Genomic DNA, 57757 nt, shown 5'->3' with positions numbered 1-57757 from the left:
GACTGTTGCATTATTATTTGAACCAATCTGATACAAAAATGTAGCCATGATAGAACCTTCATCAGATTCAACAGATTTGTGGTCTATAGCAGAACTGTCTAAGCAGAGATAAGGCCCTCCATCTGACTTTTATGGCCCCAGCATACCCAAGATTTCTTTATGTATGACATTTAAAAAAAAACAGCATTCTTTAAATCTGTAGTGTATGGCTACAGCAATTTTCTTACAGGGCAACAATACATTCTTATTTGTGCAGATCTGTGAGCTTTGTGATTAGTGTTATACTCACAGGAATATAAGGCAGTGATCCCCAACTAGTGGCTCGTGAGCAAGATGTTGCTCACCAAACTGTTGGATGTTGCTCCCAGTGGCTTCAAAGGAGGTGACTATTAGTGAATTCCAGGCTGGGAGGCAAGTTTTGTTGCATAAAAAACATGTGTACTGCCAAACAGAGCCTCTTGTAGGCTGCCTATCCACATAGGAGCTACCAATAGTCAATCACAACCCATAATTGGCACCCCAGGAACTTTTAACATACTTGTGTTGCTCTCCAATGTTTTGTAACATTTGAATGTGGCTCATGGGTAAAAAAAGGTTGGGGATCCCCATCTTAAGATAATATTGACACATCTCTGTTAAGGTTTTCCATGAGTTTTAAGCACATTTTTTCCTATATGCAAAGTTCTTAATACTATTTCAGTCTTGAAGTGTTGCCAGGCATATTCCCATCCATGAACTCCTTGACAACCAAGCTGCACTCCAGTTAAATGCTATCGAATGGTAATGCTTTACTAGGTAGCTTCGTTATTTTCAAGCCTTTTAAACTGAAAATGTACACTAGGAAAGAATGTGCACAGAACACACGAATAATGCTGGCAGGGATGTAACAGGGCTGAAGTTATTTGGATGTTGCTATTTGCTATTGTACATTCTGCATTTTGTGCTTTTTTAATCAGGTTCCGGGTATTAATCTGTATGAAGGAAATCCCCAGCTTTTCACATACCATTAACACTTACTAATGCCAGAGCTGAAATCCATAGAGAAGCAGGGAGAGCCTGGCAACACCTGCCCTTTATACCCTGTGTGCTGTATGGAAAAAAAAGGAGTGTTACCCCTTTAAGACTGGGGCATGTATAAATATAAAAAGGAGTTCAGAATATTGTGCGAGGCAGAGAGGCTTTACACTTTTCTGCTGATTAGCTGTCATCCTAAGTGGTAAGTGAAAAAGAAGGTCACTGTCCATAGGTATCTTTGGCAGAGGTTGAGAGAACAATACTCTGCAAACACTTTGTTCTGTTCACTAATTCTCCAATAGACTTTAAATAAGTGGGTCCATCAGTACCTCTCAAATGTCAGTCATTTAAAACCCTCTCCCTCTCTTTACCACACAGAAGGTCTATTTCTCCTTTAGAGCCTAGCTTGGGGCACTTCGGGGACCACGTTCAGCCCTGGAGAGCTGCTCATGCGTCCGGCGGCTCCGCACCTTCCTCTTATCTTCTAAGTGCTTCCACTTTTGAGCTTTGGTTTTAATATTAAGGGGTGGCACAGCTGGGAGGCTTCGTCCTTGGGAAACTGGAACATGAGGGGCCCCCTGGGGTCCAGGTGGGTGTGAGGTTCGGCCCTTTCGGGTCCATATCTCCTCACACATTTGCTCTACAGAGCCTGGCTGCTGTACAAGCTTCATGAAATCTTGGTACCATCGATTGTGGGGAACACGCTGGTGCCCTAAATATTCCTCGGTCCTAGAGGAAGGGATAACCTCTAAGTGAAGACGGAGAAGGGTCTGTGTAAATCCATGTTCTGAGGAGTAACATATGAAGGTGCCTGCATCACGGCGCAATACATTGAGTACCACAATACCACGGTCTGTCTGCAGCACACGCTCATCAAACTGAACCTATTTATAGAGGAAAAGGATTATCGTCATCATTTATTTACTGTATACAGCACCAGCAAGTTATGCAGAACTTTATAATCCTTTTTTTACAATAATTTAACAAACTAGGGTTACAGTGTAAAAACGGGATCAGAGGGCCCTACTTGCAGAAGCAATCATAGATGAGATTGAAGAGGGACTGGAATACATCTAAACAACCTTTATAACTGGGTCTGATATTTACCTCTGTTCTTGAAGAGTCTGGTACCTTCTGATATGTCCAAGTGACTTGAGCACGCAGAGATTTGGGAAGACACTCAAGGAATATGCTGCTCCCTTCCACCCCAAACAGACGTTTCTCCTGCACACTGAATCTCTGCTGCTCTGCATGGCAGGCAAATAACAGTTATATTGCAGATTGCAGAACAACTGATACATTCATGTTTAGCCAAAATATATACTCAACTGAGCCTGACAATTTACAAGTATATCTGTTATGTCATAAATACATTATGTACAAGTATATGATGAACAGAGGAACCCCTAAGTAAATATAAAAAACTGAAAGGTGCTATACTGGCTTGGCTTCTGGGTGAATTAAAGGAAAACTATAACCCCCGAACAATGTAGGTCTCTATAAAAGTATATTGAATAAAACAGCTCATATGTAAAACACTACTTCATGTAAATAAACCATTTTCATAATAATATACTTTTTTAGTAGTATGTGACATTAGGTTATCATAAATAGAATTTACCAAGTTCAGCCCAGGTGATCTCTGAGGCAGCACAATCACAAAATGGTGGTTCAAGGCAATATTTACTTTAATATATATACCAATTTGGTAAGATTATTTGATATGCTACTAAATTTGATAAACTGTCTGTTGCTCAAGTATTCATTTTGGGGTTATTGCATGATTCTTAGAGCCATGAATATTTGCACTTACATTTACTTAAATTGAATGCAACTGAATGCACAACATGCAAAGGGAGACTTGTATTTAATGCCAGGTCAGAGTAGGTGTAAACTACAGGTTCTACTGCCTTGTGTCTCTTAAGTATATAGAGAAAGATATGCTGGAAGGATTGACACTCACCTCCTGAACATAGGGTATTGGGGTCTCCATTCCGCACATCTTGGCGACGAGATCGCCTGTAAAACATTATGTGAGAGGCACATAAGGATAAAAGATTATACTCGAGTATAAGCCGAGTTTTTCAGCTCCCAAAATTTGCTGAAAAACTCTACCTCGGCTTATACTCGGGTGAATAGTCGCCGGCGCCTAAGAATAGTCGCCAGCATCCAAGAATAGTCTCCAAGAATATTCGCCGGCCTCCAAGAATGGTCGCCGGCATCCAAAAACGAGATGCCGGCACCTCCAATGGGAGCAGAAACCCTCAATGTTTTGATTGAAACTTACAGAAGCTGCTGCATTTCTCACCCTAGGCTTATACTCGAGTCAATAAGCTTTCCCAGTTTTTGGAGGTAAAATTAGGTACCTCGGCTTATACTCGGGACGACTTATACTCGAGTATATACGGTAAATGGTCATTGATAAGAAGAAATAAAAGTATACATTTTATAGACTATGTTAAATTCTGGGCCTTGACCCTGTTTCCTGAGAAAGATTGTTTCTTACCTCTTAGTGTTGGGCAGGTAACGTGTACAGCTGGCACCATCCCAAGCACAATAGGGATCCCTGGCCAAGCAACATTCTGCACATGCCTTGCCATAGATCCCACAGCGGTGCAGGGGCAGCTGGGAGATCCCACTCGCAGATCCTACATATAGCTGTTGCTGTAGGGAAAGAAAAACAGGGGCAGTCTCACACATACAATCCATCTGATTTACAGACTTCTCATAACAAGATGCATAGAATATGCCTTACCCTCTTGGAGGAGATCTGCATGGCTGTTATAGGAGATGCATTCTGTAATGAGAAACGACAATGAGACAGTTAGCAGAAGCACAAAAAGGCAAAACAAAACATGGGGCAGAGAGAAGAAAATACTTTCAGTATATTTACAGTAGAAGCAATAGTTTCACAGATCTCCTCTTTTTATTTTAGACAGGTTTTTGTTTACAATACCCTATCCTTTCCTCTCATGGCTAGGTGGGCTCAGAGCCTTGATTGGCCATCCCAGCTAAAAGGCAGCTAGGGACATTTAGGGAGAATGCCTTTGCTCTTATGGATACTTCTGAAACCCATCTTGGAGGTCAATTAGAGCAAGGCTTGGGATGAACCATTCTTTGATGTACTAGATCAGGGGTCCCCAAGCTTTTTTTACCTGTGAGCCACATTCAAATGCCAAATAAGGGCTGTGCCTATTTAGTAGCCTCTATGTGGACTGGCAGCCTACAGGAGGATCTACTTAGCGGTACACCTAGTTTTTATGCAATTAAACTTTGCGTCCAAGTCTGGAATTCAGAAATAAACACCTGCTTTGAGACCACTGAGAGCTACATCCAAGCGACTGTGAGCCACTGGTTGGGGATCACTGTACTAGATATTTTTGGAGCTATGCTTGAATGCAACACTCATTGATTTCATATGTTAACAACATTGTTATGAGCTAATGGGGACCCAAATGTTTGTGGGCTTTAAGCAAATAATACCTTCAACCAATGATATAAGATATTTTTACTATCTTCAGGGTGACTCAAGGACTACACAGACCTTTCTGTAAGACCTTATACTGTTACTATAATTAAGTCCCTCATGTACAGATATTTGAGCTACTAAAAAGAAACGTTTAACAACACTGCTAGAGATATTCCAATGTTGGTTTGTGTGACAGCCGTGCTTAAGGGAAGCATCCTTACCAGAAGGAAGCTTTTTGTAAAATTACACAATAAATATTACATTTAGTAGTAATGGCCATGTATTTTAGTATTAATATAACTGACGTAAAACTTGCAACTGATGTTAATGCTATAGCTGCTAGACATTCCAGTTGTAACACTAGATGAAGATCTGCAATTTAATAGTTTAAGGATCTTCAAAGCTTTGAAGAAAAAACTTATTTGATACCTTGAAGACCTGTAGCTCCTCCAGTACAACCTGTTCCATGTGATTCCAGCTTTGCTTGGGCACTGATATCACTTTCAAAACTGAACCAACATCTGAAGGGAAACAAAATGAGTGTGATAGTGTTTCAGAATGCGCTACATGTTGTTCCTAGTCACATCACTGCTAACCATTACTCTCTAGCAATGTGTAATGTCGCAGCACACCTCTCTGCTTGATCATTTTATTAGGGGTTTTCCTTACTGAAATCCATCTGCCACTACCAGTGAGAGGGACAGTGACATTTCTCATTTGAATAATGAGAACACCCAGATGAAACACCAAGAATAACAAACACTTGCTTTCTACGTAAAGCACTACAGAATATGCCGGCACTCTATAGTAAAGTAAATAAATAATGTCTATATATATATATGGACATCAGCATTTTCTTTAGATTGTAAGCTGCTGTTAGGAATGTCCTCTGGTTTCATTTTTATTTTGCAACCTTTGTTTGTTCAATTATTGTAAGACCCTGTTTGTATGTAGAATATTGTGATTGATGACTGGTTCATTGTTTTGTAAGTGATGTGCCTCCCATCGACAATAAAGGGAAATTATAAACAGTGCTGAAGTGTTAGATTATACCAGATTTTTTTTCAGAGGAAAAGGAATTATTGTTCTTAAACAGGTACTGTCATGGGAAAATTTTTTTTCAAAATGCATCAGTTAATAGTGCTGCTCCAGCACAATTCTGCACTGAAATCCATTTCTCAAAAGCGCAAACAGATTTTTTTTTATATTCAATTTTGAAATCTGACATGGGGCTAGACATATTGTCAATTTCCCAGCTGCCCCAAGTCATGTGACTTGTGCTCTGATAAACTTCAATCACTCTTTACTGCTGTACTGCAAGTTGGAGTGATATTACCCCCTCCCTTTCCCTCCACAGCAGCCAAACAAAAGAACAATGGGAAGGTAACCAGATAACAGCTCCCTAACACAAGATAACAGCTGCCTGGTAGATCTAAGAACAGCACTTAATAGTAAAAACCCATGTCTCACTGAGACACATTTGGTTACATTGAGAAGGGAAAACAGCAGCCTGCCAGAAAGCATTTCTCTCCTAAAGTGCAGGCACAAGTCACATGACCAGGGGCAGCTGGGAAATTGACAAAATGTCTAGCCCCATGTCAGATTTCAAAATTGAATATAAAAAAATCTGTTTGCTCTTTTGAGAAATGGATTTCAGTGCTGAATTCTGCTGGAGTAGCACTATTAACTGATGCGTTTTGAAAAAAAACATTTTGTATACATTTATGTACTTGATGACTTTGTTTACCTGTTCCAATAAACATGACGTCATACTCTCCATCTGCAGCAACAACTCTGTCCACAACGAGCTTAGTGAAAATGAGATCTCCATGACTGCGCAAAAAGATGGGCCTGCCTGATCCAGGCACTACAGGGTTGAACATGAGTGGGTGGTTCCGAGCAAACTGAAGGACATCATCTGGAAAACTCTTTGTGGACTCAAAGCTTCCAAATGTCTTACTGGGACACTGGAGAGATTAAAAGAAAATCACATGTTTTCTGTGTAGGAGGTTATTCAACTCTCTTCCTGTATTCTACTATATGGCATTTTTATTCTTTGGAACTGTTTGAACACAGCCCTTTTTGTTCTTTGGAATTGACCATTTCCTCTTTAGTCATCATCTTCCTGCAATATGCCTCATTTTTCATTGTTCATCAATTAAATCCCTTCCACTAGTTTTTATTTATAGATGTATTATTTACTTACCATCCCAGGACGAGGATATGGCACCCTGCCCTGGTATGAGACCCACTGATAGTTAGGTCCTTCCTTATGAGCAAAGGGTCCCAGGAAAGCTCTACGCACATCATTCATGGTGTAGACACATATGGCAGAGCCACGGAAGACAGAGCTGGGGGAGACAGACAGACTTATTGAGAATCTTCGTATACAACTGCATGACCTTAAGAAGAACATTACATTTCACTGCACACAAAATGTTCCTTTCTTCTACATACAACCAACCACAGACCATCCACTCACCTGTATCTGTTTAATTTCATTACATGCAGAATTACTGCCCAAGGCAAAATATTATGTGAAAATCATCCATGAGAGTAAGATTAAATGCCCTTTCCCCTTTCACAAATACAGACTAACCCTTTCTTACCTGGATGTGGAAAACAACGCATAAATTAGTGGGTTTCTTCTGTCCCGGGTTTGTAAAAGAAAGACATCACCTATTAGATGAAAACAGAAATAAGGTTACAATATAATGAACATTAAGGCCATTTAAAGTCCTCCTGTAAATATGATGATGTTGACAAATCAGTTATTCTGGGCTAATTAAAGGCCCAAATTATTTTATGGCTCTTATTCTCTCAAAAAGCTTATTATAACATTACAAGATTCAGCCAATAGTTCAAATGTAACCTTAGCGCAGTGATCCCCCCCCCATTGATCACTCCCATTGATGTTGCTCCCAGTGGCCTCTTAGTAAGTAAGCCCATATTAAAATTCTTGACTTAAATTAAAGTTTTGCAGCCATGAAGACAAAGGTTTACTCCAACAAAGGCTCATGAAGGCTAGCAGTCCCATGGGGCTATTAATTAGCCAATCACAGCCCTTATTTGGCACCCCAACTTCTTGCTTGTGTGTCTCCCTAACAGTTTTTACATTTGAGTGTGGCTCACAGGTAAAAAAAAAGTTTTTGGGACCCTTGCTCTAGTCTAGAAGATTCAGTATTCAACTTTCTGAAAATCTGAAACATAATTCTGTTCACCCCTGCCTTATAGTAGGGGTATAGTGACAGTATGGAAACTTACGGAGTTCATCAAAATGTGTATCCCCTCCTATTTCATTCCCAGGTACGCTACACACAAGACGGGCCTTCAGGAAAGTTGTCCACTTGTTCACCAGGCTCCGCTGACCTCCCAAGTCATTCTGTTGAAAGAGACAAACTAAATCACTAAGGGATGACTGAGGAATCTAAATCAAACCTGAAGTTACAGGGCACCGTATGAGCAGAAAATGTTGCTACAACTTTTTACTTACCTGTAAATGCTATGGCAAAGGAGCATTATTGAGCTATAAAGCGTTAGCAGCATGAAGAGACTGATAGGAGGGTGGGCCGTGTGCTGGTTATGTTAAAATGTTTTGAGGAATGTAATAACTATGCAATATTAATAAACTACATTAATAAAATGTTTGCTATCTTAGCAGGAAATAATAGCAATGTAATCTCCTTCCCCAGTCTATGACAACATCACAGATACAATAATGGACCCCTCTTCCCATGATGGTCACGTTGACCATTATTTGCTGTATAAATCTGTTCTGTATAAATGTTCAGTGATATTTTATTTAAGAACAGGTTAGTGCAGACTACAGGGTATTGGTAATGGCAAGTGGTGTCTCATTTACCCTGCAAATTTGCCCAATGCGAGCATACGATTGCTTCACTCCACCAGCTCCCTCCACTGGCGTCTCCTTGAAGAAGAAGTAGATCTTGTCGTCATCTGGATTTTCACTCTCTGGAATCCAAAAAACTTTCACAAACTTGGGTTCTGTGAATAAAGAACAAATTGTCTGTTAAAGCTTGTATGTAATTGAACAGAATTCAAAGCTACAAATGGGGTAACTGCCCCCAAAGTGCCAGCATTTTATTAAAGTAAAGATTTAGTAAATATAAGCATAGGTACATAACACAATGACAATATACTGAGGGCTAATCTGAAGACACAAGGGGCAATTTTTCTGATGGAGATACAGAAGGCATTTCAGCAATCAGAACCATAGAGAGGAAGTTTAACTGATTTAAAATACACTACAAACTTATAATGCTCTCAAATAGTGTACGACATACAATGAGGGGCCTTGACATGGCACGTGAGCTTACATATTTTGGCCAAAGTGTGATACTAACACCTCATTTTTTGTAATAATTATTTTTAAAGGCAAATCGTGCACTGGCAAAGTTACTCTTTCTCTTTGTGTACAAATATTGGCTTTTTTTTTGTTTATAGCAGCTGGTCAACTCCAGAATGTGGGTTACACCGAGCACTGGCACAATGGTGTTTATTAGACAATAATATGGAGTTACTGAGAGAAAGGACAATAATGCAGTACTAGCTGCTAACAATCGTGTTTATTTCCACAACATGTTGTGGAAATAAGCACGATTGTTAGCAGCTAGTACTGCATTATTGTCCTTTCTCTCAGTAACTCCATATTATTGTCTAATTCCTGCACCTGAGGTGGGGGTGTAAACTGAGATTGAGAGGCTATTAACATATCTCCAGTGCAGTCACCTCTATAGTGTGACAATGGTGTTTATAGCAGCTGGTCAACGCCACAGCTTGAGTTAGACCGATCGCTGGCGATTTCTTTCTGTGTTTCGTGTACAAAGCTGAAAAAATGGCTGATGTGGAAAGGAGACAGCTAAGTGTGGACTAGAGGAGACATCCAGTAACATATGATGAGATCAATAGTGAAAAGCAAGAGACAAAAGAAGGAAATATTACAGGTTAAGATTTTGGAAGAATTTAGATGAGAGGTCTGAACCAAAGAAGAACGGCCCTGTACCAATGGTCCTCTTACACACATTAGGGTCAATTAATCTGCCTGTATGTATTTGAGTACAGGAGAAAGCCAGCATGCTCAGAGGAAACCCATGCAGACATGAGCAGAGTATACAAAGCCCTTGCAAATTGTGTCCGGGTGGAGTAGAACTTAGGAACCCACCTCTGCAAGACAGCAGTGAGCCACTGTTCCGTCACATGGTAAGTCTTATTTTAAGAATTTACTCATATTTGTATTACAGCCCAGAGAATATACAGGAAGGCAACATTTTGCACAATCAGGCCTGGCTTCCACCCTGGAATTAATTATCAGGTCATTGAGTGGCCATTCTAGTCCTGTTACGCTCTCTCTGATTCCGTATGAACCTTGTTTTGTGTATGGGGCACGAGAAACCCCAAGCCATTATTCCTCCTTTAGGAAATTTTACAGTCAGTATTATGCATTCATGTAAATAGCATTCTCCTGGCATCTACAAAGTCCATCAGAGAGGGAAAGAGAAAAAAATTCCGATAGGCAGGAGTTAAATACAGTAATATTTAAAAATGAATGGAGAGTCCATACTGACCATTTAGCCAACGGGAATCATGCTGCTCTGTGCGCAAGGGAGGACGCCTACCCAGGCTGCGAAATATGGTGAAATCCCGACCCATAAGGTCCGTCGCAACGCCAGAGTATAGTTCATCTCCTAAATGTTGCAAAGGAGTTGAAAATCTTGATTTTTTAATTAATATTATTTTCAGTGGTAGCACAATTAGTCTACTTTTAATGCTAGCTTCTGATTGTTATTATGAGCTATTTTGAGTTACTTGGCTCTTCTATAGTAAAAACCTTATTTGACTAAATATAAAAATAACATAACGTTGATGACATGGAATTCCACATTTCTGTTTTTTAGTTTATCTTTTAGCATGTTAAAAGTCTACCTGTTCTTAACAATTTTTAATTATTTTATTGTCAATCGTGTTGGAAGGGGTTCTCTTCCTATTCAGGCTTTTTACAGCTTCCTATCTTATTGCTGGTGATACTGGCCTGGACAACTGAAAAACAGATACCCTATGATTTCTTCAGATGTCACCTCTTTGAAGAGTTACAATGTGCCATTGTAAATGGATTAGTGGAAGAGTTTATATGCCGAGAATTTCCCACACCAGTCAGTTGAACTGAAGAAGCTGCTCGGATGAGTAGTGAAATGTCTTCATTGATTACTCAGCAAGTCCAGTTGTTTTTAGATTGACCTATACTAGATATACTATGACCTGGATGAATGAAAATCTTCATAGTCTATGAGGCTATATTTTTACTGTTGTTATTATTTTTAATGGTTATCTTTCTGTCAAGGCCTTCATCTTCCATTCTGACTTCTAAACCACTTCTGGTTACTAATGAAAATAAGCCCTAGTAACCACATTGTTGTTTACATTCTAGACTCATTTGTTGCAGCAAAAACTCATAAATAGTCCCAAAAAATTGACTTCCAATTTTCCAATTATGTAAAAAGTTAATTACTCATTTAAGTAAGTGAATAAGTATAAAAAGTGGCCTATAGGGGGTTGAATGCAATGCATGATATTTACAGTAGTGGTTCATAATCTCACCTACTAGTATGGAAGCTGCTGTATGTTTGGGGTCATACGGACAGCGCCCCTTTCCATCCTCCATCCTTCTCAGATCCATTCTAAATAATGTGTCCTGAAAATAGCACCAAAGCGAGTATTATTCACAGATCCCCTTTCACAGGGATTCATCGTTTTCCTGTTGTCAATATCTGTCTCCCATACCACAGTTACCCTTTACTAGGCCATGGCACCCTTGTTTCCCATAAATTTGACTTCTTGGTTCAGCCCCCTTGTCTCTCTTACATCTGTTCGTTGCCCAACATGGACATATCCACAAGTTGGATGGAAAGCTCCGGTCCCACAGGTGAAGAGATGAGTCCGGTTATACGGTTGCAGGATCTTCACATAGTTCAAACAGTCTGTCTGTGAATGCAAAGAATGGAGCAAAGCGTTTGTGCAGTTTGTCTTTATCTCCACCCTCCATGCCTTTACCCCTTTTCCTCCTCTGGTACCTCACACCCTACCATTCCCCCCACCACCACCACTGGACAGATATCTTGCATAGCACCATGAGGGGAGTAAGGCTCTACAGAATAGCAACTACTAAGCTGAAAGTGTTGGGGGAGTCACATATATATGCTGGAATTCACACAAACACCCTCACTCCTGACCCTGAACTTCTAGCTCTGGCTGATAACAGTATACAGATCTCTACTAGTACTCTTATCCTCATCCCAGGAATGCAGCCGTCTTAAACACACACTACTTTGTAAGCTGTATCGCATACATTGTACGAATTGTCTACAGAATATGGTGGCACTTATTGGTCAATTTTTGTATTATGATTATTATGATTATGATTATTATTATTAATAATAATAATAACTTAGCTAGCAGCTAACTGGGGGATAAGGGGGTCACAGATCTCAGATAACTGATGTATAGAAGCTCTTTGGAAACTAGGAAGAGACAGCTGTGATCTGTACTAACATATGGAAGGATTCTTTCCTTCTACAGCCTGGCACATGTGTCTTGTAGCAGCTGGATGGGCATGCTCATATTTCTTTGTGAAACAGGCTTCATGCAATCTGATTTGTTGCACTACCCTATCTGAATAGTTGGATCAGCATCCCTATTCATTCCTATGGCGCTAACAGTCCACCACTGACTGATAAATAGAGTTTAGAATGACGAAACTTGTGTTAATCCACCCAGTAAAATCTCACAATTGTCTCTATGTACAGTAAGTATGCATGTGAGTTTAGTGTAATTTAACATCATCTGACCGTATGGCTTTCTATTTAAGATTTCTACGCAGTCAGATAGCATGCAGCTCACATGGTGTGACAAGCAACTGACACTCATTAAAGGGGTTGTCCACCTTTTAATCAACTTTTAGTATGCTGTAGAAAGTGACATTCTGAGACAATTTGCAAATTGTTTTCATTTTGTTTTATTTGTGGTTTTTGAGTTATTTAGCTCTTTATTCGGCAGCTCTCCAGTTTGCAATTTGAGCAATCTGGTTGCTAGAGTCCACCTTTTCTGGAAAAAATACCTGCCTTCCTAAAATTGTATCTTTCTCCCCTATTAAAAACATTGGCATTAAGCATAAGTTTTACTGGCCAGGTAATATAGATTTTCCTTCAGGGTAAAGGGCATGCCCAGACTGGCACTCTGCTGCTGTAAGATGCCATGGACAATCTCTATTTATTGTGTTGTTTGGGTCTCTGTGTACTTGAAATGCCAGGTCCTATTTTCAATATTGGTGCAGATCTAATGTAGGGCCGCTATCATGGGGCTCCATACCCTAAAGTTAGAAGGGCCTACACCCCCAGATCTTCCCAATTATTAGTCCACTGGTAACATGGACCCCATGGGTGGTGGGCCCTACCATTAAAGAAGAAACAAACCCTTGCTACTAAAATCCCCTACCCTACATAGACCCCCCTCCGTGCTCCCCCCCAGCCTAGGTGGTACCTTTGGTAAATGCCTCTAACTCTTTACTTACCCTTTGGTGCAGATTCTGTCCAGCGGAGTTCACAGGCGCCATCTTCAGCCTCTTCGGTAATCTTTGGGTCTTCTTCCAGCACTTCAGCAATTCCCGTGATTTTCGGCACATGCGCAGTTGTTGCGAAGCAGAAAATTGCTCCAACTGCGCATGAGCCGATACGGCACTTACTTCTAGACGATTACCGAAAAGAAGAAGATGGCTGCCTTGAACTCTGATACCCTGAATCTCCGCCAAGGGGTAAGTAAAGAGTTAGTGGAATTTATGTAGGTCTATGTAGGGTAGGGGTTTTAATAAAAATGGTTTACTTCTCCTTAAGCAAAGTGGGACTCCAATGAAAAAAATGTCAGCCACACATCTGATCTGCCGGCCCACTCCTCAAGTAAGCTATAACCTCACCCAGGACACACCCCACCCACTATCCCACATGCCGCACCCCTTTCACCATTTCCCTCGCCACAGGGTCCCTGGTGACAGTTTTAGGTGCCTGTGACACGGTGGACATGCTCTCTGTAGTCTGTGTGACCTCTGGTATAACAGAAGGCAAAGCTTGTGTGTCATTTCATGGGTGATTACAAGTGATTACAATGGGACGGCAACCTAGTTGTGAATGCTATGATGGTGTCACAGAGTGTATAGGTTAGTGCAGCGTTACCCTAAAGGCCCCATACACAGGCTGATAAAAGCTGCGGACAAGACCGTGTTGGCAGCTTATTGGCCCATGTGTGGGGCCCTCCGACGGGCTTCCCCGATCGATATCTGGTCAAAAATCGGGCAGATGTTGATCGGGCAGGGTTAAAAATCCCGTCGGATCGCGGCCTCATCTGTTTGTTGATGTGGTCCTGCGATCCGATCACCCATTGCCTCCATTCTGATCTGATTGTTGGGCCCTAGGGCCCAGGATCGGATCAGCCTGATATCGCCCACCTCAATGTGGGGATATCAAGGAGAGATCAGCACCAAACAAGCGTATCTGCCTGTGTATGGCCACCCTAAGGCTGGGGCTGCATGGGTGCTTGTCACCCTGATGAAGCTATTTCCAGTAAGGTGACTTCTGATATCCCAGGAGTGCTTACTGTGATGGATTGCAATGCCAAGTTTTATTTTTGGTGCTAGTTTTTTTAAGGTCACCAGTCCTTGACATAAAACTCAAAATATATTCTCTGCTTCCAAGTTCACAGTGGGTCCCACCTCTATACATTAATCTAACTCAAATTACTCAAGTGGTAGCTCTGCCGTGGCTCGTTCGAGGTTATATCAAAGGCATATTGTTACCATTCATGCCTTCTACTTAGCATTGTGCCCTCTGCCCTTTTCCCTCTGAATCAGCTCATTCCTTCTCTCACTATTTCTTTTCCTCGTCTTATTCTGTTCTCCCTCACACACCCTTGTTTGCATACAGAAAGAAAACGCCCTGAGTTATAATGACCTTTGTCACCAACGGAATGGCTGTCACTGGTAACAGCTCACAAGCTAAACTAGGCTGACGAATGCCATGGAAATGTAGTAGCCATGATTAGGGTCATTGTCATAACGTGCTGGGGGAGTGTCACCTCAGGTGACCATGTATGTGTGTGAGACCCCTGGGCGTCATACCACTAAAGGGGTGGTACACCTTTAAGTTAACTTTTAGTATGTTATAGAATGGCCAGTTCTCTGCAACTTTTCAATTGGTCTTCGATATTTAATTTTTATAGTTTTTAAACAAAATGATTTGCCTTTTTCTGCTGACTCTTTCCAGCTTTCAAAAGGTGATCCCTGACCCCATCTAAAAACAAATTCTCTGTAAGGCTACACATTTATTGTTATTTCTACTTTGTATTACTCATCTTTCTATTTAGGCTCTCTCCTATTCATATTCCAGTCTCTTATTCATATTATTGCATGGTTTCTAGGGTAGTTAGGACCCTAGCAACCGGATTGGTGAAACTTCAGACTGGAGAGCTGCTGGACAAAAAGCTAAATAACTAAAAAAACACAAATAATAAAAAATGAAAACCAATTGCATATTGCCTCACAATATCACTTTTATAGCTTACTAAAAGTTAATTTAAGGGTGAACAACCCATTTAATAACATGGGATGTGTCATTTAAACTAATAGCCACATTTCTATATGCCTAGAAGTCATGGGACCATTTATTATCACGTGAAAGCAGAAGATTTAATGAGAAGATGATATGAAAGCACAAATAGTTACACTCACATTGATATCCTTTCCAGCCCAGTTACACTCCTCTCTCCACTCCACCGGTGCCGGCCAGTGAATCTGAAAAGAATGGGATCTGTTATCCAGGAAAGTGCCATTTTGGGGCATCCAATATATGAATATGTGCTTACTGCCAGTTCCTGCTTGCTGATGTTATCCAGGCTGAGAGACATCAAGTAGTTTTTCCCCCCCACAAAGAGACGGCTGCGTTCCTCATCCAAGAAGAGAACGTCATAACAGCAAGAGCGCTCTTGCGCGAATGTCCTGAGTCCGTGCAGAGACTTTAAATCTGAAAAGCAGATAAAGGGCCTCAATAACACAGGAAATGTGTAATGATTGGCCTTCCTATTAGGCCTGTTTCAGATTGGAAGTAAAAATGTTATCTAGTTGTCAGGGTCACAGACCCTGGCAACAAAACCCAGATGGACTGTGTGACGCTTCTGTCTATAAGAATATTGATTCTTTTTTTTTTCAAGCTGAGCTACTCCTTTAAGGGCAGAGACACACGTGGAGATTGGGGGAGATAAGTCGCCCGGCAACGAATCGCCTCTTCTTTGGGCAACTAATCTCCCCGTAATGCCTTCCGCCGGTGGGATGGCACTCGGATTGCTTTGTTTTCCAAAGTTGGCTCACGAGGAAACTTTGGGTGACTTTGGAAAACGAAGTGCTCCGAGTGCCATCCCACTGGAGATTTAGATTCTAGCCAGCGAGAAGGTAGTTTGGGGAGATTAGTCTCCCAAAGAAGAGGCGAATTGTCGCTGTGCGACTAAATCTCCATGAATCTTCACATGTGTCTCTGCCCTAAAGGGTAGAAATGCTTTTGTAGAAGTTTAGGATCGTCTTTCCCACAAGTCCACTTTTTTTTTATTAAAAAAAAAAATCTCTATTGGCAAAGCATGTTTTGGCTATTTTAGCCTGAAACTGAAAATGCTATGAAAATGCAGGTGAAGGGGGTTAACCGACCACATAAATTTTCATCACTCAACAAGAATACCAGTTACTCACCCTGAAATGACAATTTCAGCCGGGGCGTGACCTTGTTGCTCCCAATGATGCCAACACACAGAAGAACGCACAGAGAAAGGAGGCTAGATTGGTGTTTCATCTTTACGATGGAAGGGAACAGTCTCTTCCCTAGTACCACTTGCACTGCAAGAGAGAGTGAGGCTGCAATGAAAGTGGGTAGTGTGTGTGACTTAACAGCAAAATATAAATAGAGGCTACAAATGGAACCTAAAGAAAATTAGGGTTTTGTCTTTAAAGATAACCAGAGACTAGAAGGGTGATATAAATTAAAAAAAAAACATAGGTTGTAAATAGACATAAAGAACATTCTTTGGACTTGGATGTTCATTTCATACCAGTGCTTGATAACAAAATCCCTTATCACTCATCATGCTAGAGCACTCCTTATAATGGTTTAAATTGGCATATATTTAAATCACATACATTATGTGCTTTCTACTTGTGGTAACAGTTGGCAGAAGGTTTTGTCAGGTTTGTTGAGATGGGAGTGGAAGAACTTGACTTGACTCTGTACAGCCTTGACATCAACCTGTTATATTCATTGGAATGCCAATGTGAGCCATGCTTGATCACCAACATCAGTACTCAACCTGTTTATATATAAATGGAAGCAAATACCACTTCATTGTTCCAAGGAGAAACTGCAAAAGCAGCAAACCAACTCCAGATTAATAAACCCTTTGGAATGAGATGCTGGATAGGCAGGGGTCAAACGTTTAGCCATGTAATGTACCTAAACTACCAAAACCAAGGTCAGTAAGTCTGGAGACGTCACTGTTACACATGCAGCAGCTTTTTATAGACTTGCACAAGGATGCCATACAAACTAACAAGTCAAGGGCTCTATATCAAGCCAGGCTCTACTTTTAATCACTTATGATATGAGCAAGGATAACGTTTGGGCCTCTGGAATGTAAGCACCGCAAGTGAGAGTGGCCCCTCAGTTTGGGGGAGACATTGCAATAGAGAAATGATGGAAAGGAAATATATACTCTCTGGAATAAACAGTTATCGGTGTGTTATGGAGATTGTAGTTATCGTTACTTGATTGAACCTTGGACTTTCTATACAGCTCCAATGACATTGCCTTTATGCTAAACTTCTTTAACTGTATTATCCTTAGTCATTCCCTGCTGGGCAGCTGTGCCCATAAAGGGAATCTAACCCCATAAAATTTAATTTTTTTTTGCCTTCTATATTTTCTTTCAGATGGCAAAAATTAAATTCCAAATAACCTTTTAATAAAAATTCTTGAAAAGTTATTTGTAAATAGACCTGTGGTTGAAAGCTGTACTTCTCTGGCCCTTCTGCATACCTGGTTCTGACTATTGAAACAACAACAGCAGAAGTCAGTTTTCCTCTTGCTAAGACAGGTCCGTTAATCAGCTGGTTTACACTATATTGTATACAGAGAATAACGCAGGACAAACAAATACTGCAACTAGCAATGACATTTACAAATGATTGGAAAGTTGCTTAAAATGTTATTTTCTTTCATTAGGCAACATTTTATTATTGGGTCTGCCTCCCCTTTAATCGACCACTTTCCACAATGCATATTATCCTTTATATTTACCTGGAATCATGTACATTCCTTTCAGTAAGTAATTCCTAATCCTGCACGGGCTGGGTAGATTTCATACTAACAGCGCATATTTTTTGCCTTTTGGGATTAATTCCTGGACAGACCCAGCATTCTTCCTCTTATAACACTCTATATAATGTGTGCTTGATGAATAGCACAGATATTCCAGTCCTGCTACTGGTACATATTGCTGAGCAGATCTGTTTATACAGCAGTGAGCAGAATGATATGTGTTGATTTATTTACATTTATCCCGTAATAAATTATAACATAACAATAACACACAACCTGCTGCAATGGTAGAACAGCCAGTTCACAGAGACGTATCCTTTTTATTGGAGCAGGATAAGTTGCAGTTTCTCTATTGTGCTGTGTGTGCCCTTTGTGTTAATATTGCCCATACCTCACAGCCGTTGGTTCATCATTGGAGACCCTACAATTTATACAGGCATTTATGCTATCCCTTTAAATCATGGTCATATTTTAATCTGACCATGTGAAAAGATGCCCACTGACTGTGTGACATTAGGGTGATAATGATAATGTCTTTAGGGTGATTATTTATGTTTTCAGGCAGGTAAAGAGGAAATAGGTTTAGGATTGGACCATCACTGGACCATCACCCTTCTGACATGAGCTGGTATTTCAGTTAAGCAGCTTTATCAAACTTCTGTTTAGATCTGCTCATTTGGGCCATTGGAGAATAGGTGCATCAGCAACTTTGGTTGCCCATGTAGTTGGACAGACTGGACAATATCTGATTATGTACCTGTCTTTGTAACTACAGGTATGGGACCTATTATCCAGAATGCTCGGGACCTGATACTAAGAAATCATTTAAACATGAAATAAACCCAATAGTAGTGTTTTGTCTTCAATAACCATTCATTTTATCTTAGTTAAAATCAAGTACAAGGTACTGTTTTATTATCATAGAGAAAAAGGAAATAATATTTAAAAAAAAAAAAAAACATTTGTTCAAAAAAAGAGTCTATTGGAGATGGCCTTCCCATAATTCGGAGCTTTCTGGATAATGGGTTTCCGGGTACAGATCCCACTAAACACCAACTAAACATCAACTCAACACCATGCCTCACTGTGAATAGGGGAAAGATAAATGACAAAGGTGGAAAAATCTCTGTGTGGCTTTAAATATTGTATTTAATTTATTTGTATCTGTATTTCATTTTTATTAACCATGTTGCACTATATAAATACACATTCACAAATATACATGACATGTCTAGGCATAACTGCCCTTACGTGTGCATAATTCTTCTTCATTATATTCCCTGGAAAATTAACGAGTTTCGTGCCTAAAGGGGCACTGACTCACAGCCTATGAATAAGCCCCTACAGGCACAAACGCGTTAGGCCTCCATTTACTATGTCCTAATAAACAATTTTGTATTTTTATTGTTATTGAATGATTTTTTTGGAGAGACTCACACCTATTGGTTTTATTTGTGATGCAATTCAGCCAAATAGAGATTGCTGCTAGATCCAAGCAAAAGGAACTTCTCCCATTCACCCACCCAGGGGCATCTTCAGTCTGTTCCAAGTCTGGTATGTGACCTCTTGCCAAGCTACTATCCTACCCCTACCTTTTGACATTGGTTCTGTCCAGATGCTTCCTTCTAGATCAGTTCTACCTTCTTCTGTTCAGAAGCTCTCGCTTTATTACTATGTGACTTGTCTCTCCATGTTCCACGTACAGCTGTCTGAGAATTTTTATTGCACAATGTTTCCCTAAGGGTGCTATTTCTCTGAGCGACATTTGCAGTCGTACATTTTTGTTCATATCACAGTTGTAAAAGAAATATGCTTACCCCCTTGCTCTACCTAATCACCTCTGTGACTAATACCCCCACACAAGTCTGACAGAAGTGCCAGATGCCCACATACCTAGATTACCAGGGTCCATAGGACCATAATGGTTAATTCCAATAATGCACAGTAATGATTTACAGCATTATTATATTTGTAGACCTGACAGCTGTTTTATCAGCCTGTGGCATCTTTGTGAAGTTCATTCCTGAAGCTGATAGGCCACTGTCATCACACTACAGCATGTAGCCCCCCAGAAATGAAGCTGTTATGACCTGACTGCTGAAGCTAATTGTATATATTCTCCAATGAGTATCCGCACTCCAAGGCAATATAGAAAAGAGAGGGGTGCACGGTAATTTTGCATACACCAATAGTTTCCAAACCAGCACTCCCTTTAGTGAAAAATTTTAATTTTTATTATCACATAGTATCTACTTCCATCGTTTTAGGATGATCATCCTTGAAAAAGGTCCCAATGGGGACCGAAACTTTGGAAGTAGATACTATGTAATAATAAAAATTACATTTTTTCTGGTACTGGTTTGGAAACTATTGGTATATATATATATATATATATATATATATATATATATATATATATATATATATATTTCCCTCCTTACACTCAAAATAAAGGTGGAACATGGGATGCAGAGTGACAAATGCACCTTAAGAGCAGAACAAAAAGCTGCCAGAAGTAAGAACCCCAGAGAGAGGGATAATAAAGGACGAAATGGAAGACATAAGCAAATGGAAATGTTCTAAACAAAGAAGAGTTTAGTAGAACAGTTAATGAGCATACATAACAAGAAAATAGGATGTGGGAAAACACACACAAGTGAATAACAAAATATTAAAGCATAAGAGGGAAATTGGGGAAGTGATGACTTTTTTATGATTTGTACATTACTTTTGAAGCATTGTATAAAATGCTAGTTTTTGCCCTTTGCACTTATGTCCTTTTGTATTTACACGTGCACTGCAGAATGACAGCGTATGACGAGCAACTGACAGTATTCTGGTTTGAAAAAGGAAGAAAACAAGATCTTTCATAATCACATGAAAAATACTACTATATGTAACTACAGAGAGTCTTTAATGCAAAAGTTTGGAGCTTTAAAACAGGTGTAACCAGAACTGGGCCAGGAAGTATTGCTGTTAAAGGCAATACTTGGCCTGGCACCCTGCCTAGATGTAGCCTTCCCCATCTGTTGCTTGCTCTCCCCTAACACCCACCCCAATTGCACCCTAGGCACATGCCCCTGTTGCCTACCCCTATTTCTGGCCCTGGGTGTAACTGCCATGAAGGAGCATCAGTTCGGGTGACAGTGTAAAGCCAGATGTTTTGTCTTCCCCACTGTACCAGTTGGAAAGTATAGCTTTTGTGCAAGACCATTATGTAACCGTTATGTGCATGCGGCTGCAGCTCATGAAACGTGCATATTATTATTTGTTTCCATTTTTGAATGTGGATTTTGCTTATTTGCATAGGCAACTTGGATTTGTTCCTGGATACAGCAGGTGGATTAAGAATTTGGCCAAATCCTAAAATTGTGTGCTCAGTGCATCCCTGTAATAAATATTTCTTTACAAAGCTTTTAAAATTCAAGTGCTATAAAAAAAAGCTTTAGTGCAATTTACTGTGGCCAAAGGGAATTGAACTGGAGAGAACGTGAAATAAGAAAGAGAAGGTCTACAAGAGAGAAAATCAATAGATAAGTGAGAATATTCCAGTATGCAGAGTACAATGTCAGAAAGGGGAACACGGGGCACCCTGCAAATGGTGATATGGAGTGATACAGCAGGGTGAAGGGCACAGCTGATTGGATAGCTGACATTAGATGGTAGGGTCCCTGTAGGGTTGTAGGTTTTGCTGTAGAGTGAAGTGCAAATGGAGACAAAGGAGCAAGGTATAATCTGGTGTGGCAGATAAAAGATCAAAGCAATGGCATTCAAATATCAATCTGGCAGATCACAAACTGTATTGTTGATCATGAACAAAATAGCTAAATAGCTGCAGAGACTGTTGGGGTTAGATCTATTCTATTGAGCAATGGGACTCGATATTGTGGAGAAAAATTAGGAAGTAGAATATTCTAGATCAGTGGTCCCCAACCAGTTGCAACATGTTGCTCTCCAACCCCTTGGATGTTGCTCCCTGTGGCCTCACAGCAGGGGCTTATTTTTGAATTCCTGGTTTGGAGGCAAGCTTTAGGCTAAAGACACACATCCAGATTTAGTGAATGGTTTCAGTGCGGTTCACTCCGCAGTTTTATAAAAAAAAGCTGACCGCCGTGTAGATACACTAACGGTTTAAGCTTAGGCAATGTCATAATAACACTATTGTATATGTGGCAGACCGCGCCAAAACCTCTTGCTAAATCCGCATGTGTGTCTGTAGCCTTATTTGCAAAAACCATGGCTACTGTCAAGCCTTCTGTAGCCTGCCAGTCTACATAGAGGCTACCAATAGCCAATCACAGTCTATATTTGGCACCCCAGGAACTTTTTTTCATATTTATGTTGCTCTCCAACCTTTTTTATACCTGAATGCTGCTCACCAGTGAAAAGGGTTGGGACGTCTGGTCTAGGTGCTGTGAATACACAAGACAGGGTAAGGTTCCAATCAAAATATATATCTGGTCTGTGAACTATCATGGACAAAGAAGTACAGGTCTGACAAGGGCTGAATTTGCTCTGACACTTTCAGATAAGATGCGGGCAGATTGCAAGTCAGTGGTGTTTGAAGTGAGATTGGGGTATTTTGAGGCCTCTCTGTGTTTGATACTGGTTAACATCTGATAGTAAGAAGTGGCTTTTGAACAGAAGTACTTGCTTTGGCAGGAACCATTCAAACAAAAGAACAATATAAATGCAGATACTCATTACTGCAGCTTCTGAAAGGGAAGGATTGCCTTCATATTAACTTTTAGTTAGTTGTAACATGGCCAACCTTTCAGTTAGACTTCATCATATATATATATATCTATATATCTATATATCTATATATATATATATATATATATATATATATATATATATATATATATATATTCCCCCACTACTTTTAGAGTGCAAGCACTTTTGGGCAGGGCCCTCTTTAACTCTTGTATCAGTTGTATTTTTGTATGTATCCTGTTTGCTCAGTATATAAACCCCTTTATTTAGAGCGCTGCTGAATATGTTGAATATACGGCTTAATTATACGTGCTATACATATTTCATATGGTTAATTATTTGCCATCCTATTCTGTCTATTTCCAGGCTGGATCTAAAATTGCTATATGGTTTTTAGGGTCACTGACCACAGCAATCAAACCGATTGGAAGTTGCTAGCTTAATTAAGTGCTTAATTAAGGAATACGGCTCTCTGCATCAAAAAGTTATGTTAAAGTGATTTTTATTTTGCATCCTGCAGTGCATACCTCATAGTTGCAATATCACAGCAAATCCATATGTGTGGGGAGTATGCAATTTTAGACAAACACTGAGAACTTATGCATCTGCCAAACTGTTTATGCCAGTGCAGGACAATGAAACTGAAAGTACTATTATTTTGCACTCGATCCCACCCTATTGGAGCAACATCCAACTGTGGGCAACATCCAAGGAGAAGTAGAAATAATCATATGATTATTAAATGTAGAAACAGAACTAGAGGGGGGCGGGCCCTGGCGCAGGACGCGCAGCCGGGCCCCCTGGATCCCTCCGTACACCCGGAACTGGCCGGGAATATGCGGCGTGCAGACTGCCTAAGGGGGGTGCGGGCCCTGGCCCGCTCGCACCCCCTGCTCCCCCGGTAGTTCCGCCCCTGATTAAATGGAAATACATCCCTGTGTTCAGCCTGAGTCTTACTCTTAAACTGAACTGGTCAAAATTTTTGGATCACAAGGGATGAGTGAAAGAGTTAATAGGGATGTAAATTCAAAAATAATATTTTGTGTGATCTTCTAAGCAGCGTTGCAGTCTAAACTGATTACACATATGATTTTAAACATATTTGTAAATGTAATTGCTCTTGACAGCAGTATCTGTCCCTTACTATTCTCTTCACTCTTGCTGCTGACTATTGAAACAGTGGTGCAGAAGCCAGATTTCCTGCAGCCCAGACAGCTGCCTTCTGCTATATGGTTTTGATAACTATGTCCAGCAGTACCGAGATGAGATTCCTAATCCAGAAACCTGTTATCTAGAAAGCACCCATAGACTAAATTTTGATCAAATAATTCAAAATCTTTAAAAATGATTTCATTTTTTTCTTTGATAATAAAACACTAGCTTGTACTTGATCCCAACTAAGATATAATTAATCAGCCTATATTGGGTTTATTTCATGCTTGAATTATTTTATACTAGATTAAAAGGGGGTTATTTATCAAGGGTCAAGTTTGTGAGGTTTATGATGTTTTTTTATATCACAAATAAACTCACAACTTGAATGTTTTTTGATTTATGAAAAAACTCACATGGGAAAAACTTGAATCAGTGAATGCAGGGTGAAAGACTCAAACTGATCAAGTTTTAGGTGGGAAAAAAACCTCGAATCTCTGGAATTAATCCAGTTTATGAGCGAAACCCACCAAACAACCTGAAACAGCAGGAAGGCTACAAACATCTTCAATGGTTCAAGGGACCTCTGCCATTTACTTCTACGTGACCTTGACAGGTTTTAGCTGGAGTATTTTTGGATTTTCAGCTTCGGGGTATAATAAGTTTGAGGTTTTTTTTTAACCCAAAAATTCAAGTTTTGACTGAAAAATACCCTCGAATCTTTCAGGGTAAAAATCAACTCTACCTTTAATAAATAACCCCTTTAAAGTATGGAGATCCAAATAACAGAAAGATCCCTTATCCATAAAACCCAAGGTCCCAAGCATTCTGGGTAACAGGTCCCATACCTGTACAGAGAATAACAAGGGACAGACAAATACAAGTATTTATAACATTCGGTCACTGATTTTAGTGTGCACTGCAGCAACTGACAATGATTCTATTTTGACACCACCAATTTAAATGATACTTTGCTTGCTTTTACCCTGAGATATGAATATTGGAGAATGGGCAGATCAAATCACTGGAGACTTTTCTTTATCACCTTTTCTGTGTTTTACTTTGATTTCATGAGACCTGCTGATCATTTATCAACACTGGGCAAATTTGCCCATGGGCAGTTACCTATAGCAACCAATCAGTGATTAGCTTTTTATAGCCAGCTGCTAGTAGAATAATGAATGCAGACATTTGATTGGTTGCCATGGGTTACTGCCCATGGGCAAATTTGCCCAGTGTTGATAAATGACCCCCACTTTAAAGAGAACTGCTCCAAAAGACAGCAGATCACAGTAAAGACTTGCATGTGTGCGACCAACAGCTACAGTGAAAGGTGGATTTACACGGGAAGGAATATTGGCAAATGCCGGAGTATTGTATGGAGAAGTGGGTATGTATTGCGATGGTAGCAGGTGCTAAATCATAATAAACATTAATATAGACTGACATACAATACATGAAGCAGTGGGAGGAGATATTAGGTACATTATACAAGATACACAGGTTTTATCCAACAGAATAATATATCATTAGGTTGCTTGGCTCTATATGTAATAACCTTGCTGTGTGTAAATGTGATAGGGACCTTAGATTGTAAGCTCCACTGGGGCAGGAATTGATTTGCACAATGTATACTCTGTGCATAAATATGTCAGAGCTATATAAATAACAAGTAATAAATCAAGTTCTAAGCAGCAACATCAAGTCCTCGGTATGGAAATGCATTTGACCCGGGGGGCTCTGGTGACTCAGAACACACCTGAAGCAAGGCACACCTGAACTTTCAGCAGTCAGGGGTTAGAGGTTAAATGAGAAAAAGGACAGTGAAGGGAATGCATTAGGACATAAATCTGGAGAGAGCTTTGGGTGACAAGTACATTCCTAAAACCAGGTGGAAGAGACCTACCCCCCTTTACACGGGTGAGCAAGTGCATAGGTGAGGGTGGGGGTGACAGTTACACTCAAGATGAAAATCTGCACTTCGGTTTTTATCCTTCTAAAAATATTATTAAATAAAACACCAACCATTAAAAATACAAGTATGGGACCTATTGTCCAGAATGCTCAGAACCTGGGGTTTTTTGGATAAGGGATCTTACCGTTCTTTGGATCTCCATTTTCGTCTACTAAAAATTAATTTACACATTAAATAAACCCAATAGGATTGCTTTGCCTCTAATAAGAATTAATTATATCTTAGTTTGGATCAAGGACAAGGTAATGTTTTATTATTACAGAGAAAAAGGAAATCACTTTCAAAAATCCGAGTTGATTAAGATGAAGTCTATGGGAGATGGCCCTTCCGTAATTTTGGATAACAGGTTTCCGGATAACGAATCCCATACCTGTACAACTGTTACATACTGAACACATACCATGCCAAATAAAAACAACCATTAAAACAAAACATACGCACTAATGTACAGATATATTTCTATGGATCGCCTACACAAATTCCAGGGACTACAATATATATATAGAAGACAAATACAGGAAAGTACTGTTCTCTGTGCTTCCCATTGAGCACAGTATCCCCCCTACCAACTTTTGCGCTTGCCGAGAGATGCTGAAAAAATGACTACACACACACACACAAAAGTGTGACACAGAAACACACACACATAAACATTCATACACTGATTTCAATATATCAAAGGTACAAGGTTTACCGATGTCTGGGTCTTTGACCCTCTGCCTATATCTCTCCATGGCACGCATAAATCGAACACGCTGCTAGCTTCATATACATAAATAGAGCACCTTGCTGTGTCTATATTCAACAAACAACACACACTTCTAGCACAATGTGTAGGATATACCCGTATCAACCATGAATGTACATGGTATCATTTCAATTGCTTTCAGTTCTGCATATGTACTTATGCACAAGCCCTTCTGTATACACTGACAAGTATATATATATATATATATATATATATATATATATATATATATATATATATATATATATATATTTGATTTAAATACAAAAGAGACCTAATTTTTGTACAACTTTAAACTACTGCATTGTTCATAGAAATTAAGAACATTCCAAGGGATTAGGAGACTGGTAACAGACACAAACACTATGACACACACACAGTTAAATAGTAAGAAATATACACAGACACACAGAATAACATCACCTTGGGCTGCCAAGTCACCTGTAACCCGCTGGTCTCTGCAGCCGCAGGTACCCAGTACTGTTCATGTTCAGCTATGGGCTCAAGTTGTGCCCCAGCTCTCCCAGTCACTCTGTGACTCACTGATATGTGGCATATTCTAGGAAAAGCAAATATATCCCCAGAGAACACAACTGACCTGTTAGAATATTCCACTCAGGAAGGCAAAGTGTCCAGCACCACAGCTGGGGGTTATGGGATGATACATGTCCCCTGATTGCAATTGCAGTTTAGTTCCCCTGCTATGTGCCAGAGAGGTGAGCGCTTTCTCCCCTGCACTGTGTATTTGTCTCCCCTCCCACTTGCACTCACAGCTCTGGGAGCAGGAGGGAGGAGATGTGGGTGTGTGGAGAGAAGTTAGACTACAGAACGTAATATTGTGATGTAACCTTTCTCTGGACTTCAAGGAAAACCCATTCCCGTATCCTCCTCTGTCACCATGACATTCTGACATCTCCGCCTTAACCATTGTGGTACCCATAAATTTTTGCTCCCAAATAAAGACTAATAATAACATCATATAGTGATGCCCTTCTGCTTCCCATAATTCCAACAACACTCTCTGCAATTAGAACCCCCTTATCATTTCTATTATTATTATTGCTCTGTGTGTAGTGCAGTCACATTTATAAAGTTAAATTGCTCTCTCCAACCAGCATGTATTATGTTTATTTGTTTTATGTGTCCAACACTTAATCATAATTAAATGATACATTTACACAGCACTTTACAGAGGTTACACATCATTTGCCCAAGCAGAGCTTATTATCTAAGGTCCCTAATACATTCTCAAAACAAACCAGGGTCAGTTTTATCAGAGCCTGTGTGTGCTTTACTTTCTTTTTGACTGTCCCCTCTGATCACATATAATGGACTGGATCAGGGTCAGAACTACCGTAGAGGCTTGACTGCACCACTTCCCACCCACCCAATGGGATCCACTGTTCATTAAATTATAATTATATGAATTATACATTAAATGATCATACATTAAATGGGTTCTTCCCCTTTTACATTAACTTTTAGTATGATGCAGAGAGTGCTATTCTGAGACAATTTTCCATTTCTTCAAATTTTTTTATTATTTGTGGTTTTTGAGTTATTTAGCTTTTTATTCAGCAGCTCTCCAGTTTCACTCCGTTCAAATTAACCCTACCAATCATGCACCGCTTTGAATAAGAGACTATAGTATGAATAGGGGAGGACCTGAATAGAAAAATGAGCAATAAAAAGCAGCAATACAGTTGTAGCCTTTCAGAGCATTTGTCTTTTAGATGGGGACAGTGATCCCTATTTGAGAGCTGCAAAGAGTCACAAGAAGAAGGCAAATAATTAGAAAAAACTATAAAAAAGACCATTTTAAAGGTTGCTTAGAATTGGCCATTCTGTAACATGCTAAAAGTTATTTTAAAGGTGAACTAATGTTGCAGTAATGCCATGACCTGGGAGGCACACCAAAAATATAATTATACGTAAGGTGAATTGGGTGTGGTGCTAAGAGTTGGGGTGCTTTGTATTGGGGCCCTTAGGGCTACCCATTACTGTGCTTTCTGCATTATTGCCTTCATGATTTTTTTAACAGTTCTTATGCCCTGTAATGCATTTATAATCCACACTACCACCTTAAATTCCCTTGCCTATAACATATATACCTTTCCCTGTTATCGGATAGACTTATTACATGCAGGATCTGCAGTCTTGCAGGTTTTATTGTTTTACCTACTGGAAGTAAATCTTTCCTGTATCATATGGCAGAATTCATATATAGCCATGGTCTATAGAGTCTATAGTCTATAGAGACTGCAGAGATAAATATTGGCCTCTATAATAAAAGGAATACAATATATAAAATCACACTGCTGGACAGTTGAGCGGATAAAGTGACTGTGTTAAAATCTGTGTCAGCAGTCGCACCAAACAGAAGAAAAACATATATTCTTCAGAGTGACAAGCATGGGCCTCATTCAAAAGCAACACAAAGGGAAGAGAAAGCACCAGAGGGGGTCGGAGCGGAGAGAAGGGAAAAGAAGCAGAGGGGGGGGGCTGTTGTTAAGAAGAGACAAAAAGAATGAAAGTGCACAAAGTTATATGGCTGCCCAGAGTGGGAAGGAGATGCAGAAAAGAAAGGGAACAAGAAGGCGAAAAGGTTGGCTGAAGCTGAGGGCACACAGGGCGCAGGAGAGAATACACAGCAGGTGCATCATTTTGGGTGTGGCAGGTCACTGAGCAACACTAAGGTAAAATTGCCATTGTATCCCATTCCTGAGAGTCTGGAAACAACACCCTCATTTGGACACCAGATATATATACATATTATATTTCTTTTCGTATGTCACAGGTCAGTGTCAGCACAATTAACGCATTGTCACCTAAATGACCCGTAGCACTCAATGGAAGGAGAAGATGCCCTGCTCAGTGACCCTGCTCTCCTTTCATCCTGACGGAATGAATTTAAATGCCAGAGGCTTAAAGGTGTGTGTTGTGAGGACTTGATAGGTTCATCAATGACTATATTATTTTCAGTGTACATCTATTAAAAGTTGTCAGCTTTATTGTGGCTCTGTGAGTGTATTCACATTGTGACTTCTCCTTATTGCCCCTTAACACACCTCCCCTCAGTATATTCTTTCAATAAGAGTTTTTTCTTCGAATCCCCTCCTTTTTTGCTTAATTTCCCCAATATCTGCTGCACTCGCTCCCACCCTCGCTCCAGCTGTCTCACACATGCCTGGCCCTCCCCCAGCTTCTTACAAATAACATTCTTATGATGCCTTGGATTTTCCAGCCTCTGATTCTTAAGTGGCGACTGTTGTTTCCCCCCCCCCAAACTAACAAAGCAAGTGCAATCCGCTAAAACCTTTCCCCCCTTTTCACTAGAGAAGTGACTTATTTCTAATAGTGCCAACACCTGCCCTCGCAATGACATCAGGACCATGTCCCTTTTAAGTGAAATCCAACACTCTTTGTATAATTGTCTCATTGTTCCTTCTTCCGTGCCTTTTAGCTCCCGGCTTATAAGGGCAAAGTTCAAAGTCAGGGACAGTCAGTAGTCATGATGTACAAGGATGGTAAAGACTGAAGTCACCCACACTGAGTCAGTGGCCTCGATATGGGTGCAAGAATACGGAATACGCTTAATGCCTTTGTCATTGATGAAATAGCAAGGCCAGCGCTGAATAAGAAGGGCAGCAAAGGGTGACTAGTGGGTTCTATAGAACAATCACATAAAGGGGACATAAACCTATAAGCACATTACTGCCAAATGTAGGAACATGTAATTCCAAGCAACTTTCCAATAAACATTCAATGCAAATGTTCTATGGTTTTAAAGCAGGGGTGTTCAACCTTTTGGCTTCCCTGGGCCACGTTGGAAAAAGAAAAATTTTCTGGGGCCACACTCGAAATACACACAAACACTAAGGGGCACATTTACTTAGCTCGAGTGAAGGATTAGAATAAAAAATACTTGAATTTCGAAGTATTTTTTTGGCTACTTCGACCATCGAATTGGCTACTAAAAATCATTCGACTATTCGACCATTCGATAGTCGAAGTACTGTCTCTTTATAAAAAACTTCGACCACCTACTTCGCCACCTAAAACCTACCGAGCACCAATGTTAGCCTATAGGGAAGGTCCCCATAGGCTTTCAAGGCAATTTGGGATCGAAGGAAAATCGTTCGATCGATGGATTAAAATCCTTCGAAACGTTCGATCGAACGAATTGTGCTAAATCCTTCGACTTCGATATATGAAGTCGAAGGATTTAACCTCGAGGGTCGAATATTGAGGGTTAATCAACCCTCGATTTTCGACCAATAGTAAATGTGCCCCTAACTAGCTGTTGATTTATTTTATTGTAAAAGTAAAAGAAAAGAGGGTATCATAAACCTAGTGAGATTTTTGACATTGTGTTTGAGAAATTAATGTATCAATATCTGGTTGAATGGAAGTAGTTGCAATTCTCAGTGAATTCTCAAGGTGCTCATCAGATAATTTGGTTCTCATTTTAATCTTAGGGGCTCATTTACTAATGGTCGATTATCATTGCAACATGACGTTTCCTGGATTGGCGGAAATTCAAGCTGGGCCTCATTCATATCCATCCTGGGCCGCATGTGGCCCTCGGGACGCAGGTTGGACACCCCTGTTTTAAAGTTATCTGTCCCATCCTGTTTTCTGCTCTGCTGGTTCTGGCTTTGAAACAATGTAGCCAGCTGACCTGTAAAGAGCTATGGGAGGTTGACTTTTGCTACGTTGTTTCATGAGACAGAACCAGAAGTGCAGAAAGGGACAGACTAGGGTGTGTGAGACCCAATGGGGCTTCTACCACAGAGGACCCCCACACCCTCTCTCCGGCCCCCACAGCCAGTCCCTTCCTCCTGCACCTTATACTTACTTTGCTGCAAACGGAGGAGTGTGGGCAGCGGGAGTTACAGTAGAGCGTAGGTGAAGCCCACCAGGTTTTTTCCCGGTGTTCCACCAGCCCAGTGGACCTGGATATTGCGTTGAAAAACACTTATATTTACAAACCACTGCCACTTTTTTAATGATTGAATACTGGAAAGTTGCTTAGAAATAAAATTTTCTTGGCTAAGAAGCATTCACAGTCATAGTAGGTTATCTATCAAAGTCCGAATTTATCTCAATATTTTCTGCTACAAAGTCAGATCAAATCCGCTAGGATTTTTTACGCTTATTTATTATTACATTTTCCTGAAAATTTGCTTTGCAGTAAAAAACGGATTTTCGTGATTTTTTAGAATTTTTTCTAATTTAATCCAATTTTCACAAATTTCACAATATTTTCGGAATTTTCACCTGAAAACTCTGAAAACTTTGGGGTATTGTACGAAACCCAGCGCACATAAAAAAAAATCATTGGGACTTTTCCATTGACTTATATGCAACCTCGACAGGTCTGAGATGCCGGATTTTCAGATTCTGACTTTTCCATCTTCAGGGTTTGATAAATTCTGAAAAATTTGTTATTTTTTAAAAGTCTTTTTTTTATATAAAAAAATCACACATTTTTCGTGATTTTTGCATTCGTTGTTTAGTAAATAACCCCCTAAGTATGTGTGATAATGTGGTACAAGGACAGCAGAGATATTTGTGGGTAATAAGGCACTCTGATTGCTTTGGTGTTGCCTGGTTATTGAGCTCTGACCCTATCCAGTGGGGTTATATCCCGGCATTCCATGTGCCTTATTTGTCTGGGAAAACCATTCTCCCAAAAACATTTGTTAACAGAAGTATAATAAAATGATACAAAAATGCAAATGCATTATAAATAGTTATCCCCACAGCACTATGGGCAATGGACATTTTGGCCACACACACCTCAGCTTCTATGGGTTACCTTTTACTATCGGCTAAAATACAAATCACAGGTTCACCATTCCTTAAATCTTCTAAAAAGCTTTTATAAAATTTAGACAAATAGACATTCCCAATAGGAATGTTTTGGCATCAATATGGATTTATGCAGATTAGTTACCATCAAGTACAAGTTGCTGCTTTATTATTACGGAGAAATAATACGGAGAAAGGGAAAACATTTGTAGAAATTAGAATCATTCGCTTAAAGGAGAACAAAAGTGATTACAATCTCTTTATCGTTACTCTTTAGTGATTACACCTTTCTTTTTCCTTGCTCTGCGAAATGTCCCAATTCAGAGCTTTCTGGATATTTGGTTTCCAAATTAAAGATCTCATACCTATATGTATATATATTTAATATATCCAAACATAGTATTGTATAGGTCCGTTATTCTCAGGCTGACTGAGCTGAATGCCACATAAAATCAAAAGGGTGGTGCCAAAAGTAGTGCCAGTGTGAAGGCTTCTTGCTTTTCAGTTAGTACAGGTTGTGCTGAAGGTCGCTGTGAGGGAGACAAAGCCAGGACAGCAGCCCAAATAACTTCCAGGGCCACAATGAGCTGCCAGACACACTTTGTACTCTGTCTTATTGCTGCACAGCAGTACTGTAGGTTTGCATGTTAAAAGACCTGGTCACAATTAGAAGCTTTAAATAGCTTTAATAGCATTTGTTGTTTTTTTTCTGCTACCATGGCAAACTATAACCTATTTTTATGGAAATGCGTAAGTAGCTTCACTGTAAATTCTTTTATTCTTGCTAAAAATCAGTATATACTGCCATAATGCAAGGTTACTGTGTGCTAATTTTAGTTGCTGTAACGCAGAACTGAGACATCTATGAAACTTACGGTCATCTGCATATAGAATTTTTGAATTTGCCTATTTTTAAACATTATGACTCACTATACATTTATCATACTGTCAAATACTGATTTATAGTGAATGATAATATCCCTCTTATGTCCCTAATCTGAGCTAAAAAAAAAAAAGGAGTAGGGTTTAGCACTGAGCATGCTGATTATTGTATGTATTAAAGGGAAAAGTAGGGTTTATTTCTATGTAGGGGTCTGGCTTCACATAATTGTAGACTATATGATATGTGGATAGTGCTTCTAATTATTTTGATTGGCTATTTAAGTTGACACAGGTGCTATTACATTATACAGATATTCTTGACAATTGCATGGAGCTCCTTGGTGGCAACAGTTTGGAGGAGGATAATGTAGTATAATCAGGGTTGGACTCTGCCGATTTGGACCCCAGGAAAAAACTTGGTAGGCTCCCCACCTGAAACCCTTGGCACTGCACCCTGACTACCCCCCTGGCCAGTTTGCATCTGGGGTTGCAGCTGGGGCGGGGGGACTGCTGGGTCTGTGGGACCCAGAGCCGAGGTGGGTTTCTGAGACAGCCCGGACCCCACAGTCTGATGTTGAGCACAATGCCCCTCTGCGTAACGTAATGTCCATACAGAACGGGTTTGCAGAGATGCGAATTGTTGAACTTGACAGAACTCTGACCTCAACCCAACTGAATACCTGTGGGATCATTTCAAGCCAGGCCTGATTCCCAATATCAGTGATCAGTGTCCATACTGCTTACATGTGAATGGAAGCAAATCCCTCCAACAACATCCAACATCTATTGGAAAGCCTTCCCAGGCAAGGCTGTTATAACAGAAAAGAGAGAACCAGCTTTATATTAATAATAATTAGCACATTGTATTCTTCACCCTTGGCAAGAATAATAATGTCGCTACAAAGCTGGCTATATGTGCCCAGATTACATTGGGCTGTTTAATCACTTAAAGCCACACTACACAACTATCTGGGCATACATGTCATTTAAGCAGGAAATCTCAACTGATTATCCTGTGAGCCTATCAGATTGTGGTCGGTCTGTCAAAGCTGAAACTCTCACCTGAAGGTGCACCTATAGGTGGCTTAAGATGAGGAAGTAAGAGAAACCAAGGCTCCTCCTCACTTCCTGTCAAGCCCCTTGTGAATAGTCTTATTGCTCAATATCCATGTGTACAGCCTGCAGGACCATTAGTCAGATGTTTGGCAGGTCAGCCAATGAATATCTTCATTTATATGCATATTGGCAAATACATGTGTATAATACCTAGATTCTCTTTGTTGTAAGGAATTTCATTGGAGTTGGTTTGAAGGGGCTTAGCCTACCCAAGCCTTTATTAAAACTGCCCATTGGAAGGTTAAGAAATAAATAGGATTGTAAATGGAACATAACAACTAATGGGATCCTTGATAGCATAGAGGACCCAGAGAAGATCATGACTGATGCACAATTTCCATATATTTTTATGTATGTAAAAAATGATCTATTTCATGTTTTTGGGTTCCCTGTAACATTTTGCTGTAGGGCCCAGTAGTTCCTTCAGTTACTTCACCATTAGATGTCTCAGTGAAAACCATGGCTGTGGTTAGGGGTACTAGTGTGCACCAGCTGAGGGCTTCATTGGGAGTTTGAATGTGGTTATGCACAATTCTAATTGCCATCTCTAATCAGTCTCCTGAGCACATTCCTGTAAGAGCCGACCTTATTAAAAAGAGCTTTCATGTGTCAGTGCTGTCAATAACCCAAATCTGTGCTTGGGACTTAACCATTTGTGTTCCTTTTATAGAGTAAGAGGGCATGTTCTGATCCTTAGCGATGTCCGTGTAGATCCCCAAGCTTCTTTAGGCAAGCCCAGTAAGGTTCTGAAATGGAACCAAAAGTACTCTGTTGACACATTTGTCTAGAACTGTTGTAAACTGAAATCAGTTTGGGAAGGGTTAGTGTCCCTTTAAGGACAGGGTTTAATTTATGAAGTTCAGAGGGCTGTGTTCCTTGGGTGGTGGTTTAACCTGCATACCAGGGAACTGTGGCGCCATGTGCAGCTGAGAACATTTGCAATTGGTCTTGGCCCACCAGTGACAGTGACATTGAGGCCCCACTCTCACAACAATAAGCTGTAGATATCTCTTAATGTAATAGGTGTAGCGTTGCCACCTGGCTGCTATTTCACTGTCCTAGTTGGTAAAATATCAGGCAAAGCTGGGGCCAGTATTACAAATCTACAGGCAATGTACTTGTCAGTAAATTCATAGTAATTCTGCTCCCACCTGCTTCTAATCTGCCCCTGCTTCCCTCTCCTCTCCCCAAACATCTCTGTAAACCTGCCTACCCTTCAGAACTATGCCCATACTGTCCACTCGTTTTTTATTTCTTATCTGCCTCTTTATGTCTTACCCAGACTGGGTAAGGAAAAAACCTGATGGGCATCTGTCGGTCCAGACCCGAACCTCCTATGGCAGGGTGGCGTTTATAAGAAGTGAAGCTCATGACTTGGGTCCCACCCAATTCTGCCCCTGGCTATCCAATTCCCTGCCCTGTGCTGTCACTGACCCCCCTTACAGCACTGGCCCGCCCCCACATACAGGCCAGTATTAGACTTGAGAAAAGGTGGCAACCCTAATTAGAAATAAGAAATGGCTGATGGGAATTGCCCTTGGATGGGGATTACAAAGGTTGGGGCCCACAAGAAGATCCTCTTGTTTAAAACTTGTTAGTTTGTGTTATAAAGAGCTCTAGAACCCTCAACGTTTGAAAGCAATCATCAAACTATTGGCAACTTCAGAAGGCTGAATCGACTTCTATGTTTTCCCACATTTACATTACTACCAGTCAGTAGGAAAGCAATTGAAGGAGATTAGTTGCCCGGATTGAGGAGATTAATTGTGGGGGACTAATCTCCTCATGTGTCAGGGCCCTTACAGCCCAAGGTCCCGACATTGACTTTGGTCAAGTTTATTAACCTGTATGTTTATGGAGTGTGGGAGAAAGTTGTAGTGCCCAGAGGAAACACGCAAGCACGGGAACAATAAACAAACTCCTTGCACATTGCACTAGTCCATACGATAACTGTTTAGTTGCTTAAGAGAGAAAGTGGCGGATGTTTGCAAAAATACCAAAAAAAAAAAGTTTCCGGCAGTGGAATTATTAGGATTAATGGGATTATGTAAGAAAAGGGAGAAATATCAGTTACAGGCTTCGTCCCAGTGTCATATTGAAAAGTTACTGCACCTCTCTGCCAATGGATCCCAGATTTCCCAAACTGCTCTTATTCACACTATATACTGTATATAAGAAAAAGGCTTATGCCACATGGGCTGAAACTCAGGCTGCTGAAAATGCAGGCAAGAATCCTACCCTACACAGCAATCAACCCTTTACCTTGCCTGCACCCTGAACTATTAAGTCGGTGAGATTTTGCATTAAGCGATGGAATCCACCGTGTGTGTCTGCACCCAGGCCAACGGAATGGTTCTGATTGCTGCGTAGGGGCTGGTCCTCAGTCTGCATTTTGTAGCTGCTCCAGTTTCAGCCCAGTGTGGCATTAGCTTAATACTATTATTTTAAGGGCAGTGTTACTTTAACAGAAGTACTAACATATTCTTTATAACATCTAATAATATTCAAACACACTTATCTCTATGTACTATTTGAAAGTTTCATTATAATGACAGAAAATCAGGTATATATTAATGCCTATGCTGTTCTGTGTGTGTGTGTTTGTGTGTGTGTGTGTGTGTGTGTGTGCCGTTTCTGCACCCTGCAGATGTGATTTCCTTGTACTGCAGCTCTCAGCCTCCTCTCAACTCTTTAATAAATAGCATGTATTAAGACCTGTTAAACATTGTATCTACTACATGGATGTTTTATATCTGGGGACTTTAACACCTCTGATTCAGTCAACTGAAGATGCTGGGACACTTTAAATCACTGACCCTGATGTTCCAAGCTGGTCATGACTCTGACCTTTCCCATATCTCTGAGCTACTCTTCAGGTATGCTCCAAACTACTCATTATGTTCTTCTAATGATCTACCACTCAACTCCTCACTCATTACCTCTTCACATACACATTCAAGGCTTCCCTCAAGCTGCACCTCCTTCTCTGGAATTCCCTTCCACGTTCCATTCGACTTTCTCCCAATCTCTTAAATCACTTTTATTTAAAGAAGCTTACCCTCATCTAGCCTTGCATTCCGTCATGATGCATTATAAGTCTCTGCCACCTGCTAAATGCAATGCCACATGGCTCACTTTACTGACTCCTGATCTTGCCTGTCCCTCCACCCTGTGTCCTTGGCATCCTTCTCCATTAGATTGCAAGCTCTTATGAGCAGAGACTTCTTCACTTTCTATATCAGTCAGTATTTGTATGTAATCTGTATTTTTGATGTACCCTTCATTTGTACAGCGCTGCAGGATATGTTGTTACTTTATAAATATGCGTTAATAAGAAATGTGCTGTTTTCCAAGATTTTATGCTAAAGCCCTGGGAATATTTATTATGATACATACTGAAAGTAATGATGGTCTGGAGGCAGAGAGACATGGTGGGCGGCTAGGCTCTTATCTGCCAGCAGCTCCCATGTTTTTGTTTCATTTCATTGCCTCCCACCCTGAGCAGTGTTATCCTTGGCTTGAGCTGCTGAATGCATCAGTTACACATTAATAAAATTAACAGCATGTAAATTGCTCTTTCAAGAGCTGTGATTAATTATGGCTTAGGCTTTTTAGTACATGACCAGAGACCGCAATCCTTGCCATGTGACAGAATGACAATGACGCTTTCCTGTTTTACGGCTTTTGACATCGAAATGTCACACAGATCCATTGTGTTCACGCCAGCTTGTGCTGAAAGTGCTTTAGTGACACAGCTTGCTCTTGTTATTATAGAGCATTTTGTCATATTCACATACTTGTTAATACTAATCCCTTAAACTCAAGGAGAGAAGGGGAGGGGGTAACATCACAACAATCTGTATGGGGCATTGAATGATAATGTGAAAGATGTGCAGGGCAATTGTATAGTGAAAATCCTTGTTATTTGTTCTCCAGACATTTAAAGATCATTGTTTCACGGTGCAGTAGAATTGGGGCAAACTGGGGACATTAATAAATGACCAAAGGGGTATCTGTCCACTTTGTGCACCAGACAAGCAAGATAATTGATGTTGGGAATGATGGGAGCTGGTCCTGTATAGACTATACTATAGTAAAAGGGATGGTTGTGATTACCATTAAACAATTTTGGACCATTAGGTTGGGGTGAAACATGAGCGGTGAGCAGAACTTTCCCTTTTTAGCTAGTTCTTAGATCTACCAGGCAGTTGTTATCTTGTGTTAGGGAGCTGTTATCTGGTTACCTTCCCATTGTTCTTTTGTTTGGCTGCTGGGGGGGAAAAGGGAGGGGTGATATCACTCCAACTTGCAGTACAGCAGTAAAGAGTGATTGAAGTTTATCAGAGCACAAGTCACACGACTTGGGGCAGCTGGGAAATTGACAATATGTCTAGCCCCATGTCAGATTTCAAAATTGAATATAAAAAAATCTTTTTGCTCTTTTGAGAAATGGATTTCTGTGCAGAATTCTGCTGGAGTAGCACTATTAACTGATTCATTTTGAAATTTTTTTTTTCCCATGACAGTATCCCTTTAATGAATTGCAATATATGGACAAACAATCCCTGCTTTGTTAAATGGGGAGGACATTTTTAGGAGATTAATGCATAAAATGTCTCAATATCCTTAATATATTGATGAAGTATAAGGGGCAGATTTACTAAGGGGCGAATTGTCGCCAGCGACCGTTTCGCACACATCACACCACTTCGCCAGGCGCAAATGCAATACGAATACGCTAATTCACTAAAATGCGAAGTCTCGTCCCGGGCACAAAATGTTGGCGACTTTTCGCTAGTGTTACTTCGGCAGTGCCAGCCGTTCATATCGAAGATGCGCTATTGTTCGTTTGTGCCTGGCAAAAATTTGCTAGTGATCTTGTGCTTAGGTCAATTTGCATACGGCAGGTAATTTAAAGTTGTATGGTTTATTATAAATGTTGGTGCAAATGCTTGAAGTTACCACTTTTTCTTATACATGTCCAGGGAACCTTAAAAAAGATAAGAGAGTTAATATAATGTCCTACACATGAACCCATTAATAAAAATAAAATAATAAAATTAATGTTCCATATGTTATGAAATGTGAGGAGAAAACCCAAAAAAAGTTTGTCAGGCATCAAAAAAGGAAAAGTCACCAGCATTTTTTTGAACTTTGATGCATTTTCGGCACACAGGATATGATGTAAGAGACATAAGATTGAGGAAGATCTAACATATTTTTTACTTTGCCTGGTCTGAGGTGGCGAAGGCAACTCTGGCGAAAGGTAACGTAATGTAAAATCCACATTTTAGTGAATTTTCTGAATAACGTCCATTCGCCAGAACGAAAAGTCACCTGGCGATAGAGTACAAATGACGGTCCCGTTCGCTAGTGAATTGGCGCCTGCGCCTGTTAGTCAATTGCCGATGTCCCTGTGGGTGGCAACGCAGACATATTGGACAGGGGTCAGGGTGGCATCAACTTGTCAACTCGGCTGTTGGGAGCTCCTATATATGAGCCATTAATATGCCACACTTTTTTAGGGTCAAGATCCCTTTCAATAAATTCTTGCTAAAGCTGACCGTTCACTCCCAAATGTTGGCCAGGCTGTTTGGCCATTTTAACCATGCTGCCCAACCATCAGGTCATGGACTGTTTACTAATCGTGCAAGTGCGGTAGTTTGAGTATAATAGTGGTCTGGCCAGAAAATTTCCATTGGTCGACTGAAAGGAAATTTAAAGGAGCTGCAACTCTTTATTTCCTTCTCTTTGAATGATTTAGGTCGTTGGCGAAATGAATGTCAGAATACAAAAATACCTACAAACCCTGGTTCTGCCTTTGGAAGCTGGAACCTTGTGAATGCGTTAATAAAGAGTGAAACTGAAGGGTTTGTATGTTATCAACATTATTGGAATTTATAATAAAATGCAAAAAAAAAATGCATTCGTTTTTACGTGCTACATAGGTGTGGCAAGTAGGGTTGAAGGCATGGGGAACCCATGGATATTATGGATATTACCCTGTGCCAGTTGCTCAACCTGCATACAAGAATCTCATTCATACACAGGGGGATCAGGAACTCACTCAGGCATCATAGGGTCTAAAATAATAGAAATCAGTGCAATAACACTTCCTTATATTCCACCTTCATTGCACCTTCCCAAATGATCATATGAGCCCAGATAAAGACTAGAGGGAAGGTCTTGTGGATGTTGCAAGCTGATGCAAATATTCTGTGTGATTCACTATGTTACACATACTAATAGTGTTTGCACTGTGGGCTCCTCTCGCTTGTGGTTGCACCATACTGTAACCGTATAAATACAAATACATGTGTAATGGAAAAAGAGGCGCTGCTAAGGATTAAAGGGGAGATTATTGTTGGCATTGGAAAGAGGCAGCTGACATGAGAGGAAGCAGGTAGACATTTGGGTGTTCCCATTGCTTTCTCGTTCACACACCTGCTTTGCAGACATTGGGAAGGTGTCAGTACTAGTTTCTCTCTACTTGGAGCTCTTGTGGCAGAATGTAAGCCGGGGAGGAAGGCTTAGTGGTATATTTAGGTTGCCACATTTTGGTAATGATGGAACTTGGCAGCCACTGGGCATTATGTGTGCAGTGGAAATGCTGCACTTTGGGTAAAAAATTGATCTGTGGCTCATTTATAAACACTGGGTAAACTTGCACATTTGCAGTAAACCATAGCAACCAGTGGTCATGATCATCCAGCTGCAGGTTGAGCCTAGAGCTGGCCATTGACATGCAGATTTTCTTCTTTGAGGGACGAACGCTCGTTCATTTTTATCTTCTGACCTACCACTAACCATTCAGATTAAATAGTAAAAAGAACAAACCATACAATGTTTTGGCCATTAATTGACAGACAGCAATTGTATGAAAGTTATGTCCGACAAATAGTAGAGACGATCTCCCATTGATATAGTCAGATAGGCAATACATGCAGAGATCTTATCGGTAGCCGATATAAATCTTCCTACCTGTCCGATCCACTGAACGACCAGGGCCTGATTTACATAGTGGGTGCCCCTAGGCCCACTGCCGTTCCTCACCCCCCCCCTTTATTTGTGCAAATCTTCATCATTAATGGGGATTAGCGCATGGGAAATTTAAAAAATTATTGTATCTCCAGCACATCACAAATGTTTTTGAACCAATGTGGGTGTGGTTGGGCAGCATGCCGCCCCCCTAAAATTCTGCCCTGCCTAGGTGGCCTTTCCACAAATCCGGGCCTTGAACGACTGATTGCCATGGCTCGAAAAATGTTGAGATGATCCCCACACGGTCCAAAAATCGTATGATTCTTCTTTTCAGATGGCTTTATCTTTGTGTCTATGGCCAGCTTTACAAACTAGCATCTGAATGGTTGCCATGGGTTACTGTCCAAGTGAAAATTTGCCCAGTGTTTATAAAAGAGCCCCCATGATTTGCATCCACTTTGCACACGGCACTCTGTTCTTAAATGAACCTATTGATCTAACGCTGCCCAGAGTTGCCTTTAAACACAAATGGCACATCTGCTGAGCTGCTGTCTCCTGTGCTTTCATCCTATGCAATAAGTACTTATTTGATGCACTGTGTCTTTACTGACATATCCTGACCCATCCTGTTCCAAAACATCTTTCATGCAATGATACATAGTTTCCAAGTCACGAAACAGCTAACCTTGTCCTTGTGTCTCATAATATCCCAGTTCTTCATGGCCCTCTAAAGCACATCACAAAGCCCAATGTGTCACTAATACTACAACAATGTGGTTTACAGTGAGAGCTGTGACATTGTGGACACTGATTCAGTATACAGGTATGGTACTCATTATCAAGAATGCTCGGGACTTGGCTTTTTCTAAATAATGGATCTTTCCGTAATTTGGATCTTAATACCTTTAGTCTAGTAGAAAATCATGTAAATATTAAACAAACGAAATAGACTGGTTTTGCCTAAAATAAGGGTTAATTATATCTCAGTTTGGCTCAAGTAGAAGGTACTGTTTTATTATTACACAGAAAAAGGAAATCATTTTTAACAATCTGGAATATTTGGATAAAATAAAGTCTATGGGAGATGGCCTTTCCCAAACCTGTACTGGCAGATACATTAGATAACTTTAGGAAGGGGTTGGATGTTTTTTTAACAAGTGAAGAAATACAGGGTTATTAAAATAGTTACAAAGTTGATCCAGGGTCTGGTCTGCCATCTTGGAGTCAGGAAGTAATTTTGTACCCAGGGTCGGATTGGGGGGCCTGGGACCCACTGGGGCTTCTGCCTGAGGGCCTCCCGTGCGTAGGGTTGCCACCTTTTCTGGAAAAAAATACAGGTCTTCCTATGTATTTATCTTTTTTCCCTATTAATAACATTGGGATCAGCCATCATTTTTACTGGCCAGGTCAGTAAAATACTGGCCAGATGGCAACCCTAGCCGTGCACATCCATCTAAGCTTGTGGTCAGCGCACAATCGTGGTAGCTGCAGGAAGAAACCAAGGTGCAGATTAGGGTTGCCACCCGGCCGGTATTCTACCGGCCTAGCCGGTAAAATACCTGCCAAGGCCGGGGCCGGTATTACAAATTTACTGGCAATGTAGCTGCCGGTAAATTTGTAATACGATCAAAAGGAGCCCTCGGCCTGCCCCCAATCGCCCCCAATCCCCTGCAACTTACCTTTTCTTTTGCCTCTTCTAGCGTCCGTGGTGTCCGTGGCGTGGCCCCGCCCCTTTGAAGTCACGTCCCGCCCCTTTTGACCTCACACCCGCCCCTTTTGACGCCACGGCCCACCCCTTTGAGGCCCCACCCCCCAGCAGCCGGTAAAATTTTTTATAAAAGGTGGCAACCCTAGTGAAGATCTGCCCCAGTCCGGACCAGTTTGTACCCCTCTAAGGCAAATTAGAGAGGCTTCAGAAGGGTATTTTGTCTTCCTCTTCCCTTTTTCACTTGGATAGTCCCAGAACTGGACAAAACCTGCTAAAACAAGAAAGTGTACATTTGACTGGATGCAACTCTATAATGTGTATTATTAAGGCCTCTCACCTCTTTGATTGTTGTGAGATAGACCTAGTTCTTTCTTTAATCAGTTTTATATTACTGTGTTTCCCCTTGTTTATAATTAGGGCTTACATTTACTTTTTTTGCCATCAGTGTTAAATAGAACATATTGGAAAAGGATATAAGGCGCCTTATTTGCAGCACCGACATGCTTGGGCTAATTTATATGAGTGCAAGCAGTATGGTTGCTCTGAACTGGATATCTAATCTAAAGACTTGTTCTCCAAGACATAGTAACTCTCAGACATGGCAGGACCCCTATTTTACCCAGCAAGACAATAGAACAATACAGTACTGTTATCTAAAATTAATATTCCTTTGGACTGACCTTGTCTTGTTCCTTGTCCTCCTGCCTTTCTTGTCTGTTGCACATGCCTCCTACTACTGCCCCCTCCCAGCTGGGGCTACAGGGTGGTCAGGTAGGTTCTGGCTGCGACAGGCTGGTTCTGTACTGCCTGGGGGGACAATATGACCCATGGGTCATTGAGCAATAGGATGAGCTGTCTGGGTCCCATAGACTTTGTCGTTCAGCTACCCCTGTTATTGTTCTCTTACCCACAGTTGAACTACAACCATTTGTTCTGATAATAAACCAAACTAAATTACAGCTGGGAAAATATATCATTCATAAAAGTGTGTTTTTTTTAAATTATTGTCCATTAATTATTTAATAAATAATTGTGCAGTACATGTGTGAGTACAGAGATAGTTTTCAGTGGCAAGTCTGGAAAGATTCAGTATCAGTAGCTTGTTACTGGCTGACCTTGAACGGGTTAAAGAAGTCCCAAGGCCTCTCTGCTAAAGGCATAACAAAAAAGTGCTTGGGAGACACAAGGTCACGAGAAATGATGACAAAGGTGCAATGTAAAGTAGAGAAAAAGCAGCCAAACAAGAGAAAGAGGGAAAAAGAAAGGAATGGAAAAGCCATGAGCGAGAGGCAGCCAGAGGTCTGTGCTTGGTTGGACTCTGGCACTGGGCGCTGGGAGACCTGAGGGTGTGATGAGCGAAGCAGATTTTCTGAGAATCCCCCTCCAACTCACTCCTCTCCTGACAGTGATCCTTCTCTTGCTCTTCTTTTACCCTCTCCTCTCTCTCCTTTTCACCTATTATCTCCTCGATCCATCTTAAAATCGCTCACAATATTTGAATATTTGACACATGCTGAAAACACATCACTGTGTGTCCATGACATCAGTATATAAGTATGCTTGTGCCCCACTGAGCATCACTGATGTAACCCTTTCCATGTGCAAACACGTCAGTTACAGAGAAATATACATTTCTACAACTGCGTCTCTATTTTACAGAGAGTTGCCAGCAGCAGTGCTAACAGTATAATCTGAATAACCACTGATCCAACCTGCCAAAGAATACAATGCCTTCCCACTATCAGGTAGATTAGGTGTAATACCAGCCGGTCATTGCTGGGCAACCCTAATTTACAATCACTGTTCCTGTTATCCAGAATGCTCGGGACCTGGGATTTTCCGGATAAGGGATCTTTCTGTCATTTGGATCTCCATACCTTAAGTCTACTAGAATATCATGTAAACAATAAATAAACCCAATAGGCTGGTTTTGCTTCCAATAAGGATCAATTATATCTTAGTTTGGATCAAGTACAAGGTACTGTTTTATTATTATAGAGAAAAAGGAAATCATTTTTAAAAATTTGGATTATTTGCATAAAATGGAGTCTATGGGAGACAACCATTCTGTAATTTGGAGCTTTCTGGTTAATGGGTTTCTGGATAACGGGATCTGTTATCTGGACACATGGTACAGAGAGCTTCGAATTATGGAAATACGGTTTCCCATAGACTCCATTTTATCCAAATAATCTATATTTTTTAAAAATATTTCCTTTTTCTCTGTGATAATACAACAGTACCTTGTTAGTACCTAACTAAAGCTCCCCATAGACCAATCCTTTGAAATTATCGTGCGGTTAGTGGGATCGTACATCTTACGATTTTTCGGCCAACATCTGTCAGGAAATTGATCGGCCAGGTTAAAAAAATCTTTGTCGGTCCCAGTGCAATCTATCTATGTTTGAAGGGCCAAGCAGGCAGCTCCCCTTTGTTTTCCTGGCAAATTGGTCTTTTTAGTTTATGGTCAATTTGTACGATCGTTTCGAGATAATTGTTGTCTCACAATGACGATCGGATCTTTTAAAAATCTTTACATCTATGGCCATCTTAAGATATAATTAATCTTTATTGGATGAAAAAACAGACTATTGGGTTTATTTAATGTTTCCATGATTTTCTAGTAGACTTAAGGTATGAAGATCCAAATTAGGGAAAGATCCATTATCTGGAAAACCCCAGGTTCCAAGCATTCTGGATAATAGGTCCCATACCTGTAGTAACATATATAAACATATATGATACTGGTTCAAACTGATTTAGATCACATAAAAGTAGTGGTGCTTGGAGTACTTTGAACGCTGTTGCCATCTGGCTTGATGATTGTTTTGGTGTCAAAGTCTGTCAATCACTGCCGAGGAGGTTTCCTTTTTATAACATCAGGAGCAGTGTCAGACTGGGGTGTGCGGGATCTCCCCCTCAGTCCAATCCCAAAACTCTGAGCTGACCTACACTGGCCCATCCCTTGTGCCGCATATCTTGTGTAACTTTTGTTGTGGACGCAATTGGGGGGGGGTGCACAAAGCCCTGGATCAGTCAGATCAGTGGGACCCATAAGGGCTGGGGCCAATCAGGTTTTTTCCTGGTCTTCCATCAACCCAGTCCGACCCTGATCAGAGGTAGTGACAGGGACAATTTAACTGCCAATGCAATGTGGTGGAAAACCAAATTGCCCAAAACCAAAATGCCTTTGTAGTGCCAGGTGGATGCCATTCATGCCTTACCTGTTAATATATATATGGGGCGGCATCAGGCCGCATTGGCGTCTTCTCCAACTGGAAATGCACTGTTACATTATCCAAAACCATGCAAGCTGAACATTAGCTAAGAAAATTCACAGCTCAGATGGCGGAAACCAATGTCACAGTTCTTATGTTCTTGCTTTTTGCCTGGGATGTCTTGTACATAAGCTGCATTGTCTTTCCTGTAAAGGGGAACTTGTATCTATCTATAAACTGTGATTATCTGATATATGTAAGTGTGACATAGGATTGTTGGGTTAGATCACATAGCTTAGAATCGTACACATTCCAGAGCCCGGGGGAAGCTCATTTGTTCTATGCTGGACCAGTTTTGTCTTGTAGAGCAGGACCAATAGAGGGTGAAAAGTGCATTTATAGAGCAGAACCTGCAGGGCTAGCATTCCTGCAAACGAGTTATCAATCAGTTCAATGACACTGGCCAATCACAGCGCTGCCTTTTGAGATAACTGCGGCTGTATGTCTGCCGGCCTATCTACCTTTCTGTATCTACAATACATATAGGCATCCATTCTTTCCATTCCTGTGCATATCTGCAAGAAAACCATGCCATGGCCTCCGAACAGTCCACGCTCACAGCAGTTTGTGCATGAATCCTATTTATTCAGTTATATAAATGGCTGGATTAACAGTAAACACATGGGTTTAACTACTGCAGTACCCAGGATCACTCTATGCACATTAGGAAGCCCATGTCTGATGCCTACACTGATTTTATAGCGTGCACTTGGATTTGCATGTCTTTGTTATATAAGATAAGATACATTGTTGTATTGGGTTCATAGTGAATACAATGATGCGGGGATGAGCCACCATCTAGAATACACGTTATCTAAATAGCTGCAGAAAAGGAAAGTTAACGGGATGACATTTTCTTTTATCAAAATGTATTGCACTTGGGTCACCAATAGTGATGGGCAAATAAATTCGCCTGGCGCGAATTCGCGTCAAATAATAAATAATAAATCCGTGAAAATTCACCTGCGAAAATTTGGCAGCGTAAAATTTTTTTGAACACATGGTGGAAAGGTGGCTCACGTCAAAACTGCCTCGCGTCAACACTATTCGGAAGCCATTTGACACTAGCTCCAGTGGCCGTCAATTTTCGAGTTTCACAAATTTTTCGGCAAAGTGAAACAGGAAAAATTCGCCCATCACTAGTCACCAACATGAAATAAAATGTGTGTCCCTTTGTGATAGTTTGAGTTGTGGTTAATTGCAAATAATACTCTCCAACTTACTGTAAAAAATCAGAGCCATCAAACAACCTCTTTCCCAAGAATAAATGGTATGACCCAGCTGGATAATAACACATTGGAAGAATCTACTGACAGACTATGTAGCCTCCTAATTTCTACTAGGGGAAAAATACATAAACCCAATCAAGGCTTTGGAAAATCTAGTGAGGTATGTTGCCCCAGCCGTTTGGTTCTTCCATGTGATTTGGAAACCTGTTATCCAGAAAGCTCCAAGGCTTTCACTAAGATTCGTAGTTGCGCCAGGTGTAACTTTGCCGCACTTCGCCGCACTTCGCCAGGCGTAGTTTCGCCAGTGCGTCGCAAATTTACTAAAATCCGAAGTTGCGCTCAGGGGGAAGCGTAAGGTTGCGAAGTTGCGCTAGCGTTGATTCGCTAAGCAAAGTTACGCTAGCGATGGTTAATTTGCATACGGCGCCAAATTCAAATTTCAATGGAGGAATATGTAGCAGCACTACAAATGCCTGGGAAACCTTCAAAACATCAAATAAAATTTTTATTTTGCCCTACACATGTGCCCACTGTATAGTTAAATTGCTATGAGTTAGGAAATGTAGGAGGGAAGGAGGGGAGCCCCAAAAATTTTTTCGATCTTTTTCAGCCTATCACCCATAATATAGAAAAAACGCCAGCGTTTTTTGGGACTTAGAAAATTTTTTAACTTTTTTTGAAGAAATCCCTATCTACTCTATTGCGCTTCGCCTGGTCTGAGGTGGCGAAGGAAGTCTGGCGTAAAAGGTAGCGTTCAGAACAATGCGTGTGTTAGTGAATTTGAGTAGTTACGTCCGTTGCGTAAATTCGCCAGGCGTAAGGGTGCGAAGTTACACTAGCAAAGTTACGCCAGCGTCCGTTAGTGAATTTGCGAAGTAACGCTAGCGAATTGACGCTAGCGTTAGGCGCTTCGGCGCATAGTGAATTTGCCCCATAGACTCAAGTTTAAGCAAATGATTTACATTTTTAAAAAGGATTTCCTTTTCTCTGTAGTCAGTGGCGTAACTAGTTGTTACTGGGCCCCATAGCAAATTCAATTTAGGGCCCCAAAATATTTATAAGTTGGCCTATTTTACCAAGATATATTAAAATTGCTAATTAATTAGGGTCTCACTGGGCCCCCCACACTCCTGGGCCCCCCTGCAACTGCAGGGTCTGCTTCCTCTATAGTTACGCCCCTGTCTGTAGTAATAAAACACTAGCTTGTACTTGATCCAAAACTAAGATATAATTAATCCTTATTGGAGGCAAAACAATCCTATTGGGTTTAATTGCTTAAATTATTTCTTAGCAGACAAATTACAGAAAGATCCCTTATCCGGAAAATCCCAAGTCCCGAGCATTCTGAATAATAGGTCCTGTACCTGTACCCCTAATCAAAACAGGAATTGAATGATTCAGTTTAATATTTATTGATAATCAACAAATGGTTGGGGAATGGGAGTTCCCTCCCCCCTACTATATCCCAATGGATTGATTTAATAGATAAAACTCTACTAATTAAGCAAACTTGGCTAGAGTGTTGGAAATTGGACAAAATCTGGCTTCCCTGGCTGGAGGCCAATCCGGAGGCAGCTTTCCTTCATCCCCCGAGGCTGACGCAAGAGTGACTAGTACTCTTTTCATTAACAACAATTAGTACTTCTGTTCTAGAAGAATCTCAGAAGGTACATAGTAGGTATTTTTCCTGTATATGAAAGCTGCAATTCCTACATGCAAAGAAGAATAAATTGTAAGCACCATTATTGAAGTGAGCAATAAAATCTTTTGGATAAATCATCAACAATGAAAGAGTATAATGCCCCATCGGCTGGATATGATTATTTATTGCAGCAACGCTGAACTGGAGGGGAAATACAAACTCATCTATATAAAGGCCATATGGCAGGGGGGGAGCCTGTTCTTGAGTATAAAGTGCCTTTTGTTTGTTTCATGGTCAGAAGCCTAATTAGTGTGACAGGATTGCTGCTAGATAAGTAGCCTTGTATCCCCGGCGGTGCCAGTAAGGGCTGAAAGTGGCAGGGTTTCCTTGGAGCATTTCCAGTTGGCACCTTGAAGTGGGTTCACTTGAGTTCATATTTGCAGATACCCTTGGTCGCTGTTGAGAACCTACTCCCCTTGCTGTTAACTGGGACTCCCCCTGAGGCACCATGGGCACCAAATAGACGATGCCCCTCCTTCCCTCTTTAGCAGCAGGACCTCTCATTAATCACTTAAAATAAGACCATGTAGGGTGTTAGGAAGGAGGGGGATTCCTATACCCCCCTTCACATCTCTATGGCACCACATCCCATTGCACTGAACAGCAGCTCTCCCCTGACCAATCATCAGCTGGGACAGGAACATGCGAGAGGTTTGGGGAGCTTAGAGGAGACACAGCAATGAATAAGGCTGGCAGGACACTCCTACACCTGCACAACACTGCACTGTTACCCTCTCGGGCATCGTATTGGAACAGTACATCATCATTTCACCCAAATCCTGTAGAACATCACGAACCAGCACCCATCTTTAACACAAATGAAAATCATTGTAATAAACATTGGGCTTTGAGCTGTGAGAGCTGTAGGTTTGCCATGTCACTTTGTCCAGTTTCCACATTTAATTTTTGCTTCTTTATGACTAGTCGACCTGGTTACAATGAGTGACAGCAAATCCAAGATATAACAGAACACTGCAGAAGTATTGAATACTGCTCCAAAGGCAGCCCATAATCTTACTGAGCTCACTAAAGCAGGACTAACACCATGCACTGGCTTATTAAATAGCATTGATGCTGCAGACCCCCTGGTTGACCAGGAGAAACCTACAGAGAACTGTACATATTGCCCACAGATCTTACCAGATTGTAGAATTTTCCTTATTGCTTTGTAAATTAAATCAGCAGACATCCATTAACTGATCCATAGAACCCTACAGAACATCCCACAAGAGAATTAAAACTGCAAATTTGGCCCCTCCAGACTCAAAATCGTATTGGCTTATTTAAGCTGCAAGTTCCACATCTTTGATGCACTGATGCAGTCCTCTCTCAGATGATCCTCATAGCCCCCCATGATCCAACCATTGACCCAGGGGCTAAATGATTGGCTCTTCCCAGTATGAAGGGTGGCCAAAGACAAAGACTTCAAACTGGAACTTCACTGAAGCTGATCAGTGTATGGCCAGCTTACGTTCTATATTGTATCTCTATCATACTGTACATCTTGATCAATTAGATTTGAAACAGTTCTAGTAACTCATAGCAGCTGGTAACTAGCGGGTTACATTAATTCCTGAGCTATTAGAAAACAAACAGTCTATTGGTTGGAACCAGTCTGGACTCAGGGCCGCCATCAAGGGGGGACAGGAGGGACAATTGTCCCGGGCCCGGGCATTAAGGGGGGCCGGCAGTGCTGCAGTTTAGAAAGAGCCAGCCCCCCCTTCCCAGCGCCGAAGATCTGCGGCAAGCCGAACAGCCAAACAGTGGAAGATGCGGAAGTGCCGAACCGTCGAACTCCTGAAGCGGCTAAAAGACCCGAAGCCACGAAAATAGGCGAAGCCGAAGTCCCGAAGCGCCGAAAAGACCTGAAGTCACAAAAACAGCCGAAGTCCCGAAGCCGAAGTCCCAAAGCACCGAAAAGACCCGAAATCACAAAAACAGCTGAAATTGAAGTCCTGAAGTGGCGAAAAGTCACGAAACGAGTTGAAGTCCTGAAGCCTCGAGTTCAATTCTACTGAACACCAATGTGTGTGTTTTTTTTAATCCCCTGGCCACCAATGTATTATTTTAATATTCTATAGGCCCCTGCCACCAATTTTTTAAAAAAAAAAATTTTTTGGGGCCCCAATTCTTTTTTATCTTGTAAGGGGGGCCCTGGTGCCAATGTTTTTTTAAAAAATATTTTTTTGGGGCCCCAATTTTTTAACTTGTAAGGGGGACCCTGGCACCAATGCTTTTTAAAAAAAACTTTTATGGGCGGCCCCGGCGCCAAAGTTTTTTTTTAAACTTATAAGGGGGCCCTGACCATCAATAGCTTTTTATAACTTGTGTGGGGGGGGTTACTTTTTTAGCGCTGATGTCTGTGTGGTCTTTTAACTGTAATGTGGAGTGGGATCTGGGGTGGGGCTTGGGCACCAGGATGGGCGGGGCTTGGGCGTCAGTGGGGGTGGGGGCCCTGAAAATGTTGTTGTACGGGGCCCCGAAAATGTTGTACGGGGCCCCATGATTTCTAATGGCGGCCCTGTCTGGACTAATGTACCTTTTATCACATTGTATCAACAGCAGAAAAGTGGTGAAAAATAGTTACATGTTCCTACACGTTTCCATTTATATCATATATATAGATCATACTGTAAAAGTGGAAGCATGCATGCATACATATGTTAATTTATTATATACTATATATACTGCATGTTTGGCTGTTTAATTGTTAATTGCAGCATGTAAGCCTTAGAGATATTTAGAATTACTGTAATACAAAAGATTAATTAACCTTCTCTCTGGCCACCCGCACATAATTGTTTCTCTAATAAGCAGTAAATGCCTGAGTCACGGTTCCATATCGCTAGAGGGGTATTATTTGGAGCAGAGGAAGATGGAGAATGATTTACAGTAACAAAAGAGAAGCAATGACCCAGGAAAAGAGGCGCTTTTCACTCCGTGACCCCTCAGTCTGTCCCATACAGTGGAAAGAAAGAGTGAACGGACAGTACAGGGGTTGTGGTTTGTGGGTGGCAATGAAGGAGGAAAAACTCCCAGAGGGAAGGGGGAGAGGAGCATTGGAAACACTTTAACAGAAAAGAACAGACAGACTTCAGATAAAAGATGCCCCTGCACCCTCAGTCTTTATAGGCAGAGCCAATGTGACTGGTGCAATTGCACTGGGGGCAGGGAGGGGAGACCCTATTTGTCTTGTTTCTCTTTTTGCACAGGGTACATTGGAACCATGAACAACAACATGAATAACATGTTACTTGTTTAGAGGTCTTTTCGGGCAAAACCCATTGTGACTGAGTACAAAAAGCCCCACAGCTGTTTTGCTGCAATGTTTTGATTGAAGCCACTCTGGGCGGGTCTGCTCCTGTTTTGCAGCAACGCCATCAGTGGGTAGAGCGGGCATGCAAGGGAGAGGTGTGCTGCTGGGTATTTGTGTGCTGGGCAAGCAGATGGTAACTGGGATGCAGGAATGTGACCTACAGTATTTGTTCCTCTCCCTCAGTGGCCAATAAAGACTTCTTAGCTTTCCCTTGATAAAACCCCTACAGAGAGGCTTATGTAACAGGTGTTGGCGATGCAGCATTGCCTTTTGCTCCAACATACAACCCCTCTGATCGTACCATGTCCAGGTTTATTAAAAAAGAGAATTTGGAGAAGGGTCTGATACATTCAATCCTGTCAATATGAGCGGGTACCAGGGATTTTTGCGATTTTTTTATTTTAAGGGATTGCCGACCCTATCTACAAAACAAATGCTCTGTAAGGCTACAAATGTAGTTATTGCTACTTTTTATTTCTCACCTTTCTATTCAGGCCCTCTCCTATTCATACGCCAGTCTCTATTCAAATCAAGGCATGGTTGCTAGGGGAATGCAGACCATAGTTACCAGATTGCTTAAAATGCAAATGGAAGAGCTGCTGAATAAAAAGCTAATTTACTCAAAAACCTTAAATAATAAAAAATTATCTCAGAATATCACTCTCTATATCATATTAAAAGATATCTCAAAGGTAAACAACCCCTTTAAGTAGGTCATAGAATGACCAGTTCTAAGCAACTTTTCAATTTGGACTTCATTATTTATTTTGTATAGTTTTTGAATTATTTGCCTTTATCTTCTGACTCTTTCCAGCTTTCAAATGGGGGTCACTGACCCCATCTCAAAAACAAATGCTCTGTATGGCTAGACATTTATAGTTATTGCTACTTGTTATCACTCGTCTTTCTATTCAGACCCTCTCCTATTCATATTCCAGTCTCTTATTCAAATCACTGCATGGTTGTTAGGGTCATCTGGACCCTAGCAACCAGATTGCTGAAACTGCAAACTGAAAAGCTGTTGAATAAAATAACTAAATAACTAAAAATAAAACACAAATAGTAAAAAATGAGAACCAATTGCAAATGGTCTCAGAATATCATTTTTATATCATTCTAAAAGTTAATTTAAAGATGAACAACCCCTTTAAATGTACAGCACACTAAGAGCTAATCTACAAAGGCTTTAATAGTTAAGATAAGCTGCTCCATATGCAATTGCATGCAGCATCATCTTTTTGCACTGCCCAATCAAAATCTTACAGTAGTGCTTCCCAATCTGTGAGGCCTCGGAGTGCTTAAAGCAGTGGGATCCAATCTGAAGGCCAGTTGGTGGGGGAGAGAACTCTGGACCCACAACTGACCTGAACCTCAATATGATTCAGGTATCCAAATGTCAGTCCGAATCTTCTAACTCATGGGTAAACTTGTGGGTGTCTGCCCCTGCATCACTATGTTTGGGGCACAAAAACTGTCCAAGGACTGACTTGAGTGACATACAGCCTTTGGTACATACTGTAGGTCACATCCTATTTATAAAGCATCAAAGCATTAATATTTACAACTGCAAAACAAGCTGACAAGGGTCCAGTCTAAGTAGGAATTGCCTATTTATAAAGCTTCAGAACTTTCCTAGAAAGTCAAACGGATAGTAGAATACAGGATGCAGTCATGGAAACTTTGCCACAGTAGTAAAACATTAATACATTGCCATTCACTGGAAAGGAAGTAGCAATTATTTGTAAATAGGGGACATAAAACTGTGCTGCAGAGAAAATATTTCTAAGGAATAGTAAGTTTTGCACAATTGAAATATCTAGGAACTAAAGTTCTAATTGTAAATGTATAAATGATATATAAACAGGGTGCTACATGACCACGTCAGAGCAAGAGGTCACATAGTGGAAGGTAAAAAGTAAAAAAAAAACAAACAGAATATTTCTATTTCTATCATGTTTCTAAAATTGATAGTAACACAATGGGAGGACGCAGGGAAGTAATAAATAAGATGGCCTAGGGCAGCAGGATTTTAGGGGGGCGGCATACTTCCCAACCACACCCACATTGGTTAATAAACACTGGGGATGCGCTGGAGATACAATAATTTTTTAAATTTCCCGTGCGCCAATCCCCATTGCTCCTGTCTCCCTGGAGGGGACAGGGGCGACGAACAGTAGTGGGCCTAGGGGCGAACCACTATGTAAATCCGGCCCTGGATAATAATAATAATAGTAATATTAATAATGATGATTACTATTTAGTTAGTTAATGTCTGCTTTGAGCATGTCCTGCTGATGTCCCAGTCCCAGCTCATTGTGATTTCTTGGCAAGCAGCCACTGGTTTATTTGACAATCTGGCTCTCACACCCATGTCCAACAAAACAGTAAACTGCCATCCTGTGCCATCCACTGACAGTGTTGTTGACCTTTAGATTCAATGTTGCCACGTGTGTATGTTTTTTTGCACTCATCATGCCACACACAAATAGTAAATGAGGTCCTGCTGATTATTTTCATTAACAAATACAAATGTAAGTTTTGTTGACAGTAGGGGTTGTTTATTACTGCTAGCAGGGCTAGAACTAGGAGTAGGCAGAGTAGGCACGTGCCTAGGGCACAAAGCTTGGGGGGCACTTACCTTCTCTGACACCTACCTATGTTTTGACAATTCACACATGCACCAGCTGGTGCCATGAACGCCCCAGGTTGCCTAGGGCACCTGGCCAGCCTGGCCCGGCTCTGGCCACAAGTGAATGAGTACTACATTGTGCAAAAAGGTGTCCCTTTGTGTTCAATCACTCATCCAGCACGAGGAGCAGAGTGCAGCATTAGTGGGTGCAAGGCAGCCCTGTCCTTATGGCTTGCTGCACTCCACAACATGCATATCTCAATGATGAACCCATAAATACAGTGTTACCTATGCACACAATGGTGTTTTCATGGGGGAACACAGTTTTGGAAATCAGTGTGCACCAAAGGCAGATTAAAGAATAGGCTTCCCCAGGCTATAAGGTAGTAATGTATAATCCACCTCCTGTCACTCAAAATGAAAAAAAAAAACCTCCACCAAACATTTTCCATAAACCATTATCAAATAACCACTCAGACAATAAATTCGTTTGAATAAAAAGGGGGAGGTCATGGTTTTTTTATTTATAGTTTTTATTTTTGCAATTATAAGGGTTAAACAATAATACAGAAAAAAGAAAAAACATTTTTGGAGTGTTTGGTTGGGTTTTGGGTTGAAGGGGTGGAGGTTGGTGGATGGGCCACCAAACGTTTTATATTATACCTGGTAAGTTAGGCAGGGTCCATATCAGTGGTGGGGGAGGTCATATTTAATAAACTTCACTCATACAATAAAAATGTGGGCCCCTAAAATAGTTTGTATTTGAGTGACAACAAATTTGCAGGCCCACCACCAGTTGTTATAGTAGACATGTAGGCAGCTGTTATATAAGACATGTATGGGCTTCTCCTGTAGGCTGACCCTAGGGTTGCCACCTTTTCTTAAGAAAAATACCGGCCTTCCTATATTTTTATGTAATTCCCCTATTAATGACATTGGGATCAAGCTTCATTTTTACCGGCCAGGTGGCAACCCTAGGTGACCCCCTGACCTGGAAACAAAACCAGTGCCCCTCAGGGGTTGCCTCTCCACTAAAATGGTCTTCGACTGGTGTTTATCCCCAAAGCCAAAAAGCAGAATCAGTGCCAGGTGGATTCCCAGTGGTTGCCAGGGCCTGATAATCCCCACGCTGGGCCCACATTGCCACTGCTCTCTTGCCGATTTGTCATATTCGATACTTTAATAATCCTAGAAAAACTTAGGGAGGGAGGGTGGGACAAAAACACAAGTTAGTTATGCCCCCTTTCTGTATGTTCTACCTTTAGTACCATTGCCTACTCCTGATCCCTCCCCCAGGTTTTCCTGTCTCTCCCTGTGGCTATTGTTTCCCAATACACAACCCCTAGGGTTGCCACCTTCCTATATATTTATCTTTTTTCACTATTAATAGCAAACCATCATTTTTACCGACCAGGCCGGTAAAATATCGGCTAGGTGGCAACCCTAACAACCCCCAGACTGTTTTCCCTGCAGCCCAATTAACAAACTCCCAGACTTGGTTTCACTGGCTTTGTTTTTTCCAAAAAGACCATTGCTCCCAATCACCAAAACCTCCATACTGGTTTCATCTGGTAGGTTCCATTACACAGACCTTACTGGGCTTCGTTTTAAGTCACTGGACTCAGCCTCTTATTAGCCTAGAGGACAAGAGTTATTAGGGCCCATCTAGGGTTCCAACCTTTTTTGGAAAAAAATACCAGCTTTTCTATATTCTTGCCGTTTTTTCCTATTAATAACATTGGCATCAAGCATAATTTTTACTGGCCAGGCCAGTAAAATACCGGCCAGGTGGCAACCTTAGGCCCATTTCGCTTTTTCAATTGTTATTTTTCTTCTCTTTAAAAATTTTTTTTTACCTGCACTGCTGTGCCTGGGTCTGGTCAGGACAGGTGCACAGTGGCTTCTGGGAGAAGATTAGGCAGTCAGACAAGGCAACTCATCTGGCCCTAACCTTAATCAGCACTGGGCTGAGGGTTATACATAAATGGAAGATGGAATAAAAAATGAACATTTACGCCACTATAAGTTCAACTCCTATTATGACATAAATCAATTATGTTAAAGAGAAGACCTTATTAAACCAGTGTGAGAACAGAGTACACTATTGGGCCCTCATATTTGCAAGACTGGGGACACAATGAGCCTGTGTATCATGTACAAACACACACATTTGTACAGCGGATGACAATAAAACTATCATGCACCGGGAGTTCCATGCATTCCCTTCAGTCTCTGTCCTGGACGACCCATGTCTCATATTCTTGGGAGCGTATATGTGTGGGGAGAGTGACAATCGATTCTTTTGTTCTTTCAGGTGGCTCTGTTCCAAGAAGCAGAGAATAACCCCTGCCCAAGTCTGGGGACAGAGCTGCCCATTGTCACCCTGGGCATGTGACTTTGGTCTGCCCTCCCCCACTAGCCTCTTGTCTGAAGGGGAGGTCAAACAACTCCGATAGCTATCAGCACCGTGCCCATATACATCACTGGGAAAGTCATATCCTGCTGGGTGTTATTAAAGATAGCCGGACATGCGGCAGCATTGCTAGGATACCTACTTTGATCTCCACTTATAACATAACAGAAATAATTGGTAAATACTGAAATTGACCAGCT

The 57757-nt window shown here is 40.9% G+C and overlaps 1 protein-coding gene across 3 annotated transcripts; it reads right to left on the bottom strand.

Annotated features, from left to right (window-relative positions):
* Positions 1-524: 524 nt before the first annotated feature.
* On the bottom strand, positions 525-27360 carry sema3b.L (semaphorin 3B L homeolog). Of its 3 annotated transcripts, none has more exons than XM_018258964.2 (18): positions 27088-27360; positions 16281-16442; positions 15407-15564; positions 15273-15335; positions 11363-11482; positions 11099-11192; positions 10069-10188; positions 8346-8488; positions 7748-7865; positions 7093-7162; positions 6690-6834; positions 6231-6450; positions 4913-5004; positions 3770-3811; positions 3521-3678; positions 2978-3033; positions 2122-2261; positions 525-1898 (listed from the first exon to the last, which is right to left on the bottom strand). In XM_018258964.2, the coding sequence occupies exons 2-18, from the start codon at positions 16378-16380 to the stop codon at positions 1416-1418; spliced, it is 2322 nt and encodes a 773-aa protein (XP_018114453.1). In that variant the 5' UTR covers positions 16381-16442; positions 27088-27360; the 3' UTR covers positions 525-1415. The 3 variants fall into 3 exon arrangements, with proteins under 3 accessions (XP_018114453.1, XP_018114452.1, XP_041446708.1); XM_018258963.2 differs by having other exon boundaries at positions 16281-16424; positions 27088-27319; XM_041590774.1 differs by lacking the exon at positions 27088-27360 and adding an exon at positions 22263-22645 and having other exon boundaries at positions 16281-16424.
* Positions 27361-57757: the final 30397 nt, after the last annotated feature.

The sequence above is a fragment of the Xenopus laevis genome, chromosome 4L, assembly GCF_017654675.1.
Source record: "Xenopus laevis strain J_2021 chromosome 4L, Xenopus_laevis_v10.1, whole genome shotgun sequence".
Lineage (NCBI taxonomy): Eukaryota > Metazoa > Chordata > Amphibia > Anura > Pipidae > Xenopus > Xenopus laevis.
The sequence above is the reverse complement of the archived record's forward strand: the minus strand, read 5'-3'. Positions and strand labels throughout refer to the sequence as shown.

Excerpts from the sequence above, each read along its gene's own strand:
- sema3b.L (XM_041590774.1), bottom strand. The coding sequence starts at position 22,374 with ATGATAGTTCACAGACCAGATATATATTTTGATTGGAACCTTACCCTG. Across the intron at positions 11,483-15,272 it reads GGGCTGGAAAGGATATCAAT|ACAGACTGTTTGAACTATGT; the intron begins GTGAGTGTAACT and ends TTGCATTCACAG. Across the intron at positions 2,262-2,977 it reads CAATACCCTATGTTCAGGAG|AGCAGCAGAGATTCAGTGTG; the intron begins GTGAGTGTCAAT and ends CCTGCCATGCAG.